The 52500-nt window shown below is 42.4% G+C and overlaps 1 long non-coding RNA gene across 1 annotated transcript; it reads right to left on the bottom strand.

The window, feature by feature from the left end:
- Window positions 1-20772: 20772 nt before the first annotated feature.
- On the bottom strand, window positions 20773-24372 carry LOC135095213 (uncharacterized). Its single transcript, XR_010264138.1, has 3 exons — window positions 24215-24372; window positions 22089-22295; window positions 20773-21610 (listed from the first exon to the last, which is right to left on the bottom strand). It is a non-coding gene; the product is annotated as an uncharacterized LOC135095213 (long non-coding RNA).
- Between the last annotated feature and the right edge of the window lie 28128 nt (window positions 24373-52500).

Below are 52500 nucleotides of genomic sequence, written 5' to 3'. Positions count from 1 at the left end.
CTTCTCCTTCTTCTTGTTATTATTATTGTTATTATTATCATTATTGTTATTATTATTACTATACACACACACTCACACACACAGTAGTAGTAGTAATTATAATAGGAAGAAGAGAAACATGATGATGATGATGATAAGGAGGAGGAGGAGGAGGAGGAGGAGGAGGAGAAGGAGAAGAAGGAGGAAGAAAAATTGTTGTACTTTTCTGTAATATATTTCTAAATAACTATAAGTGGAAAAGCAGAACTAATAGTGCACCATGATAGTCCATTAAAATTGTTCATATCTGACTATCGCCATCATCAATTACAAATTAATTAAAAAAAAAAAGAAAAATATACAGCAATTCTAATTTTGAGGCACCTAAATAGTTTCAACATTTTTCACAATATCTAAATAACTAGCAGATGAAAACAAAATGTAGTAGTACACCATGATAGTCCATTAAATTCCTCATCTCTGACTATCACCATCACCAATTACAAGTTAGTTAATAAAGAGAAAAATTGAAAAAAAATATATATAGCATATCAAATTCTAAGACACCCAGATGCTTTCAACATTTTTTCTGAATATCTAAATAACTACCGCCAAAGAAACAAAATCAATAGTACACCATGATAGCCCATTAAATTCCCCACAATTTCCTATCAACACTATTCAAAAAGTATATTAAAAAAAAAACATGAAAACAAAAAAACTCTTCAAAAACTCCCAAAAGACACTGAACAAAGATCAAGATTCAAGATTGTAAACATAGGACGGAGCACTGGGAGGAGGCGTAGCCCTACTCTACAAGAAAGAAAGAGGACTGAAAGTAGAGGAGATTGATGTGGGGGAGTGTACGAGTAGTGAGGATGTGCTTGCAGTAAGAGTGGAATGCATGGATGGTTGTGGCAGACCAGAGAAGGTGGTACTGGTGGTAGCGTACATGACTGTCATGGGTGAAAGAGCAGAGAGGGAAAATAGGAGGAAGTATGACATACTTAAGAAAGTTGTGAGAGAGCATGGAGAGGAGAGAGTGCTAGTTATGGGTGACATGAATGCACATGTGGGAATACTGGGGGAACAGGTGAACAGGAATGGTGAAATGCCTGGAGAGTTTGTTGATGAACTGGAGCTGGAAAATCTGAACGTTACTTTGGCAGAGGGGCGTGTGACTTGGAGTGCAAGAGAACAGGAATCGGCAATTGACTACATGTTGGTGAATGGAAGAATGCGTGAAATTGTGTCGCACATGTGGATAGATGAGGATGGTTTGGTTGATACTGTGTCCGATCACAACATGCTGGTGGTGGAGTGCTTGATGCAGGGTGGGAATGAAGTGAAAGTGGCAAGTAAGAGAAAGAAGTGGAGACTGAGAGATGTAGGGTGGGAGAACTTTCAGGTTGATCTGAGTGAGAGAAGCTGGGACGACGAAAGTGTGCATGACGTGGAGCGTCTGAATGAGAAACTGGTTGAGGACGTGAGGGGTGCTGCTGAGAACCAGATAGGGTTTGTGAGAGTAGGTAGAAGAAAGAATGTATGTAAACCATGGTGGAATGATGAAACCAGAGGGGCTAGGAAGGAGCGAAAGAGAATGAGTAGACAGTGTAGATGGCTGAGGAAAAAGAGGCATGAAAGCGATGAGGCAGAGAATGAGTATCTGAATGCATGGGCAGCGTATGTGAAGCAGCAGCGGTTGACGAGACGAATGATAATGAATGCTAAAGTGAAGAGTGAAAGGAGCGTGATTCAATCTTTAAGGGAGAAAGGTATGGAAGGTGGCCGTGAATGGTACAAGTTCATGAGAGGTGAGAATATGTCAGGCAGTGTTGGTGTGGAGAGTCTAAAAGTGTATGGTGTAGTTATAACAGAGAAGGATGGAATCAGGGAGGCAATCAAAGGGTTCTGGGAAGAAGTAGGTGGGGTAGGTGAGATGTTTAGTGTGAGAGAAGAATGTGTAACACAGGAAAGGAAGAATGCAGATGAACTGGATGAAAGAATCAGTAGGGATGAAGTGGAGAGGTGTGTGAGAAGGCAGAAGAATGGCAAGGCAGCAGGTCCAGATGATATACCCTATGAGTTCTACAAGAATGGTGGGGAGGTAGTGATAGACAGAATGACTGAGTTATTCAACCGAGTGTGGGATGAAGAGAGAGTGCCAAGAAAGTGGAATGAGAGCCGAGTGTGTCTGTTGCATAAGGGAGGATTTAAGAGTAAGAATGAGCTGAAGAACTACAGGCCAATTGCATTAGTGAATACAATAGGTAAAGTTTTCAGTGCAGTGTTGAATGAGAGACTGTGTAAATGGATTGAGAGAGCTGGAGTGCTGGGTGAAGAACAGAATGGTTTTCGTAGGGACAGGAGAGCCGAGGACAATATGTTTGTGGTGAATTAAATGATTGAGAAGAAAAAGAAGGATGGGGGTAAACTGTGCCTAGGCTTTTTGGATATAGAGAAAGCTTATGATAGAGTGAGCAGAGAAATGCTAGGTAGAGTCTTAGAAAAGATTGGATTGAGTGCAAAGATAGTTAACATAGTGCAAAGTATGTATGTGGACACAAGAGCTAGATACAGGCTAGGAGACATAGAAACAGACTGGGTGAAGAGTGAGAGAGGAGTTAGGCAGGGCTGTATATTGTCACCAACCCTTTTTAGCCTGTATACAGAGGAGCTAGCAGCCAGGATGAGAAGAATGAATGTAGGGGTAAGTGTGGGGAATGATAAAGTATGTGTGCTCCTTTATGCAGATGACGTAGTTGTTATGAGTGAATCGGCAGATGAGCTTCAAAGTTTGTTGGATGTAGTGGATGGCTATGGTAAAGACTTTGGAGTAAGGTTTAGCAGTGAGAAAAGCAAAGTAATGATTGTGAATAGGTCAGAGGATGAAAGTAATGTGGTATGGAGACTTGGAGAGAATGAGTTGAGACAGGTGCAAGAATACAAGTACTTAGGGATGTGGATGAGTCCCAGTGGGTGTGCAAAGGCAAAGAATGAAAAGATAAGTATGGTAAACCAGTGGGCAGGTCGACTGGGAAGCGCGGCAAGGATGAGAGCAAGTAAGTATGATGTGTTGAGAGAAGTGTGGAAGAGTGTGGCTGTGCCATGCATAATGTATGGTATGGATGTGATTGCATGGAATGAAAGTGAAATTGATAAGTTAGAAGTGGGCCAGAATAGAGTAGCAAGGATGGCACTGAGTGCACCGAGGTGCACAGCAGTTGAAGCCTTGAGAGGTGACATGGGATGGAGCACCTTCAGAGAAAGACTGACAAAAGCCACACTTAGGTACAAGATTAGGCTTGAGAGAATGGATGATGCAAGAATAGCAAGGAAGGTGTACCTGTGGAATGAAAGTGGAAGCAAATGGAGGAAGAGATGCATGAGAATGACAGACAGGAATGGATTGCAAGTTGTGTGGGCGATAAGAATGGCTGGTAGGAATCAAAATGAGCGTGAATGGGTGGTAACAAGAGGAGGCAGAGTGGGAGCCGAATGGGATGTGAGAAAATGGAAGAATGAGATAGACAAAGAAGTGAAATGTGTGGGACTGAATGAATGGAAGAATGAGATGGAAAGAAAGAAGACCCTGGAATGGTACAAGGAGAAAGAGGCCCCGAGGTATGAAAGGTGGTATGATGGAAGCCTGGGCGGTGATCTTCTCTTCCGAGCGAGGGCACAGTGTATGGATGTGAATGCAAGGAGTTACAGGTGGTCTGAGTCCCGCAGCAAAGTGTGCCAGATGTGTGACATGGGAGAGGATGAGACGGTGGAACATGTGGTGCTGGAGTGTGTGAAGTATGCCAGAGACAGGAATGAGATGATGCAAGTGATACTGACTGAGTTAGGGCATGATAGGAATGAAAGAGTGGAGAACACAGGAAAGGAATGGATGGTGTTGTTGCTGGGACTGTGTAGAGAGGCGAATGAAAGGATGATTGAGGCGGTGAAAGAGTTTCTGGAGAGAATGTGGCGTGCCAGGTGTATGAACAATTAGGATAGAGGATGCTGTTCGTTTCTCTTTTTTTTCCCCTTCTACAGGAGTTTCCGATCCAAAGGCCTGGCTCAGGAGTGATCCTGTGCCACCTGTACCATCAAGATCAAGATCGAGAGAGAGAGAAAAAAGAGAGGCCATGTTTGAGCTAGTTCACTTATCTGTGGTTCCTCTCCCCGTCTCTCTCTCTAATTAGAGCGAAAATGGAGGCGGAGGAGCTCAAGGATGAAGCCAACGACTATTTGAAAAGTAAGAGAGAGAGAGAGAGAGAGAGAGTGTGTGTGTGTGTGTGTGTGTGTGTGTGTGTGTGTGTGTGTGTGTGAAGTTCTAGCTCGCTCTGGCTGCCTGATGACACACACACACACACGCACGCACACACTTACTACTTGGTCAGTGTTGCACGGCGCCTTTAAGTGTTTCATTAAACCGCTGAAAAAAAAAAAAATAGTATTTCAATCCATGTATTTGTGTATTTAAATGCACTTGAATGTTGCAGTCTGTTAGTGTGTGGTTCTTGTTATCGTTATTGGCCACTAGTGAAGAGGTGGGGTCCCTGGCTTTCTTGGGCCCGTCTGGCGTTGCTCCTTGTGCCCCTAACCTAACCTTGCCCTCCCTGGTAACACTGCAAGGAAGATACACCACTGGCAACACTGACAGACGACCCAGCCAACCAGGGACCCCACACGTACACTAGTGGCTGTTATTGATGTGTGTGCGTGTGTGTGTGGGCAATAAGTCAGCTGTTAGCACGTCTTTAAAACAACGCGGTTTTATTATAGTTTAAGCCATTACACACTACGTGGTAATAACCTACCTCATTTTGTTCTCACTATTCACATCATTTCTAATGATTACACTACTTGTCGGAAATTAATAATAACGCCGTGGGCCGTGGGTAGAGATTGGGGACATTAGCTTAAACTATAAATTTAACATTTTTTTTTCACTATTTATTATCTATTGATTCATTTATTGCAATTTTTTTTTATCTTGTTTTGTTGCAGTAATTTACCACAAAGACTTGGTGCACTTGTTGAAGGTGTTACTGGTTGACAAGCACACCATTACATAATTCACTTAAAACACTGACTTCTTTATGTAGCTGTTAGGTTAGGTTTGGTTAGGTTAAGTTAGGTTTGATTAAGTTAGGTTAGGTTAAGTTCTGTTAGGTTAGGTTAGGTTAAGTTAGGTTAAGTTAGGTTAGATTAGGTTTGGTTAGGTTAGGTTAAGTTCTGTTAGGTTAGGTTAAGTTGGGTTAAGTTCTGTTAGGTTAGGTTAAGTAAGGTTAGGCGCACAACGAGCAATGATGCTGTTAGGTTCCAGGTACAAAAAACATTTACTAGTTATAGTTAGGTTAGGTTAGGTGCACAACAAACAACCAAACTCTGGTAGGTACAGGGTACGAGAAAGATTTAGGAGTTATAGTTAGCTCTGAACTCCGTCTAGGGAAACAATGCATAGAGGCCAGAAACAGGGCAAATAGGGTACTAGGATTAATTTTTAGGAGTGTTAAAAGTAGAAGGCCGGAAGTAATATTAAAGTTATACTTGGCGCTGGTCAGACCTCATCTAGACTACGCTGTGCAGTTCTGGTCCCCACATTACAGGAAAGATATAGGTCTATTAGAATCAGTACAGAGGAGAATGACTAAAAGGATACAGGGGACGAGGAGTGTTCCTTACGAGGCGAGGTTGAAGCTGTTACATTTATGTGGTTTAGAGACGCAGAGGTTAAGAGGGGACCTGATGGAAGTCTTTAAGTGGTATAGGGGCTACAACAAGGGGGCAAACTCAATCTTAGACCAGCTGCCAGGACAGAACAAGAGGTAACGGGCACAAGGTTGAAAATTTAGGTTTAGGAAAGAGATGGGGAGGAATTGGTTCTCAAATAGTGTGGCAGATGAGTGGAACGGACTCAGCAATCAGGCTGTTAGTGGCGAGTCTTAGGGAGCTCTGAGAGATTAGACTGGGTGGTGATTGGAGAGGACAGCTGGAGATTGGCAGGCCTATTTCACACAGGGACTGCCACGTGTAGGCCTACTGGCTTGTTGCACCTCACCTTAATTGTCTTGTTATACTTGTGAATTGAAAGTATTGGATTTCTTTAATATATTACTAATGCAAGTATTAAAAACGTGGGGGCTTTGATGTTGACGATATAGGGAGATAAGCATGTTTTGTGGTGTGTTGTGTGGTTAAATGCTATGTTTGTTAAACTCAACCTTCCTTTCAGTTGTAGCTATTAAATGTTTTGCTTGTGTTAAGTTTGGTTTGGTTAGGTTAGGTTAGGTGTGTGTGTGTGTGTGTGTGTGTTATTTCTAAAGCTTTTATTGGTACAAATATTTCAAGCTGTGTTTTGTTTGTTGTAATAAACACACTCCATGTCTTTTTGTGAGGCCCAGCCCTTCAGGAAGTAAACAGTTTACAGAGGGAAGCCACAGAATGCCTCACTTTTCACCTCTAAAATTTGTGATTGGTGCAGAGCAAACTTGGTATTGTTCAGTGGATCAAAAAGTCAATTCCTCCACCTATCAGCTGGACACAACCTTCCACACAACTCTCCTCTCTTTTTCAGTGACACTCAACTGTCCCCCTCTTCCACACTGAACATCCTCGCTCTGTCCATTGCTTATAATCTGAACTGGAAGCTTCACATCTCATCTCTAGCTAAAACAGTTTCTGTGAGGTTAGGCGTTCTGAGACGTCTCCACCAGTTTTTCTCAGCCCCCCAGCTGCTAACTCAGTACAAGGAGCCTTATCCATTCATGTATGGAGTGTGTAGGGAGCTTCACATGTCTGGGGGACTCCACTCATGCCACTCTGCCACACAGGGTGGAATCAAAAGCTTTTCGTCTCATGAACTCCTCTCCTCTAACTGACTCTCTCTCTCTCTCTCTCTCTCTCTCTCTCTCTCTCTCTCTCTCTCTCTCTCTCTCTCTCTCTCTCTCTCTCTCTCTCTCTCTCTCTCTCTCTCTCTCTCTCTCTCTCTCTCTCTCTCTCTCTCTCTCTCTCTCTCTCTCTCTCTCTCTCTCTCTCTCTCTCTCTCTCTCTCTCTCTCTCTCTCTCTCTCTCTCTCTCTCTCTCTCTCTCCCTATAAGATACTTTTAAAAACATTCTTCTTCTTCTTCTTCTTCTTCTTCTTCTTCTTCTTCTTGTTGCTCCACCACCACCACGGCCAAAATAATAATAATAATAATAATAATAATAGTAATAATAATAATAATAATAATAATAATAATAATAATAATAATAATAGTAATGAGAGCAGCAGACAGGCCGTGGGGCGAGATGAACCAGGTGGGAGGCTTCATAGGGCCCAGGGACACAGCCAGGGACACTCACCAAATCCTCAGGGTCATTAATCACGGCACCACAAGAAATAACTCATTCAACACACACTGAACGGGGATAACTACTACTACTACTACTACTACTACTACTACTACTACTACTACTACTACTACTACTACTACTACTACTACTACTACTACAAGACGAGTGTGTGAATGGCTTCCTGCATCAGCCCTTGTGTTTATAATAATCGTAATACTAATAATGATATTTTCTTTTTCTTTTCAGAATTAAGAAAATTGAAGCCTTCTCTCAGACATGTAGGTATACGACTACTCTTACTACTACTACTACTACTACTACTACTACTACTACTATTTTATTCATTGACATAGTACTAGCTCATTTGTTATTGTTATTTTGTTGATTTTATACTATTAACAACAACAACATCACCACCACCACCAACAATAACAACACCACCACCACCACCACCACTACTACTACTACTACTACTACTACTACTACTACTACTACTACTACTCTACCACCACCACCACTACCACCCACCCACCAACCCACCCAGCCATCAAAACGCACACACACACACACACACACACACACACAGAGAGAGAGAGAGAGAGAGAGAGAGAGAGAGAGAGAGAGAGAGTCAGTTTCATTTAAAGGAGTGAGAGAGAGGGAGTGTGTGAACAAGCTGTGTGTGCGTGTGTGTATATACAAACAAACACACATTATTTATTATTATATGTTTATTGACCACAGCAACAATGTACAAATAGAAATCTGATTAATAAATATTAATTTTTAAGACAATTCACAACCACTGTAGTCCATAAAAATAACTGATAGTAAAAGAAAACTAAAATTAGAACTAAAAACTAAAACAGAAGCATTAAACTAATGTAGATAAAACTGTAAAACGTACACTGATCTCAAATCTTAAACAATATTAAAGATGAAATCTAATACAACTAACACGATAAAAAAAAAAAAAAAAAAAAAAAAAAAAAAAAAAAAAAAAAAAAAAAATTACAATAACAAACAAAACTTAAAAGGATTATTTAGAAGAATATATAAGAAAGAGACCATAGGCAATATCAAAAGACACTATTACAAACGCGTGCAATAAAGACATCCTTCAATAAAAGACACAAATTGAACATAAAAAAGTAATAGCTAAAAAAGAACTCAAAACAATGGTAATCAAAACAAACTACCAACATTTCCTCAGAAAATCAACATACTATAAAAGGGTTATAAACACATCATGAAATTTATATATTATACAACGAACTAAAAACAATAATGATAAAAGCAACTATCAATATTTCTTACAAAACAACAACAACGAACTATATTAGGTCTTAAATACATCCAAAATTTTATATATTATACAACATCTTTCATTATTATCATATTTATCTGAGAATAGGTCTTGAATATTAGCAAAGTTATACATTTCTCTCAGATGTTCGGTGAGGATGCAGTGTTGTGTTACATGTGGTTCTGTTTGTATTTCACCACATGGACAAAGTCTTTCTTCTAATGGCAATCTTCCCCGACCCCTTCTGTTCCACCTTCCCACCTCTACTGCGAGGGAATGGGCGGACACACGGAACCTCGTGAACGCAGCTCGATGGTGTTCATTTACATGTGTCTTTCCTTTATATACTGAGTGAACAGAAAGGTCGGGGTTGATTTCTTTATACGTTATACGCTTTGATGAAGTTGAGTGTAAGATACCAACTTTTAACTCCCTGACTCCCTCTTCTATGTCATCGTGTACAACATGTAACAAGTTGTCTATATAAGCTCGAGTCTGGTAATCATGATTCATGGAAATCTTTAAGGACAGTGCAAGTGGGTCATCCTGCATTCTCTGTCTCTCCTTCCACATCTTAGAAAAGAAGTGTCTCTGCCTGCTCCTAACTAATGCCTGTAGAGGTGGATAACCAGTCTCCAGGTAGCAAACATCATTACACGTTGTAAGTCTCACGTCTAGTAAGCATTTAAGTGACCAATTGTAGAGTTTTATAACTGGCCTTAGATCCGCATTCAGCCAGGACTCACAGCCGTATAGAATAGCGGACATTAAACAAGCATCAAAAACGCGTTTTTTTATTTGAAAAGGAATATCATTATTCTTTTTTAAAAATGAAATAAATTTCATAACGTGACCCATCTTAGAATCGGCATGAGCCCTGACTGATGCTGAGACCGATCCATCAGCTGTGAAAGGGGAGCCCAGATATATATAGCGGGTGCACCGTTCAACCACTAACCCGTCAATATGTAGAGACTCGTTGTCCTCTGGAGTGCCGTGTATCACAAAGAATTTCGTCTTAGATGCGTTCACCTTCATTCCGTACTCCTCACAAAATCGTTTCGTGAGCGAAAGCTTCCTAATCATTCTATCACGCGATGTTGACAGCAGCACGGTGTCATCCATGAGTATCAGGACGTGTAACCATTTTAAAAAGCTGTCATCCTCACAGTTTTCTTTCACTAATTTAATCAAATCATTAACATAAATTACAAAAAGTAGGCAGGATGTTGGAGAGCCTTGGCGAACTCCCAGGGTGGTAGCGAAAACTGCGGTACCAATGACACTCTCGGTCACACTATACATGGCTCCAATAACACCCAACATCACCACTCCACAACCTAAACGTTTCAAAATTCGTATTAAAATATGCCTTGGCACCAAATCGTATGCTTGGCTAAAATCAATAAAAGTAACAAATAATTTCTTTTTCTTCTTTCTGGCTAAATCAGTTAAAATACGCAACGTCACAACGTGCTCTAGACAACCGCGTCCTCTTTGTGCCCCCGCTTGTTCCCGATACGGCGTGAACCAACGTTCTAACCTCGAACACAACACCATATCAAATAATTTGGAAATGCTGTTTATTATACTAATGCCTCTATAGTTTCTTGCGTCTCTCTGGTCACCTTTTTTGTGTATGGTGAAAACTTTAGCCCTAGTCCAAGATACAGGATACTGTGCTGTAGTAAAAACCATATTAAACAGTGATACGATGAGCATTAGCCAGTGAAGAGGTAACAACTTCAAAACTCCAGGTGCAATACCGTCCGGACCACAAGCTTTGTCCGCTTTAATGTTATTAACCTGAGTACTGACCTCGCCAAGGGTGATCGGATCATCTAAAACAGGAATCGAAACCGACGAGTCCCTGTATTCTTCAGTGATATTATTTCTGGCAGCACCCATTAATTCTTCATAGAAATTCTTAAATTCTTCATCAGTAGGCCTGACACCTGTACGGGTATCCTCCTGCAAACAACCTTTCCAATTAATGGCCTGCCACACTCTTCTATCATCCCTGTCTAGAAGCAGCCTGTCCCAGCGGGCCAGGCTGCTGTCACTCTGAGTACTGACTCGACCCTCATCCCTCACTACACGGCTGCTTCTCGCACACTCATACAAGACATCAGAAATATTTTGGGCAAAGTTGTTTACATCAATTACATTTTCATAATTAGATACATCAAGACTATTCACATTTACAAGAAATGTATCATGACTAACGTGAGAAAACTTTACGGGTCTGCGCACCAGTGGATCACGCTCCTCACTACTGATTAGTGACGCATGACCACCAAGATAACAAGCTCTCTTGTACAAACAGTCTATACTAATAGGTGGAACTTTAACATCTATGCTGATTGGAGCATGATCCGATGGCAAGCTTTCCACATTATGTACACGAAAGGACTTAACGTTACTGATAGCTTCACATGACACCAAGCAAACATCGAGTTCCGAAATCCAATTTTCACCTTTGCGATATGTTTTCCCACTTTTGAAATAGTTAGTTGGTGTTTTTAGATTATTTACAACCAGTAACTTGTTGTCTATACATATTGAGGATAACACGTACGCATTCTCGTTAGGGTTGTTCACACAGTCCGAAACAACAGGGTACTCGTAGGAGTGAGCATTCGGCATTTCACTTAAGGCGGGTAGCTCACGAACATATTTACCAAACTTACAGTTCAGATCTCCCATTAGTAAGTACTGACAGTCACTATCACTGACCCTCTCTTGAATGGCTGCAAACGACTGCTGTGTAAAATACTCAGAATCATATGGCGGAATATAACAAAAGCCAAAAATTACATAAGGAACACATCGGAGCTTCAGCCATATCTGATCATTAGTACTATAATCAATGCTAGTTACGTGATTTGCTAAGTAATTCTTCACCATGACAACCACTCCTCCTCGATGGGAAGAAACACTGTTCACACGTCTAAAAGTTACATATCCAGGCAAGTTTACATTCAGTGGTGTTTTCGTCTCACTTAAGCTGATAATATCATAATCCAACAGGAGTGTCTGCACATGTGATTTTTCCAACTTAGTTTTTACTGCATTAATATTCCATGCCATAATTTTGACATATTTCTCACCTTGTCGCTGTGGTCTTTCTAAAAAGACATCAAGCTAAATCTGTCGATCACTTCTCTGTCTCTATACAATTGACGTTCCTTGTAATTGATGTAGATGTTACAACCAGCATTCTCGGGTTTTTCTTTCTCTGTTTTCTCTGCGTCTTTTAATCGCTTCCACTCTTCCCTTACTGCTGGATGCGTATCTTTCTTTACAAAAATCCGCTTGAATGTCTCACCGGCGTCTTTCAGGTGTTTTGCTCGTTCCAGCACGGCGTCACGGTCCTCTCGAGAAGCCACTGTGACCAGAACGGGTCGGCGCCGCCCTCCCGCTCGTCCCAGACGTCGTGAAGTCCTTACGCCCACTGACGAGCCAATCGCTGTCCACACTTTCTGGATTTTTGCACCATCAGTAGTAGCGCCTTCCAGACTTTCCTGATCTTCAGGAATGCCGAGTAATACAAGGTTGCATTCCCTTGCTTTCCGGTCTATATCCTCTAGGAATCTCTGCTGTCTTGCAATGACCTCCTGCTGCTTAGTCACTTGGTCTTGTAATTCTCGTACTTGCCGATTAATGGGGCTATCTGGAGATTTGAGAGCCTTTTTTATGTCTGCAACTTCGGCGATCAGTGCTGTCAACTGTGTCACTACTGCCAGGTTTGCATCATCAGATTCTGGTGCTGACAGTATACTCTGTATCAAATCTTCCTTACGAATTGTGTTCAGTTGATGCTGTGACAGCTTTCTAAGTTCAGCCAGCGGTCTCAGAGCCATAATTATCAAAAGGAAGAACTCAAGATCGTAAAGAGTGACAATCAAAGAAGCGTCTCCGTTGCCTGGCAACACAGTGACGTCATAAGACTTTAGTGCGCATGCGCAGAACTGGGCCGTCGGGACAAGGGGGGTGTTAGCCTGGGATACCAACTTTTAAGGCTAAATTTCGGCTAAGTCCAACACCCTTCATGCACCCGAACTGCACCAACGTTCTCTTACATGAAAGAAGAAGGTCAGATTGAGGTAGGCAGGCAGGCAGGCAGGCAGAGGGCAGGCCAGTCTAGAATTTACTGCAGGGAGAGGCAGGTCGGGCAGGCAGACAACTCCCTCTCTGCCGCTTCCTTCCGTCGCCTCCTCTCACACACACACACATTCTCTCTCTCTCTCTCTCTCTCTCTCTCTCTCTCTCTCTCTCTCTCTCTCCTTATAATTATCTCCTCCTCCTCCTCCTCCTCCTCCTCCTGTTTGTTTTGTCAGTGTTTCCTTATCAATTGTTGTGTTTGCAGGAACAAAGAAGAGCAATTCTTGACAAACAAACAAACAAACAAACAAACAAGGACAGCGTTGAGTCTCGCAGGTCACGCCAGCCTCTCGGAAACTGTTGCTTGCTTCACCCGGCAATTGTGAACCAGTAAGTCAATTCTTGCTTCGCTTTGCTGAGGTTACCTTACCTTACCTTACCTTACCTTAGGTTAGGTTAGGTTAAGTTAGGTTAGGTTAGGTTAAGTTAGGTTAGGTTAGGTTAAGTTAGGTTAGGTTAGGTTAGGTTAAGTTAGGTTAGGTTAGGTTAAGTTAGGTTAGGTTAGGTTATGGTTAGTTTAGGTTAGGTTATGGTTTGGTTAGGTTAGGTTAGGTTATGGTTTGGTTAGGTTAAGTTAAAAGTTTGGTTTGGTAAAGTTACGTTGGATTAGGTCAAGTTAGGTTTGGTTAGGTTAGGTTTGGTTTTGTTTGGTTATGTTAGGTTAGTTTAGCTTGTGTTGTGTTGTGTTGTGTTGTGTTAAGCCGTGAGGTTGTTGTGCACCGTGGACAGGTGGACGGGTGCAGCAGTGAGCACACTGGTGTGTGGGGCTTGGCACACCAGTGGTGCGCTGGTCAGTAAACACAGCTGTAGATTTAAAGTCATTTTTCTCCTTTGCAATTACTGAGTGCACCTTTTGTTGACTTTTGAACATTAGCAAGGGACAGGAACATGTGCAACACCAACACACCACCATGCATTGACCCTTTCCTCTGAGGCAAGGTGTTCACACTCCACCACTGAACACTCACCCTTTTTATGGTGTGAACAACTAAGACACGGTAACACAAACACAGACAAACAAACAAACAAACAATGTGCAGTGCAGAACTGGAGTTTGCAACAACTTGTATTTGTAGGTGAAGAAAATGAGTGCGATCAGCGTGAGCGGTTTGGTGAGTGGCACGCAGCGCGTTCCAGCACGGAAGCCTTCTCTGTTCTCAATGCTAAAATTAACGTGCTGCCCAAACAAACACAGCTGTCGTTGGCTTGTCACAAATGTGCATGTCACACACAAATGGTTTGAATAATACTGAAGTAAACATACCTTCTACAAACAACACTGCTCACTACACTGACATGCTGCACTCACACACACACACACACACACACACACACACACACACACACACACACACACACACACACAAGTAAATATATATGTGTGTGTATGTGTGTGTGCACGCGTGTCAAGCCACATGAGTCGTTGGGACAGAGAGAAGGTGCCCACGTGCTTTCTCCTTGACGGCTCCAGTGTGACTGGCGCTGCAGCAGTGGGAAGCTTGCCAACACAGGGCCATCTCCTGTTGTTGTCTGATGCAGCTAGTGGCTGGAGTTAGGGTACCTTAGGGTAGCTTAGCTTAGCTTAGGTTTGGTTAGGTTAGCTTAGGTTAGCTTAGGTTAGGTCAGGTTAGGTTAGGTTAGGTTAGGTTAGGTTAGCTTTTGTTAGGTGAGGTTAGGTTAGGTTAGGTTAGGTTAGGTGAGGTTAGGTTAGGTTAGGGTATGGTGCAAGAAGTAAAGGGGATGGCAGTGTTGATTGTAGGTGCAAATTTAGCAGGATAACTAAGGTGATGCTATAAGAAAATGACAAAAGGTGTTTTTTGATGCATTTGTACCACAGGTGATGCGTTGACCTAGCCTGACCCTCCCCTAACCTAACCTCACCTCACCTAAACAAACCTAACACAACAAAATCTAAAGCAACCTAACCTAACCTAACCTAACTTAAACTAATCTAACTTAACCTCTCTCTCTCTCTCTCTCTCTCTCTCTCTCTCTCTCTCTCTCTCTCTCTCTCTCTCTCTCTCTCTCTCTCTCTCTCTCTCTCTCTCTCTCTCTCTCTCTCTCTCTCTCTCTCTCTCTCTCCTCAGCCAAGCAAAAACTGAGCCACCCTATTGATCAACAGGGGATCACCATCAGCCCTCCCATTGGCCCAGAGCTTCGTGGATTGTGATTGGACGGCTGGCTGGCTGACCTGACTTGACCTGACCTCAACTGAGCCAACATGATTTACGTTTTCCTCGTTGACACTGGCACCATGATGACCTTTGACATGAACCTGGCACTAGAGAGGTAGGCAGAGAGAGAGAGAGAGAGAGAGAGAGAGAGAGAGAGAGAGAGAGAGAGAGAGAGAGAGAGAGAGAGAGAGAGAGAGAGAGAGAGAGAGAGAGTTTGTTTACTGTTGATAAAAGTGCAATATAAAACACATCAAAGCACACACAAGTGCCATTATATCTGTGGTAGTAGTAGCAGCAGTAGTAGTAGTAATAATAATAATAATAATAATAATAATAATAATAATAATAATATTTGGTTTATTCATTTTGTGCAGTGTTGAGGTGGTGAAGGGTGCAATACACAGTGTTGTCAAGGTGCCCCCAGACAAGCAGGTCAGTATTGCCAGATAGCTTACCTTAGCTTAGGTTAAGTTTGGTTAGCTTAAGGTTCTTCCAAACTGGTGTGTATATCCTGTTGTGTGTGTGTGTGTGTGTGTGTGTGTGTGTGTGTGTGTGTGTGTGTGTGTGTGTGTGTGTGTGTGTGTGCCTTGCTGAGGCCAAACAAGACAAGCTTTTCTGTGAGGTGTGGATGGACAGGAGGGGCACGAGTGACGGTCCTGTGGGTCCTGGCACGGGCAGCACTGGGTGGCGGCCGTCACGTGGCTTGGTGCGGGAGAGACTCCTGGGCAGTGAGAGGGATGGCAGAGGGGCTGGCAGAGTGAGGGTGCACCAGCAGACACACCCTGCCTGACTGTGGTGCACAACAAACTCACCAGTGACAAGGCTGTGTGTCCCTCGGCTGGTGAGGCAAGGCACGCTGGCTGGAGCCGGCGAGGGAGAGGCAGCCTGCGCCAGGAGACTGACTGACTGACTGACTGACTGACTGACTGACTGACTGACTGACTGACTGACTGACTGACTGTGTGTGCCTGTGTGGGCCAATTCAGGCTGCGCAGTGTGTGTGTGTGTGTGTGTGTGTGTGTGTGTGTGTGTGTGTGTGTGGCAGTGTGTGTGTGTGGCAGTGTCTGGGATGCCTCCCCTCTTCAGCTTGTCAGCTCTGCCTGGCTCATTGTCACACGCGAGTCACTCTGGCAGTGTTGTTGTACTTGTCATGCTTGATATTTGCTTGTTTGTGTTTTTGTATTGATTTTTGTTTTATTTTTGTTGTTTGTTGTTAATGTTTTGTGAGTTGTGTTAGTGTTTGATGTTGTTTGTTGTATTTGTAGTGTTGCTGTGTGCCTATTGCTTGTTTGCGAGGTGACAGTGGTTAGTGTGTGTGTGTGTGTGTGTGTGTGTGTGTGTGTGTGTGTGTGTGTGTGTGTGTGTGTGTGTGTGTGTGTGTGTGTGTGCTACTACTACAACTACTACTACTACTACTACTACTACTACTACTACTACTACTACTACTACTACTACTACTACTACTACTACTACTGTCAACAGGTGCTGCTGGCCTCTGGGGGTGAAACACTGGACTCCTGCAAGTGGGTGTGTCATTACTCGGCCGGCACAGACTCGTCCCCCATCTTTCTGTTCTCCAAGGTGGCCATTGAGGGAGCAGCCCCCCAACCCCCTCTGTGCAGCCTGGCGGGGACGGCGACCTCAGGGTGGGTGGTGGTGGTGGTGGTGGTGAAGGGTTGAGAATGGTGGCTGACTCTTGCAGTGGCGAAGCAGGCAGGTGCAGCAAGCCGGCAGGCCTACACGTGGCAGGTGCAGCAAGCCGGCAGGCCTACACGTGGCAGGTGCAGCAAGCCGGCAGGCCTACACGTGGCAGGCCCTGCACAAGACACGCCTGCCTGCCTGTCTCTGCCTGCCGGCCCTGTCCGTGCACCTGGCAGCCTTCCTCCACAGCTCCCTGATGACTCCCCACTCACCCACCACTGACAGCCTTCTTGCTGACGCTGCTCCATTCACCCACCACTCTCTTCCACACACACACTTCCTTCCTGTCTCTTTCCTCAGCCTCAATTTTTGAAGCCCCAGTCTGCCACCTGTCGTTCTGCCCACCAGTCCCCAGTGCACTGGCTGCGTCCCCCTCGCCGTGACCCCTGTGCCACTGAAGACTTGTGTCAGGGCCCTCTTCACCTCCAACCCCTCCCCCACCCCTCAGAGTGTCAGCAGGGCAGCCTCAGTGTGTTGTGGTGGGCAGCAGCAGCAGCAGCAGCAGCAGCAGCACTCATCCCTTCATCCTTGTGGTCACTCTCCCTGTGCTGGCCGTACAACCCCAGGCTGCAGCCCTCCCCACTGACCTCTCACCTTCCTGGCTGACCTCACCTCTGACCACTGCCAAATACAACTTTTTCTCCTTGATATTCTGTTATTTTAGTGTGTGTGTGTGTGTGTGTGTGTGTGTGTGTGTGTGTGTGTGTGTGTGTGTGTGTGTGTGTGTTTGTTTGTTTGTTTGTTTGTTTATTCAGCTTTATTTTATTGAACTACTACTACTACTACTACTACTACTACTACTACTACTACTACTACTACTACTACTACTACTACTACTGTTGCAGGCACAGGTGGAGGGGTGCCTCAACATGCCAGCCACCTACAACAGTGTGGTGGCGCGGACACAGTTAGCGCAGCAGTTTTACGAGCACGCCAGTGAGGTCACCAGAACGTGCCGCCAGCTTGTTCACAACCAGCATCTGCAGCAACAAGGTCAGGTCGGGTTAGGTCAGGTTAGGTTAGGTTAGGTTAATTTAGGTTAGGTTAGGTAGGTTAGGTTAGGTTAGGTTAGGCTAGGTTAGGTTAGGTTAAGTTAGGTTTTTCAAATGTGAATGTTGTTAGTGTGTCAAAATGAAGGTCACAGGGGGTTCTGAAGGTCACAGGAGGAAAGCAAAAGAAGAAGAGGAAAGGTAGAGAGGAAGAAAGAGAAAAAGATGAAGAAGAGAAGAGGGAACCAAGAGGAAGAAGAGATAATTGTCATAAATTTGTCTCTCTCCTTCTCTTCCTCTTTCTTTCCTCTGTCCATTATTACTACTACTATTACTACTACTACTACTACAACTACAACTACTACTACTACTACTACTACTACTACTACTACTACTACAACTACAACTACTACTACTACTACTACTACTGCAGGCTGGGCAGTAGTGTTGGGCAACTTGGAAGACGTTGTGGCAGCCTTCAGAGCAAGACATGATGCATTCCAGCAAAACTTTGTAATCTCAGTGGCCGGGAGGAGAAGGTCGCCCTGCTTCACTTGTAAGTGTGTGTGTGTGTGTGTGTGTGTGTCAAGGTTGGAGGAGAGGTGGAGGGAACATGGAGGAAGGTCTGCGAGGGAGGAGAAGCCTGCAGGTAACTTGTGGGAGATATGGAGGAGAGAAGAGAGGTTGGTGGAGGGAAAAATGTGTGGTTGTCATGTCAGACTATCTAACAAAAGCACTATTTTAATCATGAAGCAAGTGTTGCAGGATAGTCAGGATTGGAGGAAAGGTGGAGGGAGCATGGAGGAAGGTCTGTGAGGGAGGAGAAGCCTGGAGATAACTTGTGGAGGGAGATATGGAGGAAAGAAGAGAGGGAGGTGGAGAGAATGTCTTGCATATTTTTTTATTATTTACAAGTCTCTCCTACAGTTGTGTGTGACTCTTTACTCTTCCTGGCAACTCACCAATGGGGAGAGGAGGAGGAGGAAGATGAGGAGGAGGAGGAGGAGGAGGAGAAGAGAGGAGAGAGAAGGATAGAGATAGAAAAATGGTTGGAGTGTGTGTGTGTGTGTGTGTGTGTGTGTGTGTGCGTGTGTGTGTGTGTGTGTGCGTGTGCGTGTGCGTGTGTGTGTGTGTGTGTCACTACTACAACTATTACAACTACTACTACTACTACTACTACTACTACTACTACTACTACTACTACTACTACTACTACTACTTACAGTTTTGAAGAGGACCTGAAGCTACTGGCAAGGATTCCAGTCTTCCCTGAACTCTTGGGGAAGACACAAGAAGAAGAGGAAGAGGAGGAAGCTGGGAAGAAGAGGAGGACAAGCACAGCACAGAAGAAAGAGGAGGAGGAAGAGAAGGAAGAGGAGGAGGAGGAGGAGGAAGAAGAGGAAGAGCATGAGAAGGAGAAGAGGGCAGGAGGAGAAGGAGAAAAAAGAGAAAGTAAGTTGTTGTTTTTGTTGTTGTTGCTGTTGTAAATAAAAATTGTTGATATTCTCTCTCTCTCTCTCTCTCTCTGTCTGACAGTGAGTTAAGTGTCACTGCTGGACTGGATCAGCGCCAAGGACAGCCAAAGTGATGTCAGACATTGCCCAACTCTGCTGCAGAGGACTGGCCCAGCTGTGTGTGTGTGTGTGTGTGTGTGTGTGTGTGTGTGTGTGTGCACCAGGGTGTCAGGTATTCACACCCAATTCTTGCTGCATAATTGTGTTTCTGCAGGATTGAATCAAGTTTGTAATCTTGCATTGTTTAACAAGTTGAGTTCTCAAATTTTTTTTTAATCTGGCTCCCCCTCCCCCTGTGTTAGAATATTGCATGTTTCCAAGGCCACAGGGACGCTTAGACGGGTTCTCAAGTGTTTCCTGTCACTAATGCAGAAATGTTGTTAATCTGTCACTGCAACTGTAAAAACACCCCTGAAAACCTGCGTCACTTCAACTAAAACCTTATAAAACAATGTTTCTCCTGTCAGCACTGCAGAAATGTTGTTAATCTGTCACTGCAACTGTAAAAACACCCCTGAAAACCTGCGTCACTTCAACTTAAACCTTATAAAACAATGTTTTTCCTGCCAGCACTGCAGAAATATTGTTAATCTGTCACTGCAACTGTAAAAACACCCTTGAAAATCCGCGTCACTTCAACTAAAGCCTTTTAAAAGAATGTTTTTCCTGTCAGCACTGCAGAAATGTTGTTAATCTGTCACTGCAACTGTAAAAACACCCTTGAAAATCCGCGTCACTTCAACTAAAGCCTTTTAAAAGAATGTTTTTCCTGTCAGCACTGCAGAAATGTTGTTAATCTGTCACTGCAACTGTAAAAACACCCTTGAAAACCCGCGTCACTTCAACTAAAGCCTTTTAAAAGAATGTTTCTCCTGTCAGTACTGCAGAAATGTTGTTAATCTGTCACTGCAACTGTAAAAACACCCTTGAAAACCTGCATCACTTCAACTACAGCCTTTTAAAAGTATTTCTCCTGTCAGTAATGCAAAAATGTTAATATATCACTGCAACTGTAAAAACACTCTTGAAAACCCACGTCACTTTAACTAGAGCCTTTTAAAACAATGTTTCTCCTGTCAGTAATGCAGAAATGTTGTTAATCTGTCACTGCAACTGTAAAAACACCCTTGAAAACCTGCATTATTTCAGCTACAGCCTTTTAAGAGTGTTTCTCCTGTGAGTAATGCAGAAATGTTGATCTGTCACTGTAACCGTAAAAACACCCTTGAAAACCCACATCACTTCAACTCCAGCCTTTTAAAAGAATGTTTCCCCTGTCAGTAATGCAGAAATGTTGTTAATCTGTCACTACAACTGTAAAAACACCCTTGAAAACCCACTTGACTTGAACTAAACACACACACAAACACACAGCACTAGTACTGCTGTTGCCACACAGATCAGTGAGGGGCTGCTGGAACAAGTGGGGCAAGAGGTCAGTGCTGTGCTTCAAGAGGCAGACCAGCCACAGATGAATGCTTGACTCACCGTACTCATCATCAACCTGTGTCCTGTACTTTGTGTATAATATCTTTGAGTCTTGAATCTAATACACTCCTCACTGTTCACTTGTACATGTTGAGCCTCACTACATTCACGCAGGTCGGAACAAAATTAAGTTTGTCCATTTTGTGTGTCCATTCTTTATTGCGGCCATTGTACAAGATGCAGCGTTTGTGTGTGTGTGTGTGTGTGTGTGTGTGTGTGAGGGGCTCACTTATTGGTGAGGGGCTGTGGGGAGTCACTGTGGGTTTGTAAACATACTGTGGGGGGACATACTGTGGCGCTGTGGCCTGAGGTGAGGTGAGAGAGAGAGAGAGAGAGAGAGAGAGAGAGAGAGAGAGAGAGAGGGGGGGGGGGGGCAGCATGAGTGAAAGAAAGCAGATGTTGTTGATTGTTGATGATGCAGGGGAGAGGTGTTGTTGTTATTCAGTGTTCTTCATTGCACGAGATGTTGTTGTTGTTGTTGTTGTTGTTGTTGTTGTTTTTGACTGGCAACCAAGCCTGGCTGGCGTGTGGGCCTTGTCATGTGGCCCACAGGTAATTCTTAGTGGTCAGTCTATCGGTGAGTACAGCTGAGCGCTGCCTGATTGCACGAGAGGTATTGTTCATAGTTGTTCATTGTAGGTGAGGGAAGACACAGTATGTTGAGGGAAGGCAGCAGCTGTGGAGGAGTGAACAGCTGCACCACTGACAGCAGCAGCAGCAGCAGCACTGCTGAATACTTCTACTGCCACTACTAACTACTGCTGATGTTTTTCTCCTCCTCCCAGCACAGCAGCAGACTCGGGTACTGTTACAGCTCTGCTCCCTCCTACAGGACACGTTCCCATCACCTTCACGTCCTGGACACGTGCACAAACTTGTGCCTGGGCAGTCTCACTGCAGCAACTGCCAGTGCTGTGGCTGGGTGGCAGGAGGGAGGGACAAGCTGGCCACCCTCTCTGTCACCACCTGCTGGGGAAAGACCACCATTATCATCATCATCTTGGTTTTCCTTTTTTGTTTTCTTTCACAATTTACAAGGAATATTAACAGTTTGTTTTGTTAGTGTTGTCTGTTTGTTATTAAATGATGTGTTGATTGTGTTGTTGTTGTTGTTGTTTATGTGTTAGTTGTTGTTGTGTTTTGTATGTGTGACTGATGAATAAAATAAAGGCAGTGGTGTCACACTTACAGGTGTTTGTTTGCACCTCAACTCTACACAACAATAATGGCCTGGATAGATGCATTATTATTATTATTATTATTATTATTATTATTATTATTATTATTATTATTATTATTATTATTTGTGTATAATTACCAGTATATTTCAACAAATGCTGGAACTACTACTACTACTACTAAAAATATATAATCCAGGAGCTCTACTAGCACTTTTACTACTATACTGAACATTGCTATCAATTCTACCACCACCACCACTCCTCACCTTGCTCATCCTGTCCCTGCACCCTGGCCAGCTGCTGGAGGAGGAGGAGGCCCCGGTGACACTGGGTGAGGTAGAAGGTGGATGCCATTTCCTCCTCCTGCTGCTGCTGCTGCTGCTGCTGTAGCTGTTGCAGCTGGTGCTGTGTGGCTCTGGGGGTCCCTCACAGACAATGTGGCACCACCACACACAGCCCACCAATTATCTCCTCTGCAATAGTGATGAGAGGTTACATTAAAGTAGGTTACCACTTAAAAGGCTTAGACACACTTAGAAATACTAAAAAAAAGTAAATAAATAATACAAAGAAAGGTTAGGTTAGGTTGGGTTGTGTTAACACTCAAAATGGCAACAAAAATACAGTATGATTGGATTTGAGAAGAGGAAGAAAAAGAACAACAGGCAAATATAAAATGAGAGAGAGAGAGAGAGAGAGAGAGAGAGAGAGAGAGAGAGAGAGAGAGAGAGAGAGAGAGAGAGAGAGAGAGAGAGAGAAAAGTAGGTGAGTAAAATAGCAGGTGTAACAATAATGAAGTGCCTCCCTCCTTGACTTGGGACAGTGAAGGTGGTAACAGGCCCTGCCACCATCTCAAACCACCACCTTTCATCACCACTTGTTACTTTCAAGCCACCAGCGCATACGCATTACCTTCATTCCCTATTAAGTTGAACACCTAAATACTACTAATGCCACCACCACCTCCACCACCACACATCAGTCAATTAATGAATAAAACCAATACTTCCCGTTCTTGTAGTTTTCATATGTAATGAAACAATGGAGGCAGGAATCACGTCGGCAGACAGACACAGATTGCTCTCTCCACCAGTCCCCCATCAACAGATTGACTGACTGAAAGACAGACAGACAGACACAGGCTGCTCTCTCCACCAGTCCCCCATCAACAGATTGACTGACTGAAAGACAGACAGACAGACACAGGCTGCTCTCTCCACCAGTCCCCCATCAACAGATTGACTGACTGAAAGACAGACAGACAGACACAGGCTGCTCTCTCCACCAGTCCCCCATCAACAGATTGACTGACTGAAAGACAGACAGACAGACACAGGCTGCTCTCTCCACCAGTCCTCCATCAACAGACTGACTGTTTGATTGATTGAAAGACGGACAGACAGACAGCCTGCTCGTATTTATTTGCTCAACTTCTCAACTTACTTAACTACAATCTCAGTCATCTAATTTTCATTATCAAAGAGTCAATAACGTTAAAATTTAGCCTCATTACTAATATTATTACTCTCTCTCTCTCTCTCTCTCTCTCTCTCTCTCTCTCTCGCTGATGTCACATCACACAGGTCATTATATAGATGGAGTTGTTTAAATATACACTCATTTCCCAATAGAATTAATTTTGTATTGTAAGTTTACATGAATAGTGCAATAATAGTAATGAAAAGCACAGATTTCTGCCTTTCATTACGTGGAGCTTCGATCTCAAGTAAAAACCATTATATATTAAATCAGATAAGGTAACAGCCACCTGGAACACGAGGAGCAGGGGAGAGCAGGCGAGGAAGAGTGGGGAGAGGGTGGCGGGCAGGGGAGGAAGGGAGCGGGATGTGAGGGGAGGGGAGGGGAGAGAAGGAAGGTCTGAAACAGGGAGGTGAAACAAGTGAACGAGTGACACCAGTTTGCTAGTTACAGGAGTATACACGCGCACACACACACACACACACACACACACACACGAACATCTCCCTATAAACCTTGACAACCGTAGCATCACCGTCACCACCACCACCACCACCCCAGCCCTCAACCGCACCCAGCAACCACAACACCGATATCCCTACCACTATTACACAACCACCACCATCCCCAACAATCACAACCACCTTCACCACAAGCCAGTCACTTTCACCATCACTACCAACACTCTTCCACCAACATTCCACCCCCCCACCGCAACTACCACCACCATCACCCTAGTTAGGCAACCACTTCCATCCTCTACAACCACACACACACCAAACACCACCACAACCACCACCTTGACCCAGTCACGTCTGCCATAGCCACCTCCACCTCCCCCTTCCACCATCCTACTCTCCACATCTCTCTTCCACTATCCACTCCTCCCTATCTACCACCAGGCCATACTCACATCCACCTCTCCCTTCACACCGCACTCCACCACAACACGCCCGCTGAGAAAAGATGCAACACCACCTCACCGCTGCAACACAACCGGAGACCCGTCACATCACGTCAGCGGGCGCAGGGCGAATGGCTGAGCAGACGGCGAGGAGAGAGTATCACGTGACTTGAATACTTGGTGCTGATTGGTCGAGGCTGTGCTGAGGTAATTGTCACTCAGAACAGCCGCACTCATAATACTGCTTGTAATGATAAAAAAGAAAACAAAAAGAATCACGGTTATATTAGCAGTAGAAGACACCAACACACCGTGAGGCAAGAAGTAACAACAAATGAAAGATACATCAGTTTTACGATGAGTAAGAAAGAAAACGGAAAAATAGAATGCTCTGATTGGCTGACGGGAGGCAGACCATCACTACAGCTTTCGTATTTATTGAGGCTTATATAGACTTTAAATAGTGACTTGAGACTAATGAAATAACGTAGTACATGTAGTGAGGATGTTTTCACCAATGAGAGACAGGCTAATGCTACGAAAAAAAAAAAAAAGAAAGATACATTAGAGTCATTGAGGCTTATATAGACTTTAAGTAGCGACTTGAGACTAATGAAATAACGTAGTACATGTAGTGAGGATGTTTTCACCAATGGGAGACAGGCTTATGCTACGAAAAAAAGAAAGATACATTAGAGTCATTGGGGGAATGTCGTAAGGCAGTCTCAGGTATCATAAATGCACTTGTTTTTCATGAAGACAGGTTAAGTGCCTGTATTCTGAAAAGCTTTGCTCTCACACCAGACTGTTTTCAAAGGACACAATGATGATCACACGGGTTTTCAAGACTGCTTTTCCCTCTGATGGTGTAGAAACCTTACCAGTCTGTCACCAGGACCGAAGAAACATCCTTAAAACCCGTGTAATTTGTACTACAGCCTCTTGAAAGTATTCGGATGCGGGCAGAAATGTTTCCGGATACTGTGTAGGGTCTGTATAGACATCTGTTGTGTTTTGCTTTACTCTGCGATAAATTAACGTGTAAGTTGTGTGATGCGGGAACAGCTATAGCCTGGGTGGACCTCCCCTCCTTTCTTGTTCCTCGGCTCGCTACGTACTGGGGTGGCGCCGCGCGGCACTACGTGACCCAAGCCTTACAGGAAACACTTAGCAAATGACTCATTACATTTTTGTATGTGTCAGTGAAGGAAATGTACAGATACGCATAACACAACAATACAGGCATGAGTGACATGACCCTTTCTAATTGTGGAAAGAGTCGATTCAACAGCCAATCGCCTGACATTACCTATACCTTCAAGACAGATGTCACTGCCTACAGGAGCTTCTGGAACACGAATTGTAATCCGTTTTGCCACACGAGCAGGATTGTCATAACTGGCATTGACAATTGCTTTGGCTTCCCTCCATGCTTCTGTTATATCCTTATCTCTCATAGGAGACCGGACAGATGGAATCGTTTGAGGCTCCCCATTGGATCTTTGTCCCTTCCGTGATAAAGAACCGTTTCTGGGTTGCCTGGAAACCAAAGGAGCAGGATGTTTCATCCCTTCCAGATGTCGTCCGCAGTACATGACTGTGTTTTGCTTTGGATTGATTACTATCTGGTGAGACTTCATGGCGCTTAGCCCTAACAAGCCGTCAGAAGGAAGTTGAAAGTTACTGACTACATAGAAATCAGTTTGAACAAGTCGAGTATTCTTAGATAGACTTATTGGTAAGGAAATTTTTCCTAAGATTTTCAGGATTTTTCCGTTTGAGAATCTTGTAAGATTCTTCAGAGATCACGTTTACTGTGGCTCCAGTGTCTACAGCCAAAGATAAGCGATGCCTACCTACCCCAGGTGGTAATGCCATTATGTCTGGTTGGTTGTTGGCAGCAGCATTTATGGTTGAATGCACTGACATGTCAGAAGAATTTGCTGCCTCAGCGTCTTGCGCATTGAGATGTTTTAGTCGGGTTTGTTTACCACTGTGCGCTGGTCTTTTCCCGACTGCCTTGTACTGTTCAGGTTAGCTCTGGCCTGTTTTTCAATTCTCATATTGATTATATCTTTACATTGCTCTGATGAGTGTTTACACTGGCCATGTATGAGGCAGTATTGGGTAGCGACGTCCCTGTAGGATCTTGTCCTACCAGTTTTCACGTGGGGCGATGCACCTGGTTTTGGTCTAACAGAGAGAGATTACCCCCTTTTGTTTTGTTCTCCAAGTCGGATTTATTTGCTGCCAATTTCTGGTCCTTTTGTTTCTTATAACATCTTTTTTCTACATGACCTATTTTATGGCAGTACGAACAGACATTTCCAGGCCTTGCCATGGCTGCCGCACAAGGTTGAGATTGGTCGTCATCCATGAGTGGAGGAGCAACCAGTGAGGTTTGAGTTTCCGGAGAGGCACCAACCAGGTAGCCCTCTTTTCTCTCGAATCAGGACTGCAAGGTCAGCTACTGTGTCTCCCGGTTTAAAACTGAAATGACTTGCGGTTTTCTTCACTTCCCCATTCACCAATGATATGTAAAAGATGAATTCCAGAAGTCTTCTGAAATCTGTTTCTGTCATACTGTTTCCTTGGAACCAGTTGTTAAGTCGTAAGACATCCATGAAGTCCGTTACGAACTGGTGTGTAGGGATTAAGGCTTTCATTTCGTGAAGAGAGTTAATTTCAGCTGCAAATCTAAGACCACCTTGGATGCTAGTACCATGAGGTCAGTTTGACTCTTACCCTCAAAAATGTTCAAGAAATTTTTCTTGAAATTTGCATAACTAGTCCCTATTTCAAGCGGACTGAAAGCGCTGGTATTCATCATGTGTGCTGCTTCTCCAGCCAATTTAGATCTGACGAAAGAGATGTTGTGTTCATCGCTGATAGTATTTGCTCTTGTCATAACATCCTCACACAAACCAATGAAATGATGAGCCCTTTCTTGCGGGTGTTCTCCGCGAAATGCTGATATTGTTTCAGGAATAGGAAGTACCTTAAGTGTAGTAGATGCATGCAAGGCATGAGGAGAGCCAGCAGAGGCTGAAGCAGAAGCCTTAGCATTAGACATGGTTGCTGCTGATAATGATGGGTAATTGTTCCCTGATCTTGTAATCAACACGTTTCCGTCCTCATGGGGCACGGTATTTCCACTGTAGTGGGTTTTGGTTCCGTTGATAATGCTTCTGATGATCTACTATCACTATTTTCCGCTTAGAAATGACACTCCAGTTCGTAAATTTCAGCTAACTTCTCAGCTTTAGCCATAAATGTGGTATTATTACTATCTCAATTAGGTATTAATTACACACTTACATCACGTTTCCATCGTCCAAAGGCGTTTCCACTCTTAAAAGATGAATGTTAGTATTGTGAGAAGTGTGAAAATTTTAACAGAATTGAAGGTTTAGGGACAGAAATGGAATTATCCTAGTTATCCCTGAACACTTAAAAGAAAACGGGAGCGAGAGCTCTGTCCAGCAGAAAAAAGAAAACGGTGTTTAAGAGGCAGACTAAATTATTTAAATTTCCACATAACATCACTGTGAAATAGGTAAGTTATACATGAACCCTAACAGTGTTTGCGTTACCACAAGTGTTTTATTTAATATTGGTGTGGTGGACCACTAAGTGTCTCTACTCACGACTGTAGCCAGAGAAATTCACACTTAAAAAAAAAAAAAAAAAAAAAAAAAAAAATATATATATATATATATATATATATATATATATATATATATATATATATATATATATATATATATATATATATATATATATATCCTCTTCTTAGGAAGACTCCTTCCGTCTTGGGAAGCTCCTCTTAGGGTAGTAGTGTCCTTGTAGAATCCTGCAGCATTCCTGCAGGTGGGAGATGTGTTGGTCTGCGCCGGGAATGTCTGCGCCGATGATGTCTTCGCCGAGAATCTACGACGAGTAATTAGGTCGCGGGGAAACCAAAGAATTGTTAGGTTTCTCCCCGAGTCTTTTAAGTCTCCTTTTTTTTTTTTTTTTTTAACAAGGAGAAGTGAATGTAGGGAGAGGCAGGCTGGGTGAGTAAGGCGAGACCGTTAGGTGCGTCGCTCTTGGCTGGGTGCGAGTGTTTTGGTGTGTCAGCGTAAGTTGTGTAAACAAGGCCGGCTCGCTCCTCTGCTCTCCTCACTACCCTGCCACTGTTTGCCGTTTTCTCCGTTCACTGTGTCCGTTCACCACTTCACTTTCAACCACTGTTTATTGTTGTTGCTTTTTTGTGGTTTTCAGGTGAATGTCAAAAGGTGAACGTATAAAAATAGGTATATTTAGATACATGTACAGAGTTGTGGAGAAGGGTGTGGCGCGTACGGGACAGCGGATGTCCTCTGCGTGGTGCAGCGTTACACCCTGGCAAGAGACTGCCGGAGCCGGCACAAGGGACGCTTAGCGCCTTCAAAAAGTGCTGACACTAGAAATAGGGGCGGGTTGACCGCACTCACAGTACATGAATATATTCATAATTATAACTCTCTAATGACATAAATAAGGCAAGGGAAAAGATACTTATAGCTAAGAGTAATACATGCCAAAATACATTAGGGAGAGATTAACTATGGAGAATACTTAGATACTATAATGTAGGTGCTACCGATTACTTATCCATGGCAATAAAAGGAGCATGGAAAGTTCCATGGTGTGTGTGTGTGTGTGTGTGTGTGACGTAGGGTGGCGTGATCATATCCGCCCCACCCTTATCTCCCAACACCCACTATCTACACTTATGCATATATGTATACATACACTTATATTGCTAATCAGGCAAGGCATTATAAATACAATACATATTATTATTAATTATGTGACACCGTTACAAAACCCACCACCACCACCACCACCGTCATTATTGTCCTTTACTCTTAAGTAAAACTTTACTGCGCAATCTTGCTTACCAAAGAAGGAAAGGAAAAGAGAAGAAAAGGAAGAGGAGGAGGAGGAGGAGAAAGAGGAGGAAGAGGAAGAAGAGGAGAAGGAAGAGGAGGATAAGATGTTGGGTGATTAGGGTCATGAGAGAGAGAGAGAGAGAGAGAGAGAGAGAGAGAGAGAGAGAGAGAGAGAGAGAGAGAGAGAGAGAGAGAGAGAGAGAGAGAGAGTTGTTTTTGTTGTGTGATTAATTTGTTGCGCTTGGAAACGCGCCAGTGTACAGGGATACACCATATAGAAATAGTCCCGGCAATATAAATTGATAGTTGAAATAATGACAGCATGAAGGCGAGCAGGTTGTGGTGAGGCAGAAGGTAAGTATCGAAGGCAGGGACAGCAGACATAAATGAATTAACAACAGAGTGAAGCTGGGCTTTTATAAGTTGAAAGTAGGTAATACAACATGGAACTTGTGATATTTTAACCCGTGCACTGTTCACTACGTACAAGTAGTACAAATACGAGTACGTGTCTCTTAGGGAAATGTTTAGCACGTACTTGTACGTTTGCCGTTTTGCACAGTTGTGCGTCCTTCTATTTTGTTTTTGTGTACATGTGGATATCTTAGTCGTAATAAAGAATAATTTGGCAACTGAGGAAGTTATTATTTGTCACATATACATAGAGTTTTGGCGGGATATCCAATGAGCCGTGTGCTTCTCTGTTTATAATGAACATTTTCAATGTATTTTGTTACTTTGTCTTCACATCCATCAGCATATTTACAAAATCAATGGAATTTAAATGATTTCAAAACTATAACATTGGTGTGTAATAAAAAAAAGTTATAAGATTTTTGGCGCGTTTTTGTTGTTGAGCGGTGGTGGTAACACTGGCCGGGGGAGCGGCCACCTTTGTCCCGCTCTCTCATTCAGCGCGTGCCTGCTGCTGTCAAGACCGGTTCACTGCAGGCCCTGACAATGCCGTTTCATAAAAAGATAGCCAAGGTATTGTCTGAGGCTGATATTTCAGCCCTTCTTGATGATGAAGGGGTGACAGAGATAGGGGACAGTGATTCATCAGACGATACTAATGATCCTGATTACTCTGGTGAGTCAGGCACAGAGGAGGATGACTGTGAAGTAGATGATGTGGCTCACTCACAACAACCTCATCCAGCAGTGCACAGATACAGCCACAATCTCCAAAACGGAAAGCCACAGAATGTACAGATACTATATCGAATGGGTACCAGCATGGTAGTGCAGGACCACCTAACCCACCAGGCACATGTCAAAGTCAACACAACACACTGCACATAGTAACCCCCCCCACCCCTCCCCCACCGCTGCTGACATGGAGTGGAAATGGGTAGATGGGAGTACCTTTCTTCCCTCAATACTTCCGTTTGATAGAGATGGTCGTGGTATTTGTGACCCCTCAGTCAACGAAAACAGCAGTGAGAGCGACATTTTTCGCCTTTTTTTACAGAGGAAATAATGAAAACCATAGTTGAAGAAACAAACAAATTCTACGGTTTTACCATTGCTTGCAGAGTACTTTTACCCAACTCTCGCTTCCTAGACTGGCATCCAACAACTGTAAGGGAAAAGAATTCTTTCCTGGCACTTATTATGCTGATGGGGCTGAATCTTAAAGAAAAGTATAAGCTTTACTGGTCGACTGATCCACTTCATCACGTGCCAGTTTTCAGTAAAGTCTGTTCTCCAACTAGCCAAAAACTCCTTCATCAACAGAAAGTGTCAAAACCTTTCAAGATCTAACTCCCCTCGTGACTTCTGGCATCTGGCCAAAAATATCTCCAATAACTTTGCTTCTTCTTCTTTTCCTCCTCTATTTCAACCAGATGGCACCACTGTTACCACATCTATTTTTAAAGCTGAACTCTTCACTCAAACCTTTGCTAAAAACTCTACCTTGGACGATTCTGTGCTTGTTCCTCCCTCTCCTCCACCCTCTGACTACTTCATGCTACCTATTAAAATTCTTCGCAATGATGTTTTCCATGCCCTTGGAGGGCATGGACCTGATGGGGTCCCTCCTATTGTTCTCCGAAACTGTGCCTCCGTGCTTGCACCTTGCCTAGTCAAACTACTGTATACAATTAAAATTTAAGGGAAGCTCGCTACGCCACCACCAACACAAGGTGCTCAGTGGTCTGTGTCTGTGTCAACGTTCTCAAACATAACCTAACTCTCTGGAGAAGCTTTATTGGTCCCTTTGACATGGGAGAGAGAGAGAGAGAGAGAGAGAGAGAGAGAGAGAGAGAGAGAGAGTGTGTGTGTGTGTGTGTGTGTGTGTGTGTGTATGTGTGTGTGTGTGTGTGTACTACGCCTTGACAGAGAACGCCAATCAGGGAAGGGGGCAATTTGGAGGGTGAGTTTAAGTAGGCATTGATAGTTTTCTATAGGGTAACCTTTCCTTCTGGTGCCTCGATCGCCTCTCAGCAGACTCTCCCTTTTTTGTCGCTTTTTCCGCCCCCTCCTCTACATCCCCGTTAATTCCCTTTAGTCCCAGGCTGCCTTCACGCAGGATGCTCATGGCCTTCTTCCTTTAGCGGCGGTGTTCAGTGTTCACTGTGGTCACGTGCGTCAGGAATTACATACGTGAAGCAGTAGACCTTGACTTGAGCAGCCACCACCCGCCATGATGTTGGTGGGAGGGGCGGGGCGCCTTTCCCACACTCGCCCCGCACCCGCCTTGCTGCCAATCAGCCCTTTGTCTTTCCGAGCCGTTGGCGGCGCCGCACGCCAGTCAGGGAGGAGCCTCGGCCAGGCTGGCCTATCACGTGGCGGCGGGCTTCCCTGCTCACGCTGTCACCCAATGGAGGAGCGATGAGAGGCAGCTGGAGGAGGAGGAGGAGGAGGAGGAGGAGGAGGAGGAGGAGGAGGAGGAGGAGGAGGAGGGTGATGTGTTGCTACAAGCTCATGTTGCTTCTGACAATAAATTAGGTGTCGCGTGTGTCAGAATTCACACAGGCCTGAATTATTGCTTCACAAGGTCTGAAGGGGCGCGGAACTCGTGAAATATGGCGATGAAAAACTGCAACACATCACAGCTGACGCACGCACGCGGAACAGTTATTGAGTGCGGCGGAATGAGGGAAGCAACAAAACGCTATACAAGTACAAGCATGGACAAAAGTCGAGTAACATTCTGTATTGACTTTCACTGCATCGAACATTTTGACATTTCTCTCAGTCTTTAAGTCCTCTGACCCGCAGACACTCTGTTCTCTGTTCCGTAAGGAGGCTGTCAGCAGACCACACTTCAAATTGAGGAAAAGTTAAACACAATGGAAATGAGTGCAAAATGTTACACTTTTGACCACGCCTGTACTTGGTAGAGGGTCTGTGTCAAGGCATGTACAGCTACTGACACACTAAATTAAAAGATTACGCACCGGGCAAGGTTGTGAGTCCTCTGAACGAGGCGCCAAAAGTGTACAGTGGTTAACGTGAATGCGAGAGCTGTTGTTGGTTAGAGAAATTTATGGGTAGGAATGCGAGGAAGATATAGACAAACATGTTTTATACAGAGACAGCCACTTACAAGTGTACAGGCAGGCTTCGTGCAGTTTCCTATATAGTGTTATGCAGTAGAATGAGTACTGGTGGTTGGTGAGGTCTGGTTGTGTGTGGAGGCATTTGGGCAGACTGAAGCCATCAAGTATTTGGTGGCACTGATTGGGAAGGGACGGAAGGGTTCGAGGGAAGGTGAAAGGGTAGCAGAGAGAAGAAAAACAAAAGGGAAAGGCAGTTACTGTTTTATGGCATCATGCAAGGCTGAAAACGTTGTGTGCGGGAAGACATTTGAAGAGAAGTATAGTTTTACACTAACATTTGTATATTTGCTGTGTTTGAAAAATTCCAGTTTGATGGTAATAGGACTAGCGTGTTCAGTTCACACCCATCACCCGATTCCAAGAGATGACGGGCTCGAATCCCAGGCAGAGAGGAGATAGATTATGTTTACCTGCTGTCACGCCGCAGTCTGTGTTCACCTGGGAAGAAACTCGTCATGCAAACAGTGAAGCCGCAAATATATGCTACAGTCTCTCTTTCTCTTATCTCTAATATATATACTGTTCTCTTCACTTTTTCTTTTTTTATCTCATTTAACTTGACTCCATTTTCCTTCATGACATCGTTTCTTGTATTCCCTTTACTGTTACATTTAATTTACATATTATTATTATTATTGTTATTATTATCATTATTGTTATTATCGTTATTATCATCATTATTATTATTAATATATTTTTTGACGTGCGGGTCTCCTGCTCTATCAGGGGCAAGACGGTGCCTGCTAAAGAAGGAGTCTGGTTTTCGCACAAACATATTATAACAATAACAAAAACAACAGCTTCCACAACAGCGTGCTAAAAGTAGTGGAGATAAGACACTGATAGCCTGACTTAGATACAGTGTTCCTTGCACATGCGCCTCTCTTCCCCCACGGCTTCCCTGCCATTACGCCCTCTACCCCCCTCCCGCTGTACCATTAATCATCCCGTGTTGGTATTACATAGATAACGCTCCGCCGAATTTGCTACCTGTATAGATATAACCCTACTTAAGACTCCCGCCACGTTACCATGCTGATTCCCTCCCTCATACGTGGCTCCCATCGCGTGATGCTCCGCGTCTTATCATCTACTTATCTATTTTTATAAAGTGTGATAATGTGTGCACAGGTTTACACGAGACACTCTTGTTTTCCAGTCATTCTTGGACCTGACCTAACCTAATCTAATCTATCCTAGCCAAACTAAACTAAAGAAAACAAAAGAAAACCAAATCTAACCTAACCTAACTTGAGCGACTCAAACCCAAACCAACCTAACCTAGTCTCACTCAACTTGACCAAACCTAACCAAACCTAACCAAAACGAAACCTAATCTAACTTAATCTAACTTGACCAAACCAACCAAACTCAACCAAACACAACCAAACCTAACCTGAGAGAACTTAATGTACCTTAACCCTACCTAAGCCTAGCCAAGTCAAACTAAACCACCCACACACACACACACACACACACACACACACACACACACACACACACACACTGTTCATTAGCGTAAGAAATAGGCCCGTACATAAATGATATGGGCTGAACTATACGGTATGACATATTAAAGAGAGAGAGAGAGAGAGAGAGAGAGAGAGAGAGAGAGAGAGAGAGAGAGAGAGAGAGAGAGAGAGAGAGAGAGAGAGAGAGAGAGAGAGAGAGAGAGAGAGAGAGAGAGAGAGAGAGAGAGAAAAGGTAGAAAATATACCCAAACTTTAAACAAGAAAGAAAAAGAACCGTTTATCGAAATACAAGACACTTTTTGTAAGGAGCGTGGTGAGAAGAGGAGAGTCCATGACGACAGTAAGATACATTATACTGATCACAAGGACTCCGAGGGTCAAGGCCAGAGAGAGACCAGGCAGAATATTACCAGGAATAGTGGCAGCGTTCTGAAACACTTCGTTGTCTCAGCAGGACTTGCCGAGAGAAAAGCCACGCTGCCCACAAGGCTTCCGAGGGTCAAGGCCAGAGAGAGCGGGTAAAACAACAGCAAGAAGAGTGACCGCGTTCTGAATCACTTTGTTCTCTCATGGCGGCGATCACTGGCCACGGAAACTTATCGAATTCTCATGGGTATTTTTTTTCATTGATGATACAGACTGCTTGTTGAAAGATCACTTGAATCATGAAAACATCCTTGGTGTCCACAACAGTTTTCATCAGACTCTGTGAAAATTAATCGTAGTGGAGTACAGAGGTGTTGAAGAACGCTGCTCCAGGAATATATTTAATGAAAGAGTAAGGATGTAGTGAATAAGAATTAAGAAAACTAGAATTGTCCTATGTTTAATTTCTCAAAGATGTGATAGGCAAGTTTAAAGTTATCAGACAAGGAGTGAATGAAAAGTGTAATCTGATAGGGAGAAAATACTAATGGATGTAAACTTTCCCAGCCATGTGAAAAAGAGAGAGTAAAGGAACAAATTAATGAAAAAGAAAAAAAAAACAGTTGTAGATGTCGTTGGTTTGGCGTCACACATCACAAAGGAATTATTGACAAGATTTCCATTACTGCCTGGTGGTGAATATTGTAGCAGTCGATGACGTGTATTCTGACCAACAGAGAGTGTGTCCTAATGCTTTCCACTTCAGAAATTAAATTGTCAGTGGAGACGTAGAGACAAATTCCCTTGGTTATACTTTTCTTTCTTTTCTTTTCTTTTTTTTTTCTAGATGTGGAGGTGGACACTAAAATAATACAGTCAGTAGAAGAGAAGAGAGAAATTGATTGGGTTAGTCTCTTTTCGCCGCTGTTAGTAAGGATGGTGGTAGACAATGAAATTAAATAGTCAGTAGAGCTGTAAAGACAAACTGCGTTGGTTAACATGTTTACTGCTGCTAGAGGTGGTGATGGTGGTGGTGGTGGTGGTGGTGGTGGTGGACAGTGAAATCCATTAGGAGAGACTGGTAATAATGTGGTTATAGTTACATTGGAGCTGCGGGCATCACCACCTGTGTTTATAGTGATATTCAGTGATACTCGTAATATAATGTGATGCACTACGAAAGTCTGTGGCTGTAGTAAGGAGCCCATAGAGGGAATCCCTAAGTAAAAACGGAAACAATATAAATAAATAGATACCTTATTCCTTTAATTTTGTACTGACTTATGTGTTAGGTTAATTTTAGCAAAGGAAACACTGATGATTACCATGAAGCAAACCTGAAATAAGATATACCATACAATTTCATGCATCAAGCTAAGAAAGACGTGCAATACACACAAAGGAGCAGTTACTACAAACAATTAACACACACAGTGCTGCAAAATTCAGAATTCCCAGTAACGTGAACGCGAGCCAGCAAGTAACGGTGGCGTGGACAAAGACAACCGATACATGGGAAACAAGAGACACAACTACCAACTTTACCAACAAAAATAACACAATATGTGGACAAAAAAAATATAAAAATTTCTGTTGCCATCCTATGACAACTGACTCTCACTGAAAAAAATAGGAAAAAAAAGACAAAAAAAGTGAGGCTTAGAAGCATATTTCTAGTAATTGGTGTTGCAGCCTCTCTCTCTCTCTCTCTCTCTCTCTCTCTCTCTCTCTCTCTCTCTCTCTCTCTCCTTCCCCACTGTCCATTTCATTTTCGATCATATTCTCTTTCCCTCCCTCGGACCCTAGTTCAGGATTGGAGAGGTGGTTCAAATTTAGAACAATTAAGAAAAATAAAAAGTATAAGTTAAGCTGGCTCAGATTTGAATATATTACGTAATTACAATTGAAGGTGTACTGGTAATTTCCAGTGTGTTGGACGCGTTCCCTCAGTCTCATGTTTTCTGATCTGCTAGGACAGGCAGATGCAGGACGAGTGTCAGCGGATCAGAGGACTTATGGTTAAGGTTGAGGGACAACGCTAACACAACACAGTACAATTGAGTGTATACAGAAAGATACTCTTACTTCTGACCATCAATGTGCTGTTGGCGTGGAGGTGAGGCGTGGAGGCGGCCTTCAGGACGTTACACACTCATAACAACGTTTATTCGCGACCTTGAAAGTTACGTAGTTGGTCACCTTGAATGTTTTGACGTGAAGCTTAGTGGGTCACATGACCTGCAGCGTCACTTAACGGCGACGTGCAACACTTTGAGTCTTATTGTATGATGGCTTCAAGTGTTGACAAGAGAGAAAAGGGGGGAAAAAAAGATGGAAAATGTTATGTACGTAAATGTTAAAATAAAGTAACTAAAAACACATCAATATATGAAACATGAGAAAAGTAGATGTTTTCATTTACATAATGCAGTTCAAAGATAATGAATAGATACCAAGAATATTTTTTTTCTAAAATGAATGAATGAATACGTTTGAGTATTCGGCTCACGAATAGATACAATGAAGAAACGGAATAAAGTTAATAATGTAAATAATGTGATGAAAATTCGGGAAAAAAAATATATGGAAAAATTTCCGTGTTATAATCAAATTATCAAAAACATTTACTATAAGAAAAGAAAAAAAAGAGAAAATAAGTAAGTTTTAGATAAAGTTATTAAAGGTCGAAAACACTTCGCAAGAAAAAAAGTACAAAAAAAAGAAAATATTATGTTTTGCAACATTTCAGTGACGCAACCCAGAGGTCACAAACAACATTTCAGTGACGCAACCCAGGGGTCACAAACAACCCAGAGGTCACAAACAGATGCAATGAACGTTAATCAAGCAGCCATGATCCTTAAAGTCATGACCTTCAGAGCATCACGATGACCTTGACCTGATTCACCGACGCTCCGGCCGCCACCCTCGCCTCTGCCACCACCGCTACCGCCGCCTCCGCCACCGCCATCGCCGCCATGTCAGAATCTGTAAGAACTTCATGATACGCGTGTCGAACCTGTCAGGCCTCGTCTTGCATTCCTTGCCGTTTAAAATATTATACGGAACGATAGCGAGTTTTTTCCTTGCTATTTTTTCCTTTTTTTTCTTCCATTCCGTCCGCGCTGGCATCCGTTCCTTGGCGGCGTTCAGTGTTGTATACCAAACAACCTCATGCTCCACTGGGAAAATATTGTCTTGACTTTATTTCCAGTTATTTTCCTTCTCTTCCCTCTATGAACCTTTCTGAAGGACGAAGAATTTTTTGGGAATTCAATATATCGCTCTTTTTTTCATTGTTGCAAAGAATCTTGTGCTTCACAAGGAATATACTGTCGTGACTTTATTTCCAGTTATTTATTTTTTTTCTGTATTTTCTCTCTGATGTTTCCTGGAGGTGATGGAATGTCAGGAATTCAAGATAGCTCTGCCTTTTTTTCTCTCTTTTACTTTTATCTGTCAAACACAAAGGCCACAAAAAAGGGGTACTACCAACAAAAATAACAAAACGAGTCGCTATACACACACACACTTAACAAAATCAAAAGCAAACTCGCCAAACAAGAAAAAAAAAAATGCTAAGAGAATTTTGTGTTCAATCAGCGCCATTCCTCCATACTTTTTTCTTTTGTCACCATTTCACTTTTCCATTTGTTGATCTATTTTTCATTGTCCTTAACGACCTTTATTTTCCCTCGGCCTTCACCTCCACTATACGTATTTTTCCATTTCATCAGCGACGTTGCTATGTGTTTCTATTCATTTATCTATTTGTCTCATGTAATCTTATTCCTTAACTGACTTTAATCTTCCTCTGTCCTTCATCTTTCATTATGCCTATTCTTCCTTTTTCATCAGTGGCATTGCTAAATATGCGTTTATGTTTATTTATTTATTTATTTATTTATTTATTTATGTAATCTTATTCCTTAAATAAACTTCATCTACCTTTGTCCTTCATCCTCGCTGGCCGCACATCTTCAAAAGGCGGTGTTTTCATTTACACGAATAACACCCGCGCGTGATGTCGGCTCCGTGTCCTGTCTCTTTCACCGCTTTCAAAATAACACACACACACACACAAAAAAAGAAAAAAGCAGAATCATAGAAACTTTATGCGGCAGCGGGTGGTTTTTAACAAGTCAATTTCCAGTTATCGGGGTAAATACTGGCGTGGCCTTGACTCTACATCAGTGCCTCGTGTTTTTGTGCAAGTGCAGCGTGAATGGCGGTCACTTTGGCGTGTGTTTGTTTGGGGTAATGGAGTAAATAACCCATAGGAGGTGGTGGCGTGTGTGTGTGTGTGTGTGTGTGTGTGTGTGTGTGTGTGTGTGTGTGTGTGTGTGTGTGTGTGTGTGTGTGTGTGTGTGTGTGTGTATGAGACGATCCGTGATGGTCCTCGTCACGTCTCCCAGCGGACACGTCAAATACAAAATTAGTGACGCTCGTTTGGTCCAGTAATTAAAGGGGAATGACGAGATGGAACCAAATGGACCTCGGGACAGGCTTCAGGAACCCTTTTGTCCAAGTGGTCCTCTCATTTCCTCCCCTCCCTTCACTTTCCTCCCCTCACTTCCCTCCCCTAGCTTCCCCCCTTTTGTCCAAGTGGTCCTCTCATTTCCTCCCCTCCCTTCACTTTCCTCCCCTCACTTCCCTCCCCTAGCTTCCCTCCACACTCTCCCTCTCCCTCTCCCTCTCTCTCTCTCCATTCCGCCAGAATCGCTGGTTGAAGTTTGAAGTTAGCTGGCAATACGAGAAAGCCAAGCGCGCCATATCATCATTCTGTCCGATAATTAAGAGCAGGAGTTAGGCTTCTCGTGTTTCCTGCAACGAGAGACATCGGTGCTAGTGAGAGGAGAGTGAGGGGGTTGGACTGGACGATGGTCTGGATGTCCTTGCTGTGAGAGAGACAGGGGAGGAAGGGGAGGAAGAGCGCTCTGCAAACACACACACACACACACACACACACACTTACACACGCATGACCAAAACCTAACCACAGCTTTTATTACACCTACATTCATAACTTGGCTCAGTCCCGCGCTGTGAAAGGCAAGAACTACCTTCATAATTCCTTAATACACGAACGGATTGCGGAAACTAAACGATTCTCCCGCCAATTACTCCTTTCCACTCGCCGCTCTCAATTGGCCAGCACTAACCATTTACCGTACGTGGAAGCAAGCACCGTGCGTGAACCAAATATACCCTCGGACAAAGGACATAAAGCGACGTAATCCACCTACGGACATACATGAAAGTTTCAGTGTTTGGTATAGTGAGACTGTGTGTACGTAAGCAATTGTACATAATATATATGAGTGTTAGTATTGTGTACACTAACCAAGTGATTTGATATTCAGCTAATTCTAATGATAATGTTAATGTGTGTGTGTGTGTGTGTGTGTGTGTGTGTGTGTGTGTGTGTGTGTGTGTGTCATGCCTGGCCTTGGAGCATCATGGAAACTGGAAAATTGATCTGGGGGGATAAACTGGCACATCACAGGCTGTAGCTTCGTTGTCGAGAACTGAACCACGACATGATTACTTCAGTCAAACAAGTGATTCTGACACGCTGGCGATTAGGCAAAGATGACCAAGGCTCCAGTGGGTTTTCGTGTAGAGTGTCTTATCACTACGATTAGTTTTCGGTACAAGTTTATTTTCCTCCTTACATAAAATGGTGGCTGGTCAAAGATTACGGAAACTAAGAATAAAAAGGGCGCTTCATTACTTCTTCTCCTCTATAAAAGTTGGATGCAAATAGATTTCAAGATTTTCAGTTAGGTTGGCCAGTGTACTTCAGGAGGTGTCTTGATATTCCGGTAACGAAATTAGTTGAAGTCCTAGGAAGAAGGAAAGAGTCAATCAGGCAGAGAGATCCAGGGTCTGTCAGTGAGAGGGATGAAAGAGTAAAGATACTGATTAGCTACTGAATTAGTTTACATTAATTTGTATGCATGTACGTGTAATTTATGAATGCTTTGAATATCTATTCACACACACACACACACACACACACACACACACACACACACAGGAGAGCCTCTCAAGGGCATTCCCTTATAAAAGAGGAACAAAAGGAGGCGCAGGACTACTAAAGAAGGCTCGTTATATCAAAGGGAATAAGGTTCTTGTCTAAGCGCCGCCCGCCACCCGCCCGTGTTACTCGACCATTAAGTTGCCGAAGAGATAAAGTTTCGGGAGGGAAACTGCATGGGCTAATAAGTTGATGGTTCCTTAAGGCCGGCGGGGAAAAGGAGAGGCCTTGCTTGTGTGTGTGTGTGTGTGTGTGTGTGTGTGTGTGTGTGTGTGTCTTCCCTCTATATCCCTGCCTCTCGTTCTTCAACACACACGCACGCTCGCACCCCGCCGCCGCTTCTCGCTCCCAAATTCTCTCCCGTCTAAAGATTTTCTCCTTCACACCAACCGCCGCCTCCCGCCTCGGCTTCCCGCCAACATATTCTCTCCGGTGTTACGTTTCGCTTCCCACACCTCCGCTGGGACCGCCAGGATCCTGCTTACTAGGAAGTTATCAGTCTTCACTTGGTACTATTACTATCACTATCATGTCCGCTGGGACCGCCAGGATCCTGCTTACTAGGAAGTTATCAGTCTTCACTGTAATGAAAAAAAAAAAAGAAAAAAAAAAAAAAAAAAAAATATATATATATATATATATATATATATATATATATATATATATATATATATATATATATATATATATATATATATATATATATATATATATATATATATATATATATATATATATATATATATATATATATATATATATATACATATATTTTTTTTTTCGTGTAGCTGATAGAGGAATTATTAAGAAGTGGATTTGATAAAATCTTTATCAATAACCGATATTTCAGTAAAATTACAGAGATTTTTAGGCCCAACTTCAAAATAAAGCGAAATATTGAGAAGATATGCTTCAAATGTGGCTGAGTTTTTTGTACGTTTAATGACATATTAGTGAAAGTAAACGACTTTTCAGAAAATTCTGAAATATTGTCATAACAATACAGATTTTTTTTTTTTGTATGGAATTACAAAAATCACGTTAAATAGATACGAGATAAGGGTTAAAAATGGTTGAATTTCCCCGTCGGTTTAATTAATTTTCAGTTTCCCAAACCCCGTGCAGCGAGTTGGCATCTTCACCTTCAGTTTGCAGGACACAAGTGTTTCAGCCTTGTCTCAAATTAAATGTTTTACCCTGCAGCGCTCTTCTTCTCATTACTCAAACACTTTACAGCTCCTGGAAGTGTGTGTGTGTGTGTGTGTGTGTGTGTGTGTGTGTGTGTGTGTGTGTGTGTGTGTGTGTGTGTGTGTGTGTGTGTGCAGGATTTAATTTCCTCCCACACTATTTCCCAAAGCACCTTTTTCCATCACTACTTTCAGCACCACTTACACGCCTGTATTGTCAAACCCTTTCCTCACACATGGACTATTTCCAAAGGCTCTTGAGATGATAAGACGTGTTTTCATAAGTGTTCTTCCTATTGATGATGCGGAATTCTTAAACTATCACAGAGATCATGAAAAAAAAAAAAATCCTTAGAAACCCCCAGTAACTTTCACTAAAGTCTCCTAAAAGTAGTCGGAATTGTGCGCTGAAACTTTTTAAGTGGTTCATGAATTCACAGAACCCCGCAAATTGGACACTTTTCTACCGAAGTGTATGACCACAGCACTCGCAAACACAAGACTGAAACAAAACACAAACACTTGACACATTTCACAATATCAAAGAAAACCACCAAACTTGGCAATGAAACCGATTAAAAAAAAAAAAAAATGAGAATGAGTTGTTTATTAACCTTCCTTCATTTCTTTCATTCATAAAACACAACAACACACACACACACACACACACACACACACACACACACACACACACACACACACACACACACACACACACACACACCGCATCACACAACACAAGATATCTTTCACATTATTAAACGAAACCACAAAAAATTATTACTGAAACTGCGCAAAAAAAAAAAAAAAAAAAAATGTGAATGAGTAGTTTAATATTTTAACTTTATCTTCATTTTCCTGAGCGTCGCGAGACTTCACCGTGGGCAGGATGAAGGAGAGGAAGTGCTTAGTGTGTATAAGAACGACAGTAAGTTATCCCGACAGGACGCCCAGCTGCTGCCTTAGGGGGCGCAGGAGGAGGCTGGGAAGGAACGGAAAGCGCCACTTCTCTTGAGGAATTCTATCACGAGAGAGAGAGAGAGAGAGAGAGAGAGAGAGAGAGAGAGAGAGAGAGAGAGAGAGAGAGAGAGAGAGAGAGGGAGAGAGAGAGAGAGAGAGAGGGGGGGGAGTCTGGAAATGTGTAGGCTTCAGACCATCGTGATAAATTAAGAAAGTACATTTTCCTCTGACTAACAGTGTGTTTTGAAGAACAGGAGTGGGAGAAGGCGGCGAGAGGAGAGAGGGATAGGAAGGAGAGAATTTGTGGCTCATGAAGAGAAGAGGAAAGAGGAATAGGAGAGAGAGAGTTTGTGGGGTCGTGAAAAGAGGAAGAGAGAGAATGAAGAGAGGGCGGGGAAGGAGGCAGTGAGAAGAGAGAGGGATAGAAAGACGAGTAGAGAGCTTGTGGGTCCTGAAGAGAGAGAGGGGAAGAAGGCAGTGAGAGGAGAGAGGAATAAAAGGGAGAGGAGAGAGTTTGTGGGTCCTGAGAAGAGACAATAAAGACAGCGTACATTCAGATACCATAAACACATATCTGGCTTGGACCTCGTCTATCAAGATTCCTGAAAGAGTAAAAGGGATTAGCGAAGAGATGAATAAACAAGAATTTAAAGATTAAGGTCTTGAAGAATAGTTATGGCCAGCAATATTTCCCTCTTTACACCTCCGCGTCCCTCATTCATCCCTCTCTCTCTCTCTCTCTCTCTCTCTCTCTCTCTCTCTCTCTCTCTCTCCGGAAAACGTTATAAAGGAGAATAAAAATATAATAAAAAGGGTTAATGAATCGAGACGAGCATTTTCTAACTTTCTTAAGTGGACGTAATTTCATGGCTCTCTCTTTGAGGGAACGCGCAAGGAAAAAATGAAATAATGATGAAAATAATATACGTCCAGAAGTTTTCCAGTTAGTTTCCTTCCCTCCCTGCCTGTGTGTGTGTGTGTGTGTGTGTGTGTGTGTGTGTGTGTGTGTGTGTGAATACTGACTGTGTCGTCTTTTTCTTCTTCGTAAAGGAAATGTATCAGTAAATTCAACACACACACACACACACACACTTTTAGAGAAAACACACCAGATTTCAGGAAACAAGTCAAAGAAAACGAGTTGTGGCGACAGCACACTGCGGTAATGAGAGAAAAGTGTGTCAGTGGCGAAGGGGAGACTTGGTTAAGATGTCCCTGCTGTTGACACAAGCGCTGAGGGAGGGAGGAGGGGGACGGGAGAGGGAGAGGGGAGGGAGAGGGAGGAGACATCTACGTAATAACCATCAATTATGAGATGAAACATTCCCCTGCCTGGATTAAATCATGTGCCGCGATAAATCAAAGTGGAGTCGCCAGCAGGATTCTCGCGGGGCCTGTAAACGCAATATTTGTATTCCTGCGGGAGAGTGTGCGTTGCGATGGCTGCTGATTTACTCCTGCCCTTCAGAGGGGAAGCTGTCCTCTACCTGGCGGCTCCCGGGCTATTTGTGATGAGTTTTTATTATTTGATCATATTTTGTTTTGCTTTATTGTGTCGTCTTTCTGTTGGAGGTGAAGGGGTTTCTCTGCCTGCTGTTTACTATGTTTTTTTTTTTTTTTTTTTATTAATTTATCATATATTTTGTGTTGTTTTATTATTCTCTTGTTTTTATTTTTATTTTTTTCTTTAACGTTCCTGTTTTACGTTTCCTTCTTTTTGTGAGTTTATTCTTGTTTTTCTCACCTATTTATTTATTTATTTATTTTTATTTAGGTTCTCATCTTTTTGTGTGTTTATTTTATATTATTATTCTCTACTAATTCGTGTTTCGTTCTCCGTCTTAATTTCTGTATCTTCTTTTCTTTTCCTAATACTTCACTTTCCTTATACTTTTACATGTTTTTTTTTTTTTTGTTGCACAGAGTCTTTTCATTTTATTGAGTCGTTTACAAATGAATAGGCGTAATGTATGTAGACTTGAGTATTCTGTTTAATTGCTTGACCTAGTTCTGCCTTGGTTTGGCTTAATAATAACATGTTTCAATTCTGGGGCTTTTATGATGTATTTCCACTACTTTCTCTTTTCACAGTATTGCGTTCGTGGTATTTATTGTATTTTTCCGTCAATATATTCTGTTGACTTTTAACTTCGCTTGTTTATTAGACACGTTTGTTTTTCACTGTTAATACATTCCCTTCTTCCGAATCTGACCTATACATCTAACAATGGAGTATACATTTTTCCCTTCACCGTCCATCTCTCATATTTATAACTCTGTTTATTTCCCTCCATTCCAATTACAAGCACGCCCCGGTATGCACAGACTATATAGAGACTTTAGAGAGACAAATGATGACTCTAATCATGACGCACAGCCGCTATAAACAATGATAGACTTAAAGCATACAAAAAAAAAAAAGAGCAAAAATATTAAATCCAAAAAATACTTTCATTAGTGAAACCGCAAGAAAAAAAAAAAAAAAAGAAAAGTTTAGCGCGACTATGAGAAGCAGGATTCCACATTAAATCTCTTTATCATTGTTTACAAAAAGCTGTGAGTACTGAACTGCAATTGTGAGAAGGCTGAAAAAGAAAATGCACATAGACATTCATTATACTTTCAATTCCTCTGCACTGGATTTTTGTTGATCCGCGGAGTCTTGACAGTACTACAAAGAAGCTCTCCAGTCCTTTAAGTTTACAACCTTTTCTACAAGTCAGGGTTCACATCCCCCCTGTAGCGTGACTCTGAGCCGCATGAGCGCTGCATGGGCAAGTAGAAGCTTGTGGCGCACTGCCCTTATCCCTTATTTGCATTGATTTGCATCCCTGTTAATTCCCTGACTCATGACCACTGCATTTTCCTTCCTTGTATTGTCTTCCTGTGTGTCGTGTGAATCATTACCTGCCCTACCTGCACGTAACTCTACAGATATTGATTAAGGTACACACAGGTGAGTCTACCTTAAATTATAACCACAGAAAATTACTCGCGACGATTGGCATTACTATTATTGTCATTAGTATTATTATGATGACTATGAATACTATCAATAATGGATTATCATCAGTTACAGTCAGAAGTAAATTAACTTGCAGTTCTGACTTCTAATGAGTTTATTTATTTATTTTTTTCTCCTAATCTTAAATCCTCTGATCCGCTGGCAACGTGCAAGTCGTCAGCTATTGCAAAGACACTGTCGGCGGATGAGAGGACAGATGGAGACACCGCCGCACACACCAGAAGTGAATGTTGTGACAATGTTGTGTTGTTAACAATTCACAACACTAAAAAGAATAAGCATCAAGAAGAAAGAACAAATGGCTGAAGAGCAAAGAGAAAAGTCTCAGGGGAAAAAAAAAATTCCAAATAGCATGGAAATGTTAGTTATTTGAGTCCCAGGTGTCATGTGCCATCTCTGTAGGCTCATTACAGTCCTAGTAGCAAGGCCGATAGGGAGAAATCATGTCTTAACTCACCTTTTGGGCGTCTCATCTTTTCATTGATGAGGAACAACAATATTTAAAACTACTTTGGATTCATGAGTCATCTTCCCATGTTAATTAAGGTCTTGTAGTACAGAAATTTAAAAGTAAAAGTCAGAATTTAAACCACTTTTCGAAGTTTTCTCTCTCCATTCATGAAAAATAAAAATGATTAAAATACGGTGCATAAAACTAAAGGTAAAAATTCAGGTTGAATGACGTTTTTAACTAATGAAGCACAGAGAAAACGAAAATGTATTAAAACTGTCATGTTTGCGATAGGATTAAAATACTATGCAAATGTTGTCTTTTTAATCTGTCACTGAAATCCCACACTGCTGGATTTCCATTAAAGGGAGATGGTGTAGACACCTGACTCACTTCCGCGTGTCCTTGTGTTCCCTGACGCGACTAACGCACACCTGCATTTCCCTCATTCTTAAAAAAAAAATAATAATACTAACTTATAACGAAAAACGAAACAAAAATTCCCTAGAAAATATAAATGGGAAGGGGAAAAGTAGAGAATGAAAATGTTTAAAAATAGACCCATGAGCAAAATTGATAAATTAGGAAAAAAAAAAAAAAATATATATATATAAAGCTAAAATCAAGAACTGCCTAAAAAACAAAGCCAAAAGTAAAAAAAAAGTTCTTAAAAAAAATAAAATAAGATAAAATGAAATAAAATAAAGACAATAAAAAAATAATAAATAAATAAGTAAAAATCAAAGACATGAATGCTTTAAATATACAAATCAAATTCAACAATACCCACAAAAAAAAAAGCCTCCAAAAAAGTAGCAACGAAGAGCACAACACAATCTTTCATAACTTCACTAAAAAAAAAAAAAAGACATATTTTCGCTCCTCGCCAACGAACACGAAACGTAAAACCCTCGACGATAAATAATTGGAAGGTTCACATGGAAAAAACAACACTAAACAAAAAATATTCACCTGTGTCTATCATTTTTTTTTTCTGGTGATGAATGACTGACCGAAACGCACACACACACACACACACACACACACGACACACATCTATACATTTCATTCCCTTTATCTCACAGCACGACGCTTCAATACCAGTGGAACGCGCCCAGTGAGTGTGTGAAGAGGCAGAAAAAATCACCAGTTCTACACACTCTCTGCAATGCAACACTCGAGAAATCTCACAGCACCAACACGCTAAAATACGATACAGTTACACTAGATAGGCCAAAACAACACTGCAAACTCAATTCACTGACACACCTCACTTCTCCTCACCTCCCGGCAACCCTCCCCCCCACACATACACCCACATACGCTTTCACGTCAACTTTTAAGAGTGCCATGGGCTAAACACGACCACTCCTTCTACTTTAGTCTAACGCCGGACACGCCACTTGGTCCCTCCACCTTTACACACTTTGCCGACTCCCTGCAGAGTGGCGCAAAGGGCTTACGGGCTGTGGACCTTATGGAAGGATACTTGACCAAAACAAATGACGAAAGAAAGGAGGAGGAGAAGGGTAAGAGGAAAAGAATATGAAATGCAGAAGAGAGATGAATAACAGCAAGTGCAGAACGCCAGAAAAGGAAGGAAAATAGAAGAAAGAGCGTGAGAAAGACGAAATATGAGCGGAAGAATAACGAGGAAGGGGAATAGGATGAGTGCCAAGACTGAAACATGAAGAGGAGAGGGAAAGAATAGAATAACGGAGAAAAAGAGCATGAGATAGAAGGAAGGAAGAGCGGGGAAACTGTTAAAATAAGACACTTGAAAGGAAGAAAAGAAGAAGCGATAAAAGGATAAAAGGAAGTAAGGAGGATGGAGAATAGAAAGACGAGAAAGGCAAGAGTAAATTCACCAACATAACCCTTTCTCCTTGAGTGTTTTAGTGTTAATTTGACTCCATAGTGGATGGGTAACTGAATCCTTGGTGGGTTGGGAAGATTGCATGGTGGGTTAGCTTGAGGATTTAAGTGGGGTTGGTGAATCATCTTTTGCTTTTAATCCTCGTCTTTTTTCCTTCTTTTTGGCTCCCTGTTTCTTTTTCTTTTCGTACTTTTGTTTATTTTCGTTTTTTTTTTCCTTATTTTTTTTCTTCTTTTCTTCGTCTTCGTTGCCGTTGTTGCGGTCTTCTTCTCCTTCTTCTTGTTCTTGTTCTTGTTCTTGTTCTTCTTCTTATTCTTCTTCAGATATTCCAAGCCATCCCATCACACTCAAAAAACGTATTCTCGTACTTAACAAACCTACAATACCAAGAGACTCAAGCTCCGTTCAGCCACTTTTGGTTATAAAATTGAAAGATAAAACTTGGATATTAAAATGTGGCCTTGGAGGAAAAACAGCCGAACGCATCATGTGCAGGTAAAAATTCCCAAAGCCCTTTATCCCTGTGGCAATAACTCGTCAAGAAAAGGCTAAGAAAACCCAAAGGGGCAATTTTGATTTTTCCTGGTCAGAGAGAGAGAGAGAGAGAGAGAGAGAGAGAGAGAGAGAGAGAGAGAGAGAGAGAGAGAGACTGGCCCCGTATTCTTTAACGCTCCGAGCAATCCTAAAGACTATTTTTCAGAGGGCATAGGTATCATCTGTCAAATTCTCGCAAGTAGCTTTTTCTCCCGCTGCTGACGCTGAACCCTTGTCAAAGTATCAATAGAATAATAAAACCTTGTCGTAAAACCTCCAAAACCACCAAAACCACCAAAACTTCCACTAAAGTCTGCTAAAAATACTCGAGTTTAAACGCTGGAAAGTTTAAGAATACGCTCTTGGGAGGCTTAAGAATATCACAGTACTAAAAACAAGGACGAGGCATTTTCTGACCGACACTGGAACGGGTACTTGTAAAACCTTAACGGGAGGTGGAGGAGTCCGAAAAATGCGATGAAAACAAAGAAAATAGTAAGAGGCTCATTCCGCGGCCATTGGGTGAGTGTGCGAATGTTGTAAAGACTGGGAGGGAGAAAGAGAGCGTCTCCTTATGGCACTGTTGTGTGGAGCCCTCACGTGACTCCGCTGTAATTGGACTGAACGAGTCTTGTTATCTCTTCCAGTACTTTTGCGCCTGTTTCTTTTTACTCTGAATGCTACTCGCGTATACAGTAAACTTTTAATAACAGGCTCAAGCTCAGTTAAGATATTTTTGGTTATCAAATTAATAGATGACACTAAGATATTAAAGTATAACAGGTTTTGCGGAAAAAAAAAAAATATATAAAAGTAAAAGGGTGTTATAGACGATTTCAAGTTTGTGATGATGTTTTTTTTTCATAGTCTGGGTTCTAAAATATCTACTTTCTGCTTCCACGCGTTTTAAAAACTGTTACTTACTGTAATACTAGTAATAATGATTTCAGGCCCTTTGAAGACTGGATTTAGTAATGAATGGTGCTAGTTGTGTAATCTCCTGCAAGCAAAACAAGAGACACAGGAAAGGAAGCAGTGAGGAAGAGATTAAATGCTTCACCGCTAAGTTTGAAAATTGTTCGCAGTATTAAATGAATTACGATGTTTACTTTAATGGAAGCCAAACGAAAACAAGGAAAACAGAGGAAGGAAAACTGAGGGAGAACTGATCAAATGTTTCACTGTTACGAGATAAGGGAAATGTGATAGTTATGTATCTTGCTTTATATCCTACTTGTTTCCACTTTTGTCCTTTGTAATGGAGGAGAGGAAAGTGGAGCTGAATGTTGTAGATTGAGGAAGTGAGAGCTGGAGAATACATAGAGAGAGAGAGAGAGAGAGAGAGAGAGAGAGAGAGAGAGAGAGAGAGAGAGAGAGAGAGAGAGAGAGAGAGAGAGAGAGAGAGAGAGAGAGAGAGAGACGGGGGAGATGTCAGGTTTATGGGGATAAGGAAATAATGCTGCGAAGGTCGAAGGTTGAAGGGGAACAAGGAGGAAAGACTTTATATTTTGCAGGTAGAAGGAACCACTGCAGGGAAGGGTGGCGAGGTCATCGTGGTGGTGGTAGAAGTAGTAGTAGTAGTAGTAGTAGTAGTAGTTATAGTAGCAGTAGTTGTAGTAGTAATCAGAAAATAGCATGACAGAATAAGAGATATAAGCACTAAAAAAAACAAAAAAAACAAAGGAGAATAAGAAGAAAAGAAGTAGAGAAAGAAAGAGAGTAAAGAAGAATAGGAATTACATAAAAAATGACGATCCAAGGGAGAAAAATTAAAAGAACGGACTATTATTATCATTATTATCATTAGTAGTGGTGGTAGTAGTAGTTGTTGTAATAGGGATAGTAGTAGTAGTAGTAGCAGTAGAAGTAGTAGTAGCAGCAGCAACACCAGCAACATTCAAATAAAGAAATCAACACAGAATTACAGAACCAAGCTTTTTCTTCTAATTTCCACTCATATGCAGAACAAACAACTCATTAGCATAACGTTTCAAACCACAAGACGAAGAGATAAAAAGGTTCCTCACGCCAGACATGTAAAAAAAAACAAAGTAGCAGCAGAAAAGTCCAGCCAATATTATTACAGCAAGGTAAAATATGTGAGGGAGATAAGAAGGCAGAAAAAAAGTGAAGCTAAATGAACTACATAATACAAAGGGAACGTGAGAAAAATATATTATGTCAGGCAAGACAGATTCAAAATAAAGGATAGAAGAAAAAAATTTTAATCCGGATGGGAGAGCGAAGTGGAAATATGAGATAGAGGAAGAGGAGGGGAAAGAAAACGAGAAGGAAAAAGAAAAGGAGGAGAAAACATGAGAAGAGATGCATATACAAAATTACCAACAAAAAAATATATTCAAACTTGGAAAATAATAATAAGAAGTAAAATGAAAGTAAAAAAAAAATGCTTACGACAGAAAAGTCGCCTAAAAATTAAAACAAAAAAGAAAACAAAAAACGAGGAAAATTAAGGTTTAAAATATAAATAGAGCTAACATGACACAATAAGTGGACATAGTGAGAGAGAGAGAGAGAGAGAGAGAGAGAGAGAGAGAGAGAGAGAGAGAGAGAGAGAGAGAGAGAGAGAGAGAGAGAGAGCCTTTCTATGCCTGAAATGAATGTCTCGTTTTTTGTTTAAATTTTCCCCCGCGTTAGTTTGTCTTGGTTTAGGTTAGCCTTGCATCCCTATTTGTGTGTCTGTCCGTCTGTCTGTCTGTATGTATGTATGTCTGGTTGTGATTGCTTTTGTATGTTTCTGTGTCAGTCTCGCTTTATATGTGCGTGCGTGTTCTCTCTCTCTCTCTCTCTCTCTTAGCCAATAACAAGAGAGAGATGGAGAAGATCGTCCCTTGTGATTGGTTATTTCGTCATCCAATCAGCTACCGCCTGCCAGCACGCAAGATTAATTTCCCAGGAAACGCGGAAACCACAGGAATGGGACGCCACTTGTTCGTTGCCTTGCGGTGTTCGGTGACGTTATCAAAGCATACAACTTTCTACATACCCTTCTCTTCTCTCTTGGTGAAGTACAGATACATGCACGCCTCGCTTCCTACATTTGTGCACCGTGTACTCTCCTCTTTTCTGAAGGCATACAGTAAAACACGGGGAAAACTCTCAAAAACTGTAGTATACGGTATGCACTTGCTCCCAACACTGTATTTTTAGCCTACCCAGTAAAAGGCAGTAGAGTATAATTCCAGGTTATACCATCTCTGAATCAATTGACTTTTTTTTTTTTTTCAAGCTGGGGGAGCGAGTGGCGGAAAATACGAAACAAAGGAACACAAGCCAATAATTTAGAAAGCTGCCCAACCCCTCGCCAGACTATTTTTCTCTTTTTTCTTGTTCAATTCGTTATTGCCTTTTGTTCCTTCCGAGGAGTGTTGCAGGAAAAAAAAGTTAGAAAAGAGTCTTCTATATGTATGTATATCTAACCCTCTCTCTCTCTCTCTCTCTCTCTCTCTCTCTCTCTCTCTCTCTCTCTCTCTCTCTCCCCCTCCGTACTCATAAGCAGTTCCTCTCCTCCCTTTCACTCATTTTTTCCCTGCTACTTTTTTTTCCCTCCCTCCCTCCCTCCATCCCTCTCTCCCTCCTTCCTACTTAATTCCCAAGAGCGCTGAGGGAAAAATAGTTCCGAGAAATTTCTTGTTAGGGACACCAGAAACCTCACGTCTCGAAGGAGAGAGAGAGAGAGAGAGAGAGAGAGAGAGAGAGAGTGCTGAATATTTACACGCTTTGTGGAAGGGAGGGACTGCAGGTTTTCAATTGCGCGTTATCAAGTTGAATTTATTGCTGTTGAAGAGGAAGATAGACGATGTGATTGTTGTTGTTGTTGTTGTTGTTGTTGTTGTTGTTGTTGTTGTTACTGCTGTTGATGGAGGTGATGGTGAGGCGAT

This window comes from Scylla paramamosain, chromosome 48, assembly GCF_035594125.1.
Source record: "Scylla paramamosain isolate STU-SP2022 chromosome 48, ASM3559412v1, whole genome shotgun sequence".
Classification (NCBI taxonomy): domain Eukaryota; kingdom Metazoa; phylum Arthropoda; class Malacostraca; order Decapoda; family Portunidae; genus Scylla; species Scylla paramamosain.
This window is presented reverse-complemented; position numbering and strand designations above follow the sequence as displayed.